Genomic DNA, 72,089 nt, shown 5'->3' on the forward strand with positions numbered 1-72,089 from the left:
GTATGTGTTCACAAATGCTTTACACACTGCCTCTGAGATAAACCTGTCTGCTCGTGCCAAGCTACCAATAGGGTGAGCAGGGGTTATTTTAGGAGTATACCCCCCTTACCCAGACTAGAGGCAAGGGGCCCTATTTGTCACAAGTACCTACCTGGGCCAACTACAGACCCCCAAATCTAACAATAAGAAAGGACATTTTGAGACACACAGCTACGGGGTTTGTTTACTAATTACCTTGTCTCTTACTTATGCCAGAGAAGCCATATGATCCTCAGTTACATCTCTTCCTTCTTAGAATGAGTCAGGAGTCGAAAAAATCATTTGGGGTAAAAAGCGAAAAATCTCCTGCGAGTTAGGGGCTTAGATACTCTTTCACTTTTTTTTTACTTTGTTATTTATTTCCTCAAGAAAGATGTATGTGCCCATTACCCTGCTCAAGGACACTACATAATAATTGAAACAGTGAGATTATTTTTGTCCATTGAAACATCCCAAATAACGAAGATGGTTGAAAATAGTTGAAGAAGATTCATAAATGTGATCAGCATGGATTTGTTTTTTATGGTGATTTGTGTAAATGTGGTTTCTTAGATTCTTCATGGCTTTTTAATGGCTGGCATAAGCGTTTACATAAACAAGGGACAAATTTGTAGGCTTGAGTGACAAAAAATTCCACAGTGCTGCATGGAGGTCCACAAGCAGCAGAGTGAGATAAGTCACGCTGCTGCTTTTTACCACAAGAAGTAAAACAGCGTGAACAGCACCACAAGCAGAGCAAGAGGAGCAGGCTTCTTTCTGCCAATTGAAAACATGTTTAACTTGAGTGGCAGCTTCCTCAATGCAAGTGGCCGGTTTTTCAACGTGAGCAGTAACGATCTGCTGTGACCACCCATGTTGAGGATTCTCGCCAGGAGATAGTCAAGCCTTGGTGAGCCAGGAGAGAGGAAATACTCCACTCCATGCCACTTTGCAGAGTTTTTCGGATCTCCGTGCTCTGTGCAGGGCACAGAGTGGGAAATACTCTGCAAACTCCGGAAGTGCAGCAGAGTTTACTGCCCAGCTAATAAACAGAATTCTTTTCTTCGTGTTGATTCTCTTGCACATGTCTGAACCAAGCAAATTCATAGACAAAGACCAGTGTGTCCCTGTGTTTCAAATTTGGGAATGTGATTTAAGAAACATGTTCCACCCAAATCTTAAATTCTGCATTAAAAAACCTTGCTGAGTGGGCCTTTTCAAGAGTGTTGCAATATGCCCCACACCTACTTAGTTTTAAAACTCTATCTTGAAGGATTATGCCAGTCATGTAGCCAAGAATATATGATAGCTCTCATTAAAGGCAAGAGTATGGATTTTCTTTATTTAATTTATTATGTTCCAAGGGCACCTTAAAATGCATAACAAACAAAAAATGGGACAATGTTTACCTTCAGTTAAGTGTGGGTAGGAACATTCACATTACACATATTTTTTGTGTTGAAAATTTGTATTGAGTTTTATAACATAATACAAGTTAATAATAAGGCATCAATAAGTGGTTAATAAATACAATACTAAAAAAAGATATCAATGGAGGTATAACATTTGCTGTTGAATAAAACAAATAAATATGGAATACATAAATAGGTATATACTAAATGTTTATTTAAATAAATATGTAAAGAAAGGAAATGGTGAGGGATCCTCCATAAATGTGATCAGTGATATCAGTCACAGTGGTCAGAATCGAAAGATGGCATTTCGGCTGGAACCTGAAAGTTGAAAGGTACAAGGTCAGATTGGTAAAGTAGGCAATTGCCCATCCTCACAGTCTAGCAAGCAACGTGGAGGCACCATGAGCTCATAAAATATCTTTTGCCTTGCTTTAAATGTTGGCTTGCAAAGAATTTAAATAACTTTAAGTAAGGTAAAGGGGGAGTTAGCTGGGAAGAGATTATGCCTCTTTAAACACTACAAGAGGTAAGACAGTTCATAAAAATGTGCTTCCATACAATATTGTACTCCAGTAGCGGCCTCATCTCTTCTCCAGTGTCACAACCTCTCCCACGCAGGAGCTACTCCACAGAATTCTACTACTCTTTGAAGTCTCTAAACAGCCAGTAGGAGTTTTGTACTCATTCAGATTATTTATAACAATCTGACTGCGACCTGATAAACACCAGTCTTGGACTCTAGGGGGCAGATAATGTTACTTACCCATCGGGCCCCCCTTGCATCTGAACTAGATTTGCAGAATTATTTTGCTCTTCTGTGGCAATCCCAAATCATCCATATAGGGATGACAGTCAAGCTCTTGGGAGCTCTATTCTCACATGATGCATGTAATTAATTCATATAAACAAAGTCTATCTCTTTTAAAAGGTTTTGCACCCAATCTTAATCAACATAAATGTGTTTCTTATATGATGAGGACTGCTTTGAATGACCCTACCCCAGAAACGCTCCTTCTACAGCACCATTGGGATGTGAGCCTCAGTCTCTCCATGTCGTATGTTGATTTAACTTTTTCCCAAGACTCTTGAAAACCTATGCATTTACTTCTTTTTCTACACACCCAACTGTAATGTAATTTAAAACATTAATCAAATGTCTTCCATCAGAAGTGGTTCTGGAATTCCAAGACTATGAAGGGCCGATTGTATTCTTTAATATCTAGGACAAGAATATTGTGGCACAGTAAAACAGTGGACAAAATATAGAGGGACAAAATATCGAATGGTAAATGCACAGAGAGATGTATACATTTGCCATTATTAACGCCACATAAATGAAGATATATGTGTATGTTTTTTTTGATACACAGATGTGGAATTAGGTACAGAAAATCTATGCAAATACCTTTTGACATTTTGTCTCTCGACTTTTTGTCAATGATATTAGTGCCTCACAATATTCATGTTCAGAGACACATTTGGAAGGCCAAATTATTGAACACAGTGAAAATGATGCAACATAATGTAGTGCATTCTGTGATAATACTATTTTGCTGTTTCATCACATATTAATGCTGTTCTCACAAGACGTTCTGCCTCTCTAGTACCAATATAACACTTGGGTGAAACAATCAGGTGAGTAGTTAACGGTTGCCACCGCGCAGCACCATGTGTTATATTTGATCCTTCTAAACAAGCCAAACATTTATTTGTGGAAAACTGCAAAGTGTGTATCATAGGATGGATTATTTGGCAAGTAAAGCAAACCCATAATTGGATGGGAGAAACCCCTGGATACCCTCATGGGTGACAAGCACTGCTTTACAAATCCACCTTACATTTACATTACATTCCAGAGACCACATTGATTAGTAACGGTTAGTTGTGTGATTCTTTCAATTGGATAGTACTCACACTCTCTCTCACATTGACAGAAAAAAGCATCAAAATCTTACCTCGCCCTCTGTAGATAGTATGAACTCGCACAACCTGAGAGTGCTGTTCATCATTTTGATCATGTTCTCAAGCTGATAGATAGAGAGAATGGAAACAAGAAGGCTATTTAGACTTGTAAAACTGTTGATATATTTCTCTCTAAAATGGCAAAACTGGTTGATCCTAGGTAATACGATAGGATAGTATTTATAAAGCGCACTTATACCAGCTGGTGTCAAGGCGCTAAGTGAACAGGGAGAAGTGACAGCAACAACAACCTGCTAGGAGGCAAATAACCAGGGGCCAGATGTACGACCGGGGCATTTAGCGACTTGCAAATTACGCTCAATTTCGAGTCGCAATTTGCGAGTCGCTAAATGCCATGTACAACAGTGTCATAGACACTGTTTGTGATTCCCAATGGGGTTGCACAATACATGCCTCATCAGTATTCATGAGGCACTCGCAGTTTGCGACCCCAGTAAGAATGGCTGGCCTTCAAAGGTATGGCGACTTGCTCGACTTAGAAGACCTCCATGTCTGGGACTGCTTTTCAATAAAGCAGTTTTTTTTTTAAATCCAGCCCCTTTTCCTTTTCCTTAAAGGAAAACTGGATGTGTTTACAAATTAACGTTTTTGTTTTCCCCTGCATTTGCAAAGTGGAAGGGTCCCCTGGGGACACCTTCTCATTTGAGAGTGCATTATCACCCTCTTGAAGAGGGCGGTAAATTGTGAGTGTTTTGTGACTGCAATTGCAATCGCAAAACATCCTTACATAGGGTAGCAAATCGCAATTAGGAAGGGACACCCTCAGAATGCCCCATCCTAATTGTGAGTTGCAAATCCTATTTATCAAATTGCAAATAAATTGCTACTTGCTAAATAGGGTTTGTACATGGCCCTATTAGATTTTGCATGTGCAAACAGGTCGCTAACCCATTTGTGCATGCAAAAATGGGTCATGCATCTGGTCCCAGGTCTTCAAGAGCTTCCTAAAGACCGGAAGGGAGTCTGCCTTGGATATCAGAAGGGGCAAAGATTTCCAGAGTTTTACGGCTGCCACAGAAACGGAGCGGCCACCCCACTTGCACCTGCGAAATCTGGGAGTGACCAATTTTTTAAGAGAAGATTTTTTTATTCTTTGCTCAAAGCCAATGCCAGCTGTTTCCTTTGTCTAGTTTAGAAGTGAGGCAAAATTTGATCCTAGAGTGAAATGGAATTTTTGAGCCCATAAGTTCTTGCTTGTCCACAAGTAGGATCAACCCAGTGTATTGTTTTCTCATCTCTCACAGAAGAGGTTAGTCTAGTAGTCAAGACAATTGTTTTAATTAATCCCTGTTACCAGCAGGAGATAGATTCCAACTCTATCTGTTTACTCTATGCACTAAAACCGTCTTTGAAATTAAGAAATCAGCTCTAGCTTTCTAAGGGTACCAGTGGCTGAGAGACGGATTGAGTTGCTACACCATTCACTCCTTGCTAGTATCGTAAAGAATTCCTTTGTTTCTGAGAATGGGGTGCATTTTCCACAGGCAGTTATTCCTGTGATATCTTGCAGATTTACTTTGATTTGTGAAGATGGAATGGAAGAAACTGAGTCCGAGAGAGGAGGCACATAAACATGATGTTATGGTATTTTAAAGAAGACTCACATGTTTCTCAGCTGCTAAGGTGGGGATGTTGAAGGCATCTCTGTGTTCCGGTGGTGTTACTTCTTCAAGTAGTTTATATGGATACTGAAAATATAATAAAAAAGATCAGCATTACCAAGACCATTGTCAACAAAGGTGGACTGTTATGAGTTTCCAGAGATGGAAGTCATGAAACGCTGCACACCTCAAACAACTAAAAATGGAGAAAAAAAATTGTACAAGTAACTGCATACTATGCTTGCTTCCTATTTTGGCATTTCACATCCATAGCACCTTGCGTTCATCACCTTTTAAAGTAGAAGATATGTGTGAGTGAAATGTTTCTATTTGTGAGTAATAGATCAAAGATGCAGAAATAGTGAATAATGGTGAGCTGGCAGTGTACAAGTGTACTGCTACTAGAAGTGCTCACTCTGCTCTTTACTCAAGAAATCTTATATGACTCCTAAACAATACATTTTCTACCTTTTTCTACCTTATTGATGAATACCATCCTGGCTCCAAAGGGATCATCTACCATTGACATATCACTCTCCTCAACTACATTGTAAAGAGCATCAGGGAAGAAATTACTGGGGGGCGTGGCCAAGCACCCTAGGATTGTGGCCACATTTTTAACAAACTGGTGTCTGCTCTGAGAATCGTGCTGAATCCGACCCTTAGGCGACCTTTTTTCGGTTGCAAGCACCTGAACAATGGCCCTCATATTCACCCCCTTTGGCCCATCCAGGGAGCCCGGGATGAGAGAGATCATTTTGGTGATCGACAACATGGGTGTGCGTATGGCCTGCCGGTGGCAAACTCCACCTGAAGCTGTGAACCCACAATGGCAAACCCCCCTTTGCATCGATTCCTGGGATGAGCGAGGGAGAGAAGACAGCTGATTAGCCGGGGTGTGGGACAAAGCTGTTTTCACTTCCAAGCGGTAGCTCGTAATAGCGGAACGGGTACCTTAAAGTGGAGGAGATGGGCTGGGCGCTATAAGTAGCCAGGACTGCAACTGCATCCTGGAAGAGCTGACTATGGGGCAACCTTTTCTCTGAGGCAAAAATCCATGAGGCGGCCTCCGCGCTTTTCCCCTTCAGCTTACCCAAGCCGGGGACAAGAGAAACGCATTAGGCAAACAACGCCCTGCCGTGAGACTGGCATGACGCTAACGGACACAACCTGGAGCTGCAATCCCACAGCAGCGACCCACGTTTACCTCAGCATTCACTCTTGGGGCACAGCGAGTCAGAAGAAACAGTCACATGGAGAAGAGAGGTAGGGACCCCCTTTCACCTTTAGGCAGCCACATGGGCTTGTGACAGCCCAGCCAAATTGGCGGACAAGGGTAGATGAGACAGACTGAGCAACATGAGAATCCAGGACTACGATTGCAGCCTGGGTGGGTGGAAACCCGCACATGACGTCTCACCCCAAAGGTAGGAGATGGGCACACAGCTTCCCCCTCAGGAGGTGACCCCCCAGGAGCCCACTACAGCAAACACTGGGCTTGGACGGTCAAACAAGTACAGCAATACTCCACCTCACTGTGGTGTCTCAAGAGGATAGAGGGCGTGGCCCCTGTCCTGGACCAGCGTAGGCAGATGTTCCCTGTATCAGGTGTAGGGGGTGACCCTCCTCTGCCCTTATGGCTGGTGGGCCTCCCAGAGGGCATGTAAAACCAGCACCCAGAGAAATTCCTCATGGAATGCTTCAGACCCTGGATCCTGGATTGTGAGTTTTCCCCCTACTTTGTTCTGGAAAGGGCACACAGGGTGGTTGCCCTAAGGCCTCCGACGGGGGGGACCCACTAGAGCCATTGTCATCAGGGTACTGAACTTTGTGAACTGATAATATATCCTGTGGCAGGTACGCCAACATCTAGACATCCATTATTACACAACTAAAGTGCAGCTCCTTTGTAAATCTTTCTTAGAGATTAAGTAGAAAGTCAGGGCTGTGGACATTCAATATATGCTGATATAACCTGCCAAATTGAAATTAATGTCACAGTGGAGAACCATTTTCTTTGAGAGCCCGGAAGAGGCCTGGGAGTGAGCAGTGGAGAGGAAATAACTGCCCATATAAACAAAGGAGCCAATGACATCTCGGGAGACTGTAGGGGGTCAACCATCCCACCCTAAGAAGAAGTGTAGCAGACTGATAGGAGGGCAACTCTGGTCACAACCAGAGGACAGACGTAGAGCATCCTCCTCAGACAGGAGAATTTTGGTACCCTTCCTTCCTTTCCTCCATGTATAGCTACAAATGTTGTCTCATTCACTTATGGAGAAGAGACACATTGCCTCCAGATAGAGGGGCTTGCTTGGAGCGAAGCTACACAAAACTATGGTGATTACTTTCTGCCGACTTCATCCCTCCCACCCCTTCACACCCCACCGCTGTTACCTGTGCCAGCCGCGCCTGAAGTTGCGTACTATAGGGCTGATTTCGGTTGCAACACTATGCCTCACGCAAGACACATTACACGGCCACGGACCCTAGTCAAACAGGCTCAACGACTCGCCAAGACCTCTGACAACAAAACCATCCACTAAAAGCTGTTGTCTTGCAATGTCAGTGGGTTGCTGGATAAAATAAAATGCACAACAATTCTCAATAGGTCCACAAGCTGACCCTGGTGGTTCTATTGTTGCAAGAGACATATTTGCTTGGGAGTAGGGGTTCCTTTTTGGTACAGCATGGCTTTAACTGCGTATATCATGCAGGGTTTACTAGGTGCTCAACAAGAGTTACCTTTCCCCTGATGGTCACGCATGCTATCTGAGACACCATGGATAGATATGTGGTGGTTACTCAATTCCTGAATGGCATCCTATGGATGGTAGTGTCTGTGTATATTTCACCGAACCTGCAGGCGACCACAATGAAAGATCTGATGACAGTTATCACCACAGTCTCGGAGTGGGACCTTACTGTAGCAGGCCACTTCAATAATGTCATGCACCCACAACTTGATGTGAAAAGAGAGGCTCAACCCTGGTGCCATGGGTGGAGTCCCTGATGCTTTGCAATCAATGGAAAGCAAAGAACTAGTCAGTATGTATTATTTTCACTGCTGGACTCCGATTTCTCAGAAGGGTACCATTGGACCACTGACCGATTTAACTAATTGGGGATGCCTAGGTCTAATACGCACTGAAACCTTCAGGTTGGGTGACTGAAGTATGTTAGATTTTCGGAACACATGAAGGTAAAGATATAACTTTACCTCAGAACAAACTCCACAACAGATGTCTCCCCAATCACATTGTGGGAGGGAAGGAAAGCAGTTCTTCAGGGGAACACAATAGCAGACCCTGCATGGGCAGCAGTGTCCGATTCTCAAAAACAGCGAGAATATGGGAACATTGCTACACAGGCAGACAGGTTTGTCCCATAGACACGGGGCCCGACGGTGAGGTGACACATGATGCTGAGGCAATCGGCAATGACTGCACACATTACTATGAGAAACTTTACCAATCAAACACGTCGGGCACGTGGAGCAACAACACCCCATAGCTGCGGACCTGATCATGCTGCAGGACTTGGATGCACCTCTGTCTAAGGAGGAAATATTTTCAGCCTTGCAGGAGATGCATTCTGAGAAGGTGCCCGGTTCAAGTGCAGAAAAGGTTACACCAACACTACTCTCTCACTTCTTTACAATGGTCGAAGCTGCAGGTACAGCTATGATAATTCCCTATCATATCTAGGGGGCCTCAGTTGTAGTTTTCCCCAAACCATATAGGCCACCTACAGACTGTGCATTTTACAGCCTGATTCCCCTAAGTAATATTTAAACCAAAATATTTGCAAAGGCCGTAGCACCAGGGTACTGAAACAGGTGAGATTCCTAGTGATGCAACTGGACTTAGAGAAGGCCTTCGACTCAATTGAATGACCTTTCCTCCACGCATCATGGAAAAGATTAATTTTGGCCCTAAAGTCCTTCAGTCTGTAAAGATGTTATACACAGTGCCATGTGATAGGGTCAGAGTGAACACCATTTACTCACAACAGTTCCAGCTAGGCAGAGGCCACTGGCAGGGCCACCTGCTGTCTACTCTCCTGTTCGCTCTTGTGATTGAAACACTGGCCAAATAGATCGGGGGATGCGCAGGTTTGGGGCTTGAGGTGGGGTGTAGAATTAGGGTACTGCATCTCTTTGTATGTGGTATGATGTCCTCCTTTATATTCAGCACCTAAACCAACTGATCCTACAGCTGATTTGCATTCTAGAAATCTACAAAGAAGAAACAGGCCTGAGAGTGAACTGGGGGAAATCAGTCATAATCCCTGTGGTGCCATTCCTCCAGAGTTACTTCCAGGTGATCTGGAGCATTTAAATAGTTGGTGTTTGACCTGTCAGCCCGAGGGTGGTGTTCCCCAATCTTTTTGCCTCCACATTTGGCTGAATCTATTGTTGGTCCTAAGACTCTGAGCGCTTTACCACTCTGAATCAGTGCTAAAGAGCATGTGCTTCTTCCTTAAACATGTGTATAATTGGTGTATACTTAATTGACCTGTTTATTTAACTTGTAAGTCCCTTGTAAGGTGGTATATCATATACCCAGGGCCTGTAAATGTAGTGCTACTAGTGGGCTGCAGCTCTGATCGTGCCACCAACAGAAGAAGCCTTTCAAACCTCTCTCAGGCCTGCAACTGCAGTGCCTGTGTTTGCAGTTTAATGCTACTTTGATTTGGCATTTAGAACTACTTACTAAGCCTTAAACTCCCCCTTTATTACTTATAAGTCACCCCTAAGGTAGGCCCTATGTAGCCCTAAGGGCACAGTGTATGCAAGTAAAACGTAGGACATGTACTTTTCTGTTTTGCGTGTCCTGATAGTGACAAACAGCATATTTCACTTTTCACTACAATGAGGCTTTTTTGTGTTTCGTATGTTTGGAATGGTAGTGATAAATCCTACTTACTGGTGAAGTTGAATTTAACATTGCTATTTTAGAAATGCCGCTATGCTTTAAGAAAGTATGCAAAAGAAACAATTGCTGGACAGAATGCTGGACAATGCAAACATTCACCCCCGGTCACAAGGATCTGGGTTTAATCTATCATTCTTTTGCTTACCACACCACCCCAGTTTGGACCCAGCCATATGCAAATCAGTCTTGACCCTGTTCCTTATGGGAGCAGTCCAGCCTGAACTGCCAAGCCAGGTTCAAGACTGATTTGCATGTAGCTGGGTCTGAACTGAAGTGGCGAAGTGAGCTAAAGAATGATGATGCATTCATCCCAATCTGTGACAGGGGGTGAGTGTCTGAAAAGTGTCAGCGCTCCGTACATCATTTCCTTGTGTTTGCTTTGTTCACAATAAGAAAGTAGACATTTATCTGCACATACTGCGTTGTGTGCCTGACAGCCCATCTCCAATAATTGGAGTAAGTGACAGCTACACTTTTTGCATTCCCTCTTGACAGCCACAACCCAGAAAAGATAGGTGTGTCTGAGTAGCCATCAACATGCATTTGTATTCTGATGGCCTTACCTGGGCAGAGTGCAACAGAGGGTCTAACACTTTACTTGAATAGGCAGTGGCCTGTCCCCACACAAAGGACTGATTATCCCCTATAGATAGCCTGGAGGACAGGACTGGGCTGAAAGAGGAAGCTGTGCACTTCAGAGAGCTGCTTTGAATTCACCAACCAGCATCAAAGGCACTTTTGGCTATAAGTCTGGGTCTCTGACCAACACGCCCCACTCAAAATCAGGCACTTCTGGATCTTGAACTGAATCTATGTCAGAAGGACTGCTGTTCTGCTTAAATGACTTATCTTTGGCTTGCAGGCTTGGAAGGCCTGCTTTTCTCTGGTGTTTCTCTGCTGTCTGCTTTTCTCTGACTGCCCTGAAGGAGAGCTGGGCTCTGCCTATCCTCCAAGTGATCTCCAAGGGCTTGTTGGCTGGCCTCCTATTGCATGAGACTGAGGGACATCAAAGTCTCTATCCCTGCTCCAGTACCTGAACTCACTGGAAGTGGCCCAGACACTTGCAGCATGGAATTTGATGAATTGTATGTCTGTGTTTAACAGAACTGGCGCATCAACCAGTTGCAGGAGTAAAATGGGCACAGCGCATCAGAACTAGCGCTTTGCCCTCAGAGATCGATACATTAGACTGCGTATCGCCTCGGCGGCAGCTTGGTAAGATCGATGCATCCCCTCAACTGTGTCGCAGAATCCGATGTGGCACATCACTCAACACATCTACCACCCATTTTCAGAACTGACGTATCGCCTTCACTACGTGGAGCAGATCAACACATCTCACTGTTTGAGACCAGGAAAGGTACTTTTTTCACTTCTTCCTGCCGGGGTTCAGTAGCTGGCCTGCGCTTCCACGCGTTTGGCCTGAACTTTGACCCGATACAGCGCAACCTGAAGTAACCTTTTTAGAGCTGCTTGCTTCTAGGTGCTTTAATGCATTTATTCATTTAAAAATGTTATATATCTCAACTTCTATGCATTGGATTTTTGTCATTTTAGGCTTGTTTTGGTTATAATATAATTGTCTATCATTTTCTAAACCTGTCTAGAGTCTTGTTGTGGTGTATTCATTGTGTTACTGTGCATGTGTGTGTGTTGCACACATACTTTGCACATTGTCTCTGGATACCCCTGAGTGTTCTGTGCCAAGCTGAGCACAGGTTATCTTTTAGTGTGTATCTTGCTTATCCTGACCAGGATTATGGCTTCTGCTTGGACAGGGTGCGTACCTGTGCCAACCAGAAAGCCAATTTCAAACACTGAGGCATGCTCTTATCAAGAGACCCAGAGGAACGCTAGGGCAGGAATATAACCCCTTTGACATGCAAAATTAAGGGACATATGGCAAGATGGAACTCTCTCCCCCTGATCATGATGGGGTCTATAGCCCTCTTCAAAATTGTGGCCTGGTCACAGCTGTTGTATGTTTTGCAACACTACCCCCACAAAATCCCTAGCCTTTTGTTTACAACCCTAGAGGCCAACGTCAATAGCAACAAGTAGCGAGGATCGTTGCTGTGAATCTCCCATAAGAACTGCATAAAATCCCCTTAGGATGGTGGACTAGGGGCAGTAGACATCAGACTGTATTACTTTACTGGGCTGCCCAGCTGGTTGTGGTTATTGATTGGATCTTTGGTGCACGGGGACCCACTACGAGACGCACATGGACTTTACCAGGTAAGCACCAGGGTTTTGGCTGTATGGGGAGTCCCTCCTACCCACTCCCCCGGCCATTCCAGCCATTCCAGCCATTCCAGCCATTCCAGTGATTAGCTGGAAAGAGGCATTGCAATGGATATGAAAGTGGAGGGTGCCCACTAGGAAGAAGCCATTGTGGAAGGGTACAAGGCTATGGAAAACAGTAGGGCTCAAGTACACTGAAATAAGTTGGGGATCTCAAAATTGGGAGACGTCTGGCAGACACACCATATGATGTTCTCTGACCATCTCAAAGCTGAATGCCATTTACACAGAACTTATTCCCGGGTTGGGACAGGTAAGGGGACAAAAATTGATGGTTGGGATCAGTTGTTTTTTGGCTAAACATCACATAGCGGGCCATTGAGGATCCGGGGGGCCCTCCCAATCTCAAAGTGGCTAAGAGGGATGGATTTCTTCTTTTCAGCTGAGGAAGCCGTGAATAGGTCCAGAGGGGGACCACAAAAGTATGATAACATCTGGGGACAGTAAAAAGCACTTCACAAAATACCCAGAGCGGCCCACCCATAGGAAGTTGTTGGGGAAAAGCACACAGTTGACTGGGGCACAGACCCATCTATAGTGCACCGGACTGGTTGCAGTGGACTTGACTGTGGTCTACTTCATGGTATTTTGGAACTAAATGGGATATTAAGAAAGGGGAGAATCAGGTGGATGGCGAAGCAGTGTCACAGTATTGTGATCTTAAAATTGTTGAAAACTAAGTAAAATAATTTTTTTAAAGAAATAAATTACTATCCAGCTACAGGAAATACAACAAGAATTATCTCTTGTGCAATAGCTACTCTCGAATCAGAGTGAAATGCAGCAATGAATCTCCACCAATCTGTTCACATCACAGTCAAAGCTGACCCTGCAGATGTGCCGGCTGAATTTCTTCACAACTTTTGGTATTATTGACCCAAGTCCTACAAACTAGCATGGGATTTTCAGAGGGAAGAAATCCCTCAATATGGTTGGCTGTATGTCTGCCAGGTCAGTAGAGTACATGCCACCACTGTCCTGTCCAAACGGAGTACACTATTTGATGGTCTGGCCCATCCATCAACACTACAATATTTATGAAGTTCAGATTATAGAAATATCTATGCATACATACATGCAATATCAGTGTAGAGTGTTAGGTTACCTAGGAAGAGGTGGGACTGCTGTTGTGACTGATGTATTCTAAGAGAATCAAATTACATGTTTCTAGATTGACAACTATTGGTTAAAGTAGGCACCTCACTTCAGCCTTTGTAGGTGCTGTTGCATTTCTCTAAACTCTTCATCTAGTCTGAGCCTTTCATTGTCTTGCTTTATTAGCCACTGATCATCTACATTATCCCTTTCATAACCCTCAGCCAATGCACAGAGACCTTCACAGTTATTGGATTGCATAATTTAACAAGCATTTGCAATACATTAGGACTCAGATTTTTGATATTTAGAGCAATTGACGTACATGACAATGCCTTTTACCTATATATTTTGGTTTGGAGTGAAGTGGATGTATGTGGTGTAGAGTGGAAATATGTGGGTTGTATTGGACATTGTTAGTTTTGAAATTGTGTTGTGTATTTGTGAAAGGGAATGTTGTGGCATAGTGAATAGATAGGGATGAGAGCTGCACAGAATAGATAGAAAAGAAGATCGAGAGGAATAGGTAGTTTGTGCAGGAAGTGGTGATTGATATTGAGATAGGGTAGCAAAAAGAAGGGGACAGCAGGCCACAGATGCATACAGTGGGACCACATGTGTAAGCAGAAGACACCCAAAGAAGAGGAGGAGAGGATGGGTTTGAGGGATTGAAATTTTGAAAAGGCACGAGAAAGAAACTGTGCTTCAAGACCTGAAGAGAACCATATGAGAGAGGCGGTAAGCGTGTGTGAGGGAGCGAGAGAGAGGGGTGAGAGAGAATACAACTGAGAGAGAGAGAGAGAAAAAGGCATGAGTGGAAGGGGCACCCATGGGGGAGAAGCGGACCAGTGCAGAGCGTGAGGAGGTACAGGAAGGTAGCGTGTGTGAGCAGGCAGTATAGAGAGGAGACAGTGTATGTGAGGGAGGGATGAGAGGGCAGTGGTATTGCAAGATGAGAGCGGGTACTGTGAGTGTGAGGGAGAGATGAGAGGGGCTGTGGGTATGTGGAAGAGAGATGACAGGTTTGGTGGTAGTGCAAGTGTTGGATTGAAATTGTTTGTTGTGGAATTGTGTGGCGTAGTGTGAAGTTGTGTAGTGGAAATATGTGGCATGGTGTGCTGTGGAATTATGCGGATAGAATTTAAGAGTGACAAAGGTTTCAGCAAATTGGAAGCCCATGGGCAGGCTGAAGCCTATGTAGTAGATGCAGTATTTCTTGGTTTGAGACAGCTCATGTGTGCTGTCTAGAGCCAAGACCTAAAAACATGACTTAATCTAACTGTGTAATTTACCATCAGAGAGATACCTGAATAGCGGTGCAAGGCTTTGCCTGTACCAATGCATATATGTTTTCTTCGCATTCTCAGATTGAGGCATAGAGCAAGATAGACTGACCAAGCAGACACTGTGGTTTATGAGTAAGTGGGAGCAGTATGCCTGACAACAAAAATGGCTGCGTGTGTTTTGGCCACGGTATAGGGGTAGTGGACAAATTTGTAGATGCAGACATAAATGTGCAATATGGCATCCTGTCCTTGGGGGTATGCACACAAAGTAGCACACATGTGTACAAATGTAATCCTAGGAAAATCACATGTACATGCAAATATGGTGTAATCCAATATAATAAAAGAAACATATGTAACAGGTTTCTTCAAATTAGATGAGTGTAAAATGACTCCGATGGTTCTCAAAATGTTCATAGTGTAGTACCTTACAATCTGCCACTCTTTTCGATCACATACCAACCTTTCGACCCACAGTTACGTTCTGAGAAAAGTAGGCGTTGTTCCTATTTTATTGAAGAGGTGGCACACGGATTGAGAGGTTGCTTCAGTGCGGCCCACACTGCAGTGAAAGGCCCCTCCTGCAGAGAGCCCAGGTAGGCAGTGGCAAGGGACACATAAGCTTTTGCATTTTCAAATCCACTGGAGTGTGAGAGGGTACCTAGCCCCAGGAGTTAGAAAGAGAGAGCAATAATAAGGGCACGTTATACAAATGAAAAAGCCCAATAGGGACCCATCTCAGCACCTGTTTTTTAGTACTGCTGGTGCACCGTCAAGACCCAGCCCACTTAAAGCCCTGGGACTACGTGATATTTATTTGTGCCTACCCACCGGATGCCAGTGCACCCATTCCCCTGAGCTGCATACTCCTCAGCATACGCTCCCTGCACAGACATGCAGTAGAAATCTGGGACTTACTCAGCGGAACCTAGGCACCGCTACTACACCTACAACCAGCAATGCCAACCAGCCTACCATCACCGCATGGACCCCTGTCACCACAGAAGACACAGCTAAAACCATGAGAAGCATACACTCAGGAGCCCCCACTGACCCCAGCCCGACGTACATCTACCACAGAGCCACCTCCCCTATAGCACCCTCAAAACAGGCATGTTTCCCGGTGATTGGAAACACACTGATGTCAAGATCCTCCTCAAGAAGCCCTCCGCAGAGCTGACAACCTCCAGAACTATAGATCCATCGTTCTCCTCCCCTTTGCAGCCAAAGTCACCGAGAAGATCGTCAACAACCAGCTCACAAACTTATAGAATCCAACTCAATCCTCTACACTTCCCAATTTGTATTACGTAGTAACCTTAGCACTAAGACTGCCCTTATAGCCACCACGGGCAACATCCGCACCCTCCTCGACCAGGGACACATGACTGCCCTCATCCTATTAGATCTATCAGCAGCCTTCGACACCGTCTCCCACTGTGCATTAACCGCCAGTCTCTGCGACGCCGGAATTCAGGGGAATGGATCCGTTCCTTTCTCACCTCTCTCCTCCCCTTCACAGCCAAAGTCAAACAGAAGATCGTCAACAACCAGCTCACGAACTTTATTGAATCCAACTCGATCCTCTACACTTCCTAATCTGTATTCCGTAGCAACCTCCGCATGAGACTACCCAACTAGCCGCCACGGGCGACATCCTCACCCTCCTTGACCAAGGACACATGGCTGCCCTCATCCCACTAGACCTATCTGCAGCCTTCGACACCGTCTCCCACCGTGCACTAACCGCCAGACTCTGCGACGCCGGCATTCAGGGGAATGGATCCATTCCTTTCTCACCGGCCGAACTCAAATAATCAGACTCCCGCCCTTCCTCTCTGAACCAACAGAGATCAGCTGCGGAGTACCCCAAGGATCCTCTATCAGCCCCACGCTCCTCAACATCTGCATGGTCCTTCTTGCCACCATTGTCAGAAAACACAGACTCAGGATAGTATTCCACGCTTCCGACACCCAGCTCATTTTCTCATTCACGAACCAGGTACACGAACTGCAAATCCTATGCCTAACGATAACGCTATCCTCATCAATTGCCCATTACTCTTATGCAATGTAACCCAAACACAAAACCCCTAACACTAGCAGCATTATTTACACCTACATTCCATAAACCTAAACCTAGTTCAATCCTGCAAAGTATCCTTAACCTTAAGAAAATCATTTACCAATACCCTGTATCAAACCCATACTTCATCTCTAGCCATAAAGGTATCCCTAAGACTAACATTAAACAAAAACTGTTCCATAATTGGCACAATATACACAACCTGGAGTCTATCACTGCACCTAACTTTAATGTGTCCCATTACTCCTACTGTAGCTCTTATTCACACACACACACACACTCTCTGGTATTAACACTACAGTCAACACTAAGGGGAGCGCCCTAAGTGTTGACTGTAGTGTTTACACTACAGTCAACACTGAGGTAAGCACAAATTGTACCATGATACAGAGGAGCAAACTTATCTGGGTCATGATGCAGTGTCTGGCCATACCCTTTTCCCTGCCAGACTGTTTTAAATGGCCTCCTCTATAATTTATCACATGTTCCTAATGTTCCTTTTTGTAAATTTTGCATTCCAGCCCATTTATTACACTTCATCGGGCCTGAGCTGGAAAGAACGACTCAAAATGGAGAGTAATGCCCCAGCTGGAGAGTACGGCCCCAGCCGGAGAGTAAGGCCTGGGTGTGTAGAGTTTGGGACAGAGGCGAAGATTCCGGCCCGACTGCAAACGTATAGATACGACTCATAAATGACCTCTTTGAATACCAAAAGTCATAAATAACTTCTGTGAATACCAAAAGTTGTAAAGTTAGACTTTTGTCTCAGATTGCCTTTGCTATTCGGCCCCAGGATGTCCTGAATGTAGCACAACACACCAGGGCCAGTGAAGGTTGCCTCCTGGCTTAAGCCAGTCACTATTTCAACTGGAGTTATGAACAGAGCCCTTCCCCTTTCCTCAATGTAACTGTATTGTGTATCCTGTGGATACAGAGCCCAGCCTTTAGCCAGGCCTGGTGTTTGATCCTGAGTACTCCGCCACCTCGGAGTGCAGGGACCGGTCTTAGACCCTGTCTTGTATTGATTCCTAAATGCGAGTCGCCTTGGAGGGCAGCCTTTCCCTCTGTGCTCTATCACTTCTGAAGTCATGAGTAATGCAAAGGAGGAAGTAAAGGTTGAATGTTCTTGTTGTTTATAGTGAATTTAAGACATTGTTGCATTTGGTATCATAAGCCCATTCAAAATAAATATTTAAATTTCTTTTGTTTTCGGTATTGTAGACCACCTACGCCTTTAGACATATTTTTGCTTTTCTTTCTTGTAAACTGTTATCTAATTGCAAATTACACTTTTATAGATGTAAATCGCCACTGCTGAGGAAAGTTGGAAATATGAGACAAAAAGAGATGCATGGTTCTTACCAGGTCAATAGCAAAAAGATAGCCTTTGTACTCTTCAATCACCCGACGGCTTTCGAATGGATGAGTCTTGGCACATGTTTGAAATCCAATTATTATATCCTGCAAAGAGTGAAAGACAACTCACAGCATTAGGGAAACATTAACCAAACACAGGCATTTTGGAATAGAGATTCCATATTCGAAAGAAATTATAATGATACGGTTCTTGATTGGACCTTCAGTGTTTACAACTGGCAATTACAAATGGTTCTCCACTAGTAAAGCAAATATATTCAGTTTCCAGAAAGCATGATTTAAGGATACCCCCTATACAACTATGCTGGAGTGTCCTTACCATGCTACTGAAGAAACATCTATGGACAATAAGATGAGAGTTCAGTCACTATTTCTGTTCTGTAACTTAGTTCTTTCTGGTTTTCACCTAAAGAAACTGCAAGGACTTTTTAGTACACAAGCATTTGGGAAGAAGGAGTGCACTTTCTTTAGAAGGAATGCTTATCCTCTCTTCCTCAAGGGTACTGTGCAAGGATTATACCAGATTCTGCTCTGTCCTTCATTCTTTGATAAATCGCCCCCCTCTGACAACAGGTAGAAACAGACAGCTCTGTTATCTGTTTGGGCCTTTCTGAAAGCTTCACAAAGCTTTAGATCGTCATCCCATTTATCTGCTACATTGATTAAGCTTGATTTATATAAATAATTCACTTGTGTCCATCAAGACGGATCACCTAAAGAGGCAAAAATAATCCCTGATGAAATGCAGCAGTAGTAACCCGAACAAAGGCGCTACACTTCTAGTTTCAGCTAGCTTAGTCTTCACCCACTCTGCGGAGGGTTTCCACTCTGATATGATTTGGCTATCCATGGGGTAAATATCACACTTTTGGGTGACAGGATGTGCTAAGTGAGGAAGGTGTTTCCTGTTATCATTAATTTACCATCAAGCTCCTTTAATGAAGTTACAATCCAGAACAATATAACCCAGATGCTCTTCAGTCCCGTAAGACTCCATGTGCTTGTTCTGGTCATACAGGGTCAAATTTTACCTAAGGGGAATAGAAATACACTTGATACTTACTGCATGGCGAGGAGTTGTAATAAACTTAGTAGAATTGAACATCTTTCGAAGGTAACGTAAGATCAGCTCAGTATCATCGCATGCAGCGAGGCACTTCCCGAGGCACCGGAAAATAAAACCCTAATATAGGAGTAAATTAAAGACAGTCTGAGTTAAGAATGAAAAGAAACTCCTGCCCACTCTATGAGAGTAATACTTATAGAGGAGTATTCATCTTTGATTCACTCTACACATGTCTTCAACTCACACTATGAAACAACTCTTAATGAGTTGAGCGAAATGTTTGTTATGTTATGTCATGTTATATCTTCTGGACATTGTAGAGATTTGGATATGGCCATGAATATGACTCAAAACAATGAAGAGGGAGGACTGGGAGCCAGTAAAGGTCCAGTACCTATGCTCCGAAACTGCTAATCCAAAAAGCAGTTGAGGTACTGTTCCTTTCAGGAAGCAAAGAAGAAAGAAAGGCTGACAAAGAAGGGAGAATCCCTTTGATTATATCTTGGTGCCATCACACATCCATGAAGATGTACTATATCATCATAGGATGTGCTCCTCATAGGGCTGGTGCTGCAGTGCCCCACGAAGGGTAGCTTTAGCAAAGACCTTTTTAGGTTTGCTATCTGATGACATGTGCCAGTGTGATGGCATTTTGAATGTGTGGGGTGGAGTGAATGGGTATAGTGAAATGAAAGGAGACTAAAACAGTCTAAGAGATACCACGCAGGACTTTAATGTGACAGTTCCCTCTGCAAGATTGAAAAACGTAATTTGGTAGGGGCTACTACAGGGACGTGATGTATCCAAGTAGCCTAAATCTGTAAGTGTGGTCAGGTCAACATGTTTTGCGCATGATGGTCCAAAAAGGATCCAAAGTGCTTCTTCAGAACCTAAATGGGGGGGTAACCCTACCCCACACCTAAGACGTAATATGCAGTGTAGGTATTGCCCTAGAAAACAACTTCTTGTTCAAAATTTTTAAAATTGATCATCCAACCTAGAAACTAAATTAGAAAATAAAGAAGACACACTGTAAACAAATTTGTTTCATGTATGGCAAGTAACTCATGTAGTCCTGTTAAACTTTTCAGAAGGGAGCAATGGTGTATTTTCTGCCTCTCCATGAACAGCAAAGGTCTGAATGATGAAATCCCTTGGTGCAAGGTGTAATTCCCATGTCAGACTCCTGCTAAATCAGATACTCCCTTACAATGGATTTATTGACATGCCGTCATACAGGGGATCTGATCTACCATTTCACCATTGAGACCATGTAACATACCTGCTTTAGAGTCTCATATACCACAAAAAGCAGTGCTTATGATAAGCCTTTTGTGACTTGCCATGGGTATCTTCTTCATTACTACAAATGTTTCTGTGGAAACAATGAGGTGGTACCCTTCATAAGAAAACATTTAACTGTGTTAGTCTACTGTTTTAGACGCCGTTTTACTAATATAATTGATGACTTTGGGCCAGCCCACATTTAACCGCACCACAGACTCCAGGATGGCCACCACTGAAGGATGATACTTCTGTTACACCAGCACATGAGGGTCTCACTCCTATGACTTCTAGCACACCCCTACTCTTCTCTCTTATCCTCATTAGCCATTTGCCCAACAGTGCTCTCCAAGCATGCAAATCCATTGGCAGTAGACCAGTTAGCCGCCCTTGTTACTTATTAAATGTGACCGCCCATATTTACAACATGAACATAGACGCCAATATGCCTAGAATAATCCATGAGGGATGGCAAGCACTTATGTGCACCTGACTTGCTTCCCGTCACTATATATGCGTGAGCACTTAGGTGCCCCATACATTTCTCTTACCATCACCTTCCATTAAGAAAACCTTCAACTGTCTTAGTTTACTGCTTAGATGCCACCTTTCAAAAACCATGGTTGACTTTGGGTCGGCCAGCATTTCAGCACTACACACTCTGAGATGGCCGCCAATGAGGGATGATACCTCTGTTACACCAGCACGTGAGGGGCTTGCTCCTACTGGCTCAAGGTTACCCCTCCTCTCCTCATTGGCCATTTGGTCATCACTTCTTCCCGCAAATGCACACACCACACCTGTAAAAATCACTCCAATTACCTGCACCTTAAAGCAGAGGAGAATAGACTCTTGTGCTTTTGAACTATGGGGCATAATACATTGTATCAAAGTGTAAGACCCTGCACTCACACCTGAAGACAACCAATCACTCATGAAGCGATGTGTAACACCACCAGAGATTGGTTTTATGTTGTCTGTTCCACGTATGTCCACTTGCTTTATCTGTTATATTGTAAGTACAAGTGTGTTTTTCACATTTTTCACATTGTGGTGACTGATCAGCACCAATATTAGCATGAACATTTGTACCTTTGGAGACAATGTGATACAGTGAGCTGGAAAAGCGATTCCAGTGAATCATTGGACCATATATACAAAACATTTGCTTACTGTGTGTTTTTTTTTATATTCTCATTTATTTTCTAGATTGGATGATCAATTTTTAACTTGTTGAACCGGGTATTTTCTTTTGAGGGAATACCTATACTGGATGTCACGCCTTAGGTGTGGGAAAGGGTTATCCACCCGTTTTTTAGGTACTGAAGAAGCATTGTGGATCCTTTTTAGGCCATTGGGCGTGAAACATAGCGACCTGCCCACACTTTAGGCTACTTGGGTACATCACCCTACTAAATTATGTTTTTTAATCCTTGCAAGGGACCCATCACATTAAGGTCCAGTTTGGTATCTCTTAGATAGTTTTAGTCTCCCTTCCCTTCACTTTAGACTTTCACTCCACCCCCACATTCAAAATGCCCTCACACAGACACTTTTCATCAGACAGCAAAAATAAAAAGATCCCCGCTAAAGCGACTCTTTGTGGGGCCCATAGAGCATTACAGTGATGGCCTTACAAGGAGCACGCCCACTATGAAGCATGACATCCTCATTGATGTGTGAGGGCACCAAGAAATAATCCTTAGGGTTCCCCCTTCTTGTCTGCCTTTCTTTCATCCTTGCTTTTCAATAGGAACAATAGCTCCACTGATTTTTGCATGAATATGACCTTACATCCACTGAATGGGGAGTGGCTCTAATGAATAATACCTATTGGCTAAAGACGATCCATTAGGGCAAGGAGTATAGCCCTGGTATGTGGTGTCTCCTAACGAGCCAGGTGGAGAGGAATTACCTCATGGTGTTTATCTCCATCTGACTCTAAGAAGGTTGGCTTTTCCAGGGAGTTGGAGAACCATACCTGATTTTCCCGACTGACTAATTCCAGTGCTGTGCACCCATAGTATACAAGTGTAGTTTACCAATCACAGTGCGATTGGAATACAAAGTTATATCCTTCTCTGACTTTGTATTAAACTGCCTTTCCAAATGACCCTTGAGAGCACTAACCTCCTCATTCTCATGATGGGCAAAACTGTCAATTTGTGCGGTGAGTTCTTCCATAAAAAAGGCATGCCATTTTCTGTATGGTGCTTGCTTCAGGATAGTCCCCAGGAACTAAAAAGAAAACAGTGAGAGACTTTAATGCAGTAATATAAACATTAATGCAGTATCCACAGCTGATGTTTGCAGTGACTTTGAGAAGATATGGGAAAACAAACTTCAGCTGACAACAACCTCAGTAATGATGAAATAATGTGTGGACAGAAGAACCAGAGAACACATAGAGCAGCACGTAAATAGTGTGGTGTGAAATCAGTGGTCAGAAGAAATAGGATGCCTTTACAGTGGCAGTGATTTACACAGAAACATACGCACCAAAAGCATGCTGCCTGCAAATTATTGTGAAAAGAGTTACAGTGCAGCCATCCAGACAGAAAACACATGGGGATTTTGCAGCTATATCATATACTTAGGAGCAGAATGCAAGCCTCTAGGGGCTGATTTACAAGCCCCTTGAGCCACTTTTAACATGGGAAAAGTGGGAAAAGTGACGAAAAAGGGGCGGACAGGGTTGTAAATCTGCTCCATATACCCTTAGATCACCAGAGTTAGGGCTGAATGAAAATGTAGTGTTAATAAGGGTGAAGACTGAACACAAGGAAAAGAAAATTACCTCACAGGAGCACAATAAAAGCAAAGTGAAGTGTGATGACCTGGCAAAGAATACACTGTTACAAAGGAACCAAGTAGGAGTGCGATAACCAAGGATTGAATAGAGACAGTTATAACCTGACCATTCCAAGGTTAAACTAGAACAGTGACAGATTAACAATTCAGATGAATATGGGGAGCACTGATCACATGCCAAACTGATTGCAGAATATAAAAATTCTGATTATGTGAAAAGCAGTTGGCAGACCCGGAAGAGTGATATTGTGACAATCCAGGGAAAGAAGAATGTTGTGCTAGTGTGACTATCCTGGGGACAAAAAGAGTCAGAGGACCTGATTTCCAACACGGGGCTACATTTCTAACCCTGTGTAAAAACAGTCAGATTGATTTAATGCAATAATCACTGCAGTGCCTGTAATTTATGTAGGTAAAACATGGAGATAAAATCTTATACATGCAGGACTATCTGCAGTAAGCACGTAATTCCAAGGTTCTGAATGTGAATATGGCCAATGAGGTTTTAAATGGTTCTGGTAAATATTGCATTCTAGGAAAAAGTTGTGTACCGAGATTGGCTTCTCCCTCACCGTGCCCATTCACAATCCAGAGAAACAATAGGCATATGGTGAACATATTGCAACCACATAGCAGAACAGCACTATGATGGGGTGAATTTAATATCTGCATTAATTCACTCTAAATGAGTGAATATGAAAGACAATGCGTTAAGAGCCATGTGTGACATTCATTAGCAATTAATCCTTACTGAAACAAGCGCGCATTTCCACTGTTCCAAGTCAAAGTTTCTTTCAGTTGCAGCTGAAATAGCAGTTGGGAAAAAAGAAAATATGTAAGTAAAAGTGAACAGCAGGCAACATTTCAAATGCCATGGGCTTAAATACCAAGCACTAGCAGAAGTAGAGTCACACAATTCAAAGTGTGCAAAATCTGGCTGTTGGCTCAGCCTGTCCTGGGATTTGAATTCAATGTCATCAGTTGTTCATGTGCCCTTGATGTCACTCTTACATCCTTATATCTGGTTGTAATTTTAGGTTTATATATTTTTGTTTCCTTTCTTATATAACCGAAAGGCTGCCACATCACTTGTTTGCAGAAGATCTATTTTTACAGAGCTTTAGCCTGAAAGCATTTGGCTGTCAGATGCAGCCTTGATCACATAGGGGATGGTCGTCGTGGTTCAGAGATAAAAAGTGCATACCTGCTCTAAAATTACATACATATAGAAAAATACTCCTTTATTATAACCAAGACCAAAATGATTATAACACTTCATAGTTCGACCTCCTCATCTGTTGACCTATTGTTTCATATCATTCACATTCTCTTCTGCCCTCCACAGCATTCATCATGGGCCAAATCAGCCTTAAGCTAACTTCACTGTAAGTGATGGCATTCTGCTTTTTCAATCAATCAATCAATACACTTGTAGAGCGCACTACTCACCCGTGAGGGTCACAAGGAGCACATCCACAAAGTATTTTTCTTTAGTTCCAGGGACTACTAAAGGAATGTGGGCTTTTTGAGTACCTAGCATCTCCTCCCACAGTAAAGGCTTACAAAAACTGTGAAAAAAAACAAGCGTGGACAAAGCCTAAAAACTAGCAGCCAACACCAGGCTTAATAGCTTTGTCAATGCTTGTTTGAAATACCATTAATGCTTGTTTAAATTGGGTGCTCAATGGCTTGTGCTTTGGGAACTCACCTTCCAAATATGTTATCAATGGGGGGATCTTCATTCTGATGAGCCTCGCTAAAAACGGGTAGTTTGCAGGAATCAGGCGTTCGAGAAGAGCCAAGACAGCGGTTCCCTTTTCGACATCCCAGCGAGGATGTGAAGAAATGACCTGAAAACCCACAACAAAGAATTCAGCAAGAGAATACTCACTGGTCTTTAAAGCATCTGGAAATGCTACCTTGTTTTCTATACAGTACTTAATACCTCATTTTGGCTGTTTCTGTGTGATATAAATAGCATGTCTTACTGATAACCAATTGACTAGAAATAAAACCATCAAGTTCAAAAGGATAAAAGCCGAGTTGAATGCAAGCTCTCCATGGGCAGGTTGCATAGAAATGCCAGCAAAGAACTTGAGGAGAGGGATCTGTTGGAATATGGTGGGGGTGGATACTCACAAGCAATCTTATGAAGAGGCTGTGTATTGGAATTCCTTTAGCTGTTTAGATACAAAAGAAAGAAGACATGTCATACTCAGTCCATAAAATACTGAGCAACACTTGCCAAAGGAAGACATGTGGCTGACAAACACACTTAAGACACTCAGTAGTATCTGCAAAGAAGAGGATGGAGTGATGGGTGGTAGTTCAATAAGGCACTAGAGGTCATGAGGATGCTTTAATGTCCCTGCAGATACTGACAAAGACAACCCCACCACAAAGGATGCTGCTAGTGGTATACAGTACCTCAATGGTCTGTGCTACAATGCTCCACCTCCCTACCCCAACAATTGCTGTCAAGGAATGACAGCCGCAGAAGATGCTACCTAAGCTGTCATGCAATGGTCCTGCTTCAGCTGTCATTGAGTGACAGAAGACTACAGTGGGATAAGAGAGGATGCAACAGGAGCCGTGGACACGCCCTACATATTGAATGGACCATGCTAAAGAGGAGTCATTCTGCGACAGCGGATATCCCAACAGAAAGAGGACACCAAAACATGTTCTTGCATAACCATTTTCTAATAATGTTAACCACCTGGGGAGCAGGCTATAATGAATACATAATTACCTGTTCTGTTCTGCTTAGGACCCTTTACATGAGTGACAAAGAAATAGACTATGATACCATCTGCCCAGGTTACTTGTACTTTATCAACATATTCATTGGAAAGTTGAGTGGGGACTGCTAATTGGAGCTCTGGAAATGTAGTTTTCAATTACAGGTTCTCACCACATGATGCTAATCTACTTCTTGACCTTGGAGTCAGTCCAAATAATTATTTTCACTTACCCTCATTGAGTAGGCCTCCTTGTCTATCAGGTCCATATGTCAAGTGAGAGCCAATAACTAGCAATTTAGTCTGGATCTGAAGTCCAAAATAATGAACCAGAAACATTGAAGAGACAAATATCATAACCAAAAGTAACTCCATAGAGAAATAAAATACATCCATTTTGCGGCTGACTAAAGTAAAAGCGTATAAATAGGTACCATACCCAGAAAGGTCTGATCACCATACCAGAGATAGGTAACTCCATGGAGAGCAAGAATACTCCAAGGTTTGAAGAGGACCATTAGAGGCCTGAGAAGTCTCACAGAGTGTGGAAACCTGAGACAGTCAGCACATTGCATTTAAGTGGCGTGAGGGTAATAACCAGATGAAGAGCTGAAACCAACAGAAAGTAACTTTATGGCTGACAAACTACAATAAGTATATAGAGAACAAGGCGGCGGACCCTCCCATATCACCGGGCACATTATCTTTAAGCGACCAGGGGAGGCATCTATGCTAGTCACAGATAGAAGTACAAAAGGGGGTGGTAATGGACGGAGCATCTGAACCAATCAAACACTCACACCCAGTCAAAAGATCTGGGTTTAATCCATCACCGTTCTTTAGCCCACTCTGCCACCCCAGTTCAGACATGGCTATATGCAAATCAGTCTGACCCTGTGCCTCATGGGAACAGTCCAGTCCAAACTGCCAAGCCATGCCTTCCCTGGACCGGAAACAAGCTTCCGAGGACCGTTTTCTGGCATTCCAGCCGTCTTCAGCCCGGCTTGCTTGAATCCAGTGGCAAAGTGAGCAAGGGACTCATGTCTGAGCATACCCTGCCACACTTATGGCGGCCAAAAGCAGTACAAAAGGGGGTGGTAATGGACGGAGCATCTAAACCAATCAAACACTCACACCCAGTCAAAAGATCTGGGTTTAATCCATCACCATTCTTTAGCCCACTCTGCCCCCCCCCAGTTCAGACATGGCTATATGCTAATTAGTCTGACCCTGTGCCTCATGGGAACAGTCCAGCCCAAACTGCCAAGCCATGCCTTCCCACGCCCGGAAACAAGCTTCCGAGGACCGGTTTCTGGCATTCCAGCCGTCTTCAGCCCGGCTTGATTGAATCCAGTGGCAAAGTGAGCAAGGGACTCACGTCTGAGCATACCCTGCCACACTTTTGGCCGCCACAGGACACCTTACACTTTGTCTTCTTATGTAAATATTTTCCCCACCCCAGGAGATTGATTCTTAGGCTCCTTTTAAAAGCCATGAAATTTAGACAAGCCTGGGTTGTAGTAATGCATTTGCAGCTTTTGCCTAACAACCATACCCTTTTTGTTGCCACAAATTTCCTGAGGGATTCTTTTAGATCAAGAAGCTCAAGATGCGACTGACGTCAGCTTGGACCATGCAAATTTGCACAGTATCTCTTTTAATGTAATGAAGTTCTTCTTATAGTTATATTTTATATTTTTTTGAATCTTTTATGGATGTGACTACTTCCGAATGAAGATTTATTATTATATAGAAAGCAGCAACATCAACACAGATACATATATCACTAAAGTGAGAGCAAACACTGTTATTGAAAGAATGACACCCACATACTATAGTAAATTAACCAAACTCCTGAGCTAATGGACTGGTTCTTCACCTCATGCCAGATCATTACTAAATATGAGGGAATCTGGGGAGAGGAGGAGGAAGCATTAACCACCTTCAATGGTAGATCCCACGGCATCAATGAGTAGGATGTTTAAGACTCACCACATTCCTTAAAGTTGATGCTTGCTTTCTTATCTACAACAAGTACCATCTGGCACAGTGCTGGCACAGATGAAGTATAGCCCTCTTCCAGCATGTAGAGCAAAATCTCTTTCCAAAAGTCCTGCAAGAAAGAGTGGTGAACGTGTTATTTGTATCATTAGCATTTAATAAGGCTTTATTCCCACAGATAAACAATCATGGCTGGTGGGAGGGTTTTTGGCATTTTATTTAGTTCATAGGGCATTTTGCAAGCTCCCATATCCAAGAGATGGGGCTATATTTGATTCATCCCCTTGCTGATATAATTCCTCGCTGATGGGGTCCAAGGCAGATGCCTAGTATTACACTGATGTAGCACTAACCGTGTTTAATGCTACAATCTGGGATTCTGCATCCAATCAAAATGAACCCATTATGTGCAGAGAATGTGTGAAACATGTTACTTTCCAAAAACCCTACAAGTGAGCTGAAGTTTGCAAATTAGCTCATTATCTGTTGGAATCTTCATAGAATCATCTTTAGGAATGTGCCAGAATACGAAAAGCAATGGCTGGGAATGAACAACCATGTTGATATGAAATATTGGTGCCTGATGTATCATGGGACAGGTAGCAAATAGGAGATGCAAATTGAGAAGCAAAGTTATGCAATATAACCGATGTACCATTAAGTCTCATTTCAGTCTATTTAGAAGAAGCTGCAAACCCTTCTGCCTCATTCTAATGAATGAGGTAGGATTCAATTGGTGCTCTTGTACAAATGCTCCAAACCCTGGGAAGTTCTGCATGGGACAGCAGACCTCCATTCCTCCATCAGAGGACACAACTTTTACATCGTATCTCGAACCACTGTGTGCATTAACAATGTGATCCAACTCACTAATGCATCTTTACAATGTATTCCTTTACCACACAGGTAGTTGCGATGCCTCGCCTAAAGGAAAGCGTTGTTGGACTAATTTTGGACTTTAAGGCCAACACTTTCCCTACTGTTGCACATAATGGAGTTGGAATAGTACATTTTACTATTCCAAAGTCCAGCGCTTTCCCTAAGGCAATTCATTGTAACGACTTCTCTGGTAAAGGAATGCGTTTCAAACATGCAATCGTGGTTCAGAACACGTTGTTAAGGCAGGTGTGATAAATTCCTGCATGGTTCCAACATACAACCCTGCAGCAGAGGGAGCTTTACAAAAATGTGCTTGTATGTGAGCCGGAGGATAATGAAGATCACCCGGGAATTTAGGAGTCTTTGGACATTCTGCAAGTTATATTTTCTATACACCTAGTTAAATAACCCACCTTGTTTCACATCCCCCTTGCTTACCTCATCAGTATTTCTATGGTGTAATGCAATTGTATTGAGGAGCTGAGAGATTTGGATGAGGATGGTCTCTTCCTCAACATCAGATTCATCATCCAGGTGACTAGCGATCTGTGGAAATGTGGAAAAGAAAGCAAAGTAAAATACGATGTATTTGCACATAATTTTAATTGTATTTTCTCTCCTTATGGAGGGACAAGAGATTTGAGAGTTAAAACATCACAACTTTCTAATCAAAGTTGTCAAGCACAAAGAGAACCTCTTGACAAATCCAAATGTGAAAGCAAAACTACTAGCCTCAAACATGTAAATAGAAATGTACAAATGCGATTATGCTCTCATGCTCCGCTCTGTTGAGTTTAAAAGTACCCAGCCATTAGGCGTGGGAGGGTATAGCATTCATATACTGTCAAAATACCGGTGGACTCACTTATAATATATAAGGTTCTGATACATGGGACACTACCCCTGAGAAATTGCGCCTCTGGCACCACACAGTAGTATCTCGTGCTCACCACACAGATTTGCCCTTCCCCTATGACTTGATGAGGAAGTATGTGATACCTTATGGGACTTAATACACTCAATAAAGACTAAAGAATACCAGGAACCACGTTTATGGTAGGCAGTTTTGATATAAAATACTGATTTGAAGTATGTTCATGCTACTTTGCACTGGATTTGGTGGTTTGCCATGTTAGGCATTTAAACTGTAAAGTGGGGTATGCAACAGAAAATAACCCACTAGATAATGCACTGTCAGTGAAAAGCCCAGCTTATCAGTGCAGTAGCTGAATGCCCATGTGCCTTCCCCAATCACCCCAGAAATAGCCCAGTTAGCCTTGGTAAAGTCTAAGGGGCAGTTGGATCTCATAGGCTGGATTGTGTGGTTGGCCTCTGTACTGCCTGTGAGCACTGCTGTTGAGCCAGTCCCATTCCCAAAGTGTCTGAGCATTTTATTTCTTTGCGCTTAAGCCAGTCAACATGTGCATCAGGTTAACTAAGATGGGATCTAGGTGTACAAGCATCATTCTTACAGTGCGATGCAACACAAGGACAGGCATCTGAATTGTCCCCAGCATCAGACCTTGTTAGAATAAAATTGTTTTTGCTGTTTTGATTATGCACTTATTCATGTAAAAATTTGCATTTGCGGCACCATTTTATCTTTGGCCACCATTTTGAATCATGACCAAAACTGACCCTTGCCTTTCCAAAAAATGGCTTTTCATAGGTTTTGTTTTTTTAAGGTTGGGCCTTGCTTAACTGTCAGTCAACATGAGCTTTATTCGACAGATGTCACAAAAGCAATTCACATAAAAACGATTTTTCAAGTTATAAAAAAAATACAATAAATTGAAAATTTCAATAAAAAGAGATAATCAAACACATTAAAAGAGCATATACTATATGTTGATAGACAAAATTAATGCTACTAATTGATAGATAGTTTAAAAAAGTGTCCAAGCATTAAAATATAGCATATTATTATTATTATCGGTAGGAGACTTCATTTACAGAGGTACAAAAGGAGCCTAGATCTAATTGTCCACATCCATCTCAAAAACGTTTCCACTGATACTGCGCACTGGACTGATGGATCAGAACACAATATTCTCATTGCTACACTTAACAAGTGAGTACCCATGTTCCTACAAATGGGTGTCAGCCAGGCTTTGCGGGGAGCAGTGTACGCCGGACAGACAAACAGCACATGCGCGTATGATTCTTCAGTGTCAGTGCAGTTTAGACATTTGTCATCGGCCGCAGTGGACCATGCAGCTGTAAAGGACTTCAAAGGTAAGCAGCCTGCTCTAAACTGAAAACACAGTTTGCGATCTAGCGGCTTAGTACTAATTACGTCACAGTAAAACATGGATTTGGTTTAATTTGTTAGAACTTCCCTGTTAGAGAGGTGGCATCGCTCATTCTATTTGCTTCTTGCACCATCGGTTCCCAGTACTTTTGCTTAATTAAATGTTTTGGTGGGAACCCAGTAGCACTAGGATCATCCCACAGTGATGGCATACCCATGCTAATTAGTAATGATCTGATGTTGCATAGCCAGCCAATCTTGTGGAAGTGATCTGCCTCCATTATATCTTTAAGACCGTCTGCAAAGATGGCCAATTCTGGGGTACGCCAGATTCTATGCCAGAAGAGAATAGGGCACAGCCTTGCAAGGTCTACTATGGCTTTTCTGCCTAAATCATAGGGGTACTTTGATGTAGGCTTGTTATCCCACTCAGGAACTTATTCTCGGAGAAAGCTAGAGGATGCATTTTCTCTAAGCCCCATAATATAGATGTGCAGTGCCGGGGTAAAGGGGCTTAGTCAGTGATGTCTTATGTTCCTTTTTTTCATGGCTCCGGCCAACTGCATGTGCTTTAAGGCCATGGTGTCAATATGCGGCCTCCAGCTAAGTCGTTTATGCAGGGTGATGCCTAGATAAGTAATGCATTAACCTGATCCACGGATTGCCCATCCATTACGCCCCATTAAATGACCTATGTGGTTTAAAGGTCATGAACTTTTATTTGAACTATTGACTGTTAGGCCAGGCAATAAGCAAAATTCTTCAAAATGCAACAGCGAATGCTGTAGCCCACTCAGTGTTTTAGACAGTATAAGCATATCGTCCGCAAACATTATTATGGGACTTTTTGTGCCTGCTAAAACTGGAGCATCTGTGGAAAAGGAAGCTAAAAAGCTAATAATACCATTAATAAGGAGTGAGAATAACGTAGGTGCTAAAACGCAACCCTGACGTACTCCCATCATTACCGGGAACTGGTCAGTCTTGTTTCCTGGCGCCCCCCAACAAATGTGGTCATAGTTGTATTCTTGGAGGCGCACAAATAGGAAAAGTAGGTCGGGGGCAAGCCGAGTTCCTGCAGTACCCTCCACAGTTTGGGCCGTGATATCAAGTCAAAAGCAGACTTAAGATCAACAAAGGCTGCATAAAGGCTTCCTTTTCCAAGTGTTACTGTCCACCGATAAATTTTAATTAATCGGAATACTTTATAAATAGTGCTCATATTAGCCCAGAAGAGGACTCAAAATGTCATTATCATCAATACAGGTTTTAATTTTTGCCAAGATAAGTTGAGCTACGACTTTCTGGATTGAGTTTAACAGGCTTATTTGCCTGTAGTTCCCGGGTAAGGATGTATCTCCTTTTTTTATAAATCGGGATGATTTCCGCCCCTCTCCAGGTATCCGGGATCAGAGCTCCATGAGCAATTGCATTTGCTAAAAACATTATGTTTTAATTCCATTGTCTTTATCCTGGAGAAAAATATCTGCGGGGACCTTGACTATGCCTGGCGCTCTCCCAATGGTAACAGTGCTCAGCGCCATTGTCACATCAGCTAAGTTGAAGACAGTATCCGATGATTTAAAATAAACCCAAGAAGGGTCATAATCAATTTTATTATTAGATGCATATTGATCTGAAAAAACTTAACCTACAGAGCAGGCTCCACATGATTTTGCAGTGATTACATGTGCTTCCTGCACCCCATTTTATCAGGCTCCAAAAGTGGTGCATGTTCCTCTCCTTACAAGCTTCAATAAGGTCCCGCCATCTTTCACAGTGATCAAAAAGGACATGGTACGTTTGCTGTTCTGGAGGGATTGGGGAGAGCATAAGCAACTGTGGCCTACTCTCACAGGGACACTGACAAAGCCAAGTGTCCTGCAGCCTTCAGGCACCATGCCACCTCCCATTGCCCATGCTTTCACACCATCACCTGCAGCCCCACAAACACTGGTGAAGGGCACTGATCCAAAACTCATTCCTGTCCCCTAGTCAGATGACAGGTGTTTCTACAGCGACTAGAGATATGATCAAAGTGTAAGCGTCCATAGGACTTGAGAAGGTCCAAAAAAAGAGAAGAGGCAGAAGACGTGCCCAATACAAAATCACTCATTGGATCTGTGGAGGAAGAGGAGGGCAAATAATTAGAATGAGAATAACTAAAGGATATTATTGGACCCTTTTCTGATGTGCGTTGTTCACAACATTGAACAATTTTTCACACCACAAGAGCTTGATGAAAGCCATCAAAGGATCAGAAGGGCCACAGTCCTACTCAAACCAGTGGCAATGACTCTTATTTGGGGACACTGACTGCACTTGTGTTTGACATCAAAACTCGGACCCCACAATAGTAAGGGTACACTGTGTTAATCGTTTCGCAATAATTGAAAAACCATGGATAGGGTATACTTTGGCTGTCTTAGTTTTAAACCTATAATAACTGATAAACCCTCACCAGTTTAAACTTATAAACACTGAAAAAACACCTGCGTACTACTAATTAAATGCTACTCAAAGAAAGGAAAAGGAGAGTGAAAGAGTCATTTTTTCCTGAGGGGGCCTATACAATATAACTTTGTTATATAAGGTGGCAGCAAGAAAGACTGGGCTAACATTATTCTGCTTGAGTTTTGCTGTTGAGGGATGTCACTGAAATAATGTTTTTTCTTCCTTTTGCTTTTTGAAGTTTTGTGGTCTTTGGTCTAAAGATGCAGAGTTTAGAAGCATGTTTTAGGTCGTGTTTAATAATTTGATAAACTGTAGAGAATCAGGAAATATCAAAATCATATTTGATATTTTGGCTGTGTTTGATTCTGTAACTGATAGGTAAAATGGCTGGTTTCATACAAATCTGTCCCAAAATGTGCCATCACATTTATCCACAGAGAATGGGTAAAAGCCCTTGATAGATCAGCCCCAAGTTTCTAGTGAGTCAGTATTGATAGTAGGTGAATTGACAACACCACAGGCTTTAAACATTCAATGCAATGTATAATGACAAGTATATGTGAAAAAAGTGCTATCGCCAAGCATCTGGGATAGTGGTGAAAACATGACAGGATGAAACATGGATCGCAGTGTCACTCGGTATGCCGCTGCAAAATGTTTCTTTCTAAATTCAACACAGATTGGAGTGATTTTGATTGTACTTGCAGTGATTCAGCTACATATACAAAAAAGCTGTGTAATGACCTTTCAAAATTGATACCTGTAAGAGATCCTTTCCACTTGTTAGATGGTATGCTAAAAGCATCTTTACAATCTTCAGAGTTAATGAAGAATGCTATTGACTTTTTAGTCCATCCTAGTGCACTGTTTTGTTGTGCAAGGGACTAAAACACAAATATTTCTCATTTTGTGCTTTGTGTGGCATCAAAGAAAAAGTCATCCCACTGTGAACTGTGTCACTTAGCTGATGGTTCTTGGGCCAAGGGGCTGTGAAATGCTATAGTACCCATGTGGAAACCGTTTACAACATGTTTGCTGAATGATGATGCCAAAGGCAAGAAATGTGAGGATATTTGTTCGCAAATTACTAGTGATGTGAAAAGAAGTACACTCTACTAAAGTCTTAGATGTTTACAGGAAAACATAACTGCTGTAGTGGACATAAAAAAAACTAGAGGCGGAAAACACCCTGGTCTGCCAAGTGTTCTGCATACTTGGTGTAAATGTGAAACATCGTCTTGAGAGTTGTCTGGGTGACACCTTAAATTGACTTTGGCACTGCAACATGTTCCATGTTAGAGTGCTTGCCATATGGTAAACAAATCAGTGTTGAAGAGCAATTCAGGAACTTTTATTTTACAATGTACGAGAAACGGCTTGACATAGAAATGTCCCTTCATCAACCATGGCATTTGAAGTCAATGAATCCTCACTGTGGTACACTGTGCAAGTTCTAGTTCCCTTCAGTAAAGGGGAATTTTCTCAGTAGTTTCAAAAGTGCTGCTTTATTTTTGACCACTTCAATAACTCGGAGGGCAGAATCGCCCAGTTCAAAGCAAATGCTGCAGAACCTGTCCAGAGAATTGCAATCTTCAAGGGCACAGTGTAGGTATAGAAAGCTATGTCAGTGGCCAGCGTTAGCAAATAGTGTACTGGCTGTCTTGTCATTGCCCATTTCAAGTGCTAATGTTGAGAGGGCCTTTTCACAGAAAAAAGGGACATGGGAAGGAAAAAGCGAGCGCACATGACCAAAGACTCATTGAAGTCTCTGGTCTATGGTGTACTACAATACGTTTGATTTGCAAAAATGTATTTGGACCTCATATACACTGTACATACACTGTCTATATACCATGCATTATCAGTGTAGAAAGCAAGCAATAATAAAAGCAAAATGTTCCATACACACCAGAAAAACACTGATTCTGTTGCTTTTCATGGCGCGAAAAAGTTGTAACCCCTGACACCACTGATTAGGTCTCGATGAGTCAGCGCGCATGCGCTGTCCATATAGTAGCGATTTACAAAAGGGGGTGGTGATGAACAGAGTGTCTGAATTGAGCAGACCACTCTTACCCAGTCCAAAGATCAGGGCTTGATCCATCACCGTTATTTATCTCACTGCCCCATCCCAGCTCAGAACCTGGCTATATGCAAATCAGTCTGTCCCTGGCCCAGTGCATCATGGGAACAGGGCAGACTAAACTACCAAGCCAATTCTTTACCAGAAAGGAGACAAGCTACCGGGGACCGGTTTCTGGCATTTCAGCCTCTTCGGCCCGGCTTGCTTGAATCCTGATGGAGCAGTGAGAAAGGGACTCATGTCTGAGTATACCCTGCCACACCTATAGTGGCCAAAATCGATTTACAAAAGGGGGTGGTGATGAACAGAGTGTCTGAATTGAGCAGACCACTCTTACCCAGTCCAAAGATCAGGGCTTGATCCATCACCGTTATTTATCTCACTGCCCCATCCCAGCTCAGAACCTGGCTATATGCAAATCAGTCTGTCCCTGGCCCAGTGCATCATGGGAACAGGGCAGACTAAACTACCAAGCCAATTCTTTACCAGAAAGGAGACAAGCTACCGGGGACCGGTTTCTGGCATTTCAGCCTCTTCGGCCCGGCTTGCTTGAATCCTGATGGAGCAGTGAGAAAGGGACTCATGTCTGAGTATACCCTGCCACACCTATAGTGGCCAAAATCGATTTACAAAAGGGGGTGGTGATGAACAGAGTGTCTGAATTGAGCAGACCACTCTTACCCAGTCCAAAGATCAGGGCTTGATCCATCACCGTTATTTATCTCACTGCCCCATCCCAGCTCAGAACCTGGCTATATGCAAATCAGTCTGTCCCTGGCCCAGTGCATCATGGGAACAGGGCAGACTAAACTACCAAGCCAATTCTTTACCAGAAAGGAGACAAGCTACCGGGGACCGGTTTCTGGCATTTCAGCCTCTTCGGCCCGGCTTGCTTGAATCCTGATGGAGCAGTGAGAAAGGGACTCATGTCTGAGTATACCCTGCCACACCTATAGTGGCCAAAATCGATTTACAAAAGGGGGTGGTGATGAACAGAGTGTCTGAATTGAGCAGACCACTCTTACCCAGTCCAAAGATCAGGGCTTGATCCATCACCGTTATTTATCTCACTGCCCCATCCCAGCTCAGAACCTGGCTATATGCAAATCAGTCTGTCCCTGGCCCAGTGCATCATGGGAACAGGGCAGACTAAACTACCAAGCCAATTCTTTACCAGAAAGGAGACAAGCTACCGGGGACCGGTTTCTGGCATTTCAGCCTCTTCGGCCCGGCTTGCTTGAATCCTGATGGAGCAGTGAGAAAGGGACTCATGTCTGAGTATACCCTGCCACACCTATAGTGGCCAAAATCGATTTACAAAAGGGGGTGGTGATGAACAGAGTGTCTGAATTGAGCAGACCACTCTTACCCAGTCCAAAGATCAGGGCTTGATCCATCACCGTTATTTATCTCACTGCCCCATCCCAGCTCAGAACCTGGCTATATGCAAATCAGTCTGTCCCTGGCCCAGTGCATCATGGGAACAGGGCAGACTAAACTACCAAGCCAATTCTTTACCAGAAAGGAGACAAGCTACCGGGGACCGGTTTCTGGCATTTCAGCCTCTTCGGCCCGGCTTGCTTGAATCCTGATGGAGCAGTGAGAAAGGGACTCATGTCTGAGTATACCCTGCCACACCTATAGTGGCCAAAATCGATTTACAAAAGGGGGTGGTGATGAACAGAGTGTCTGAATTGAGCAGACCACTCTTACCCAGTCCAAAGATCAGGGCTTGATCCATCACCGTTATTTATCTCACTGCCCCATCCCAGCTCAGAACCTGGCTATATGCAAATCAGTCTGTCCCTGGCCCAGTGCATCATGGGAACAGGGCAGACTAAACTACCAAGCCAATTCTTTACCAGAAAGGAGACAAGCTACCGGGGACCGGTTTCTGGCATTTCAGCCTCTTCGGCCCGGCTTGCTTGAATCCTGATGGAGCAGTGAGAAAGGGACTCATGTCTGAGTATACCCTGCCACACCTATAGTGGCCAAAATCGATTTACAAAAGGGGGTGGTGATGAACAGAGTGTCTGAATTGAGCAGACCACTCTTACCCAGTCCAAAGATCAGGGCTTGATCCATCACCGTTATTTATCTCACTGCCCCATCCCAGCTCAGAACCTGGCTATATGCAAATCAGTCTGTCCCTGGCCCAGTGCATCATGGGAACAGGGCAGACTAAACTACCAAGCCAATTCTTTACCAGAAAGGAGACAAGCTACCGGGGACCGGTTTCTGGCATTTCAGCCTCTTCGGCCCGGCTTGCTTGAATCCTGATGGAGCAGTGAGAAAGGGACTCATGTCTGAGTATACCCTGCCACACCTATAGTGGCCAAAATCGATTTACAAAAGGGGGTGGTGATGAACAGAGTGTCTGAATTGAGCAGACCACTCTTACCCAGTCCAAAGATCAGGGCTTGATCCATCACCGTTATTTATCTCACTGCCCCATCCCAGCTCAGAACCTGGCTATATGCAAATCAGTCTGTCCCTGGCCCAGTGCATCATGGGAACAGGGCAGACTAAACTACCAAGCCAATTCTTTACCAGAAAGGAGACAAGCTACCGGGGACCGGTTTCTGGCATTTCAGCCTCTTCGGCCCGGCTTGCTTGAATCCTGATGGAGCAGTGAGAAAGGGACTCATGTCTGAGTATACCCTGCCACACCTATAGTGGCCAAAATCGATTTACAAAAGGGGGTGGTGATGAACAGAGTGTCTGAATTGAGCAGACCACTCTTACCCAGTCCAAAGATCAGGGCTTGATCCATCACCGTTATTTATCTCACTGCCCCATCCCAGCTCAGAACCTGGCTATATGCAAATCAGTCTGTCCCTGGCCCAGTGCATCATGGGAACAGGGCAGACTAAACTACCAAGCCAATTCTTTACCAGAAAGGAGACAAGCTACCGGGGACCGGTTTCTGGCATTTCAGCCTCTTCGGCCCGGCTTGCTTGAATCCTGATGGAGCAGTGAGAAAGGGACTCATGTCTGAGTATACCCTGCCACACCTATAGTGGCCAAAATCGATTTACAAAAGGGGGTGGTGATGAACAGAGTGTCTGAATTGAGCAGACCACTCTTACCCAGTCCAAAGATCAGGGCTTGATCCATCACCGTTATTTATCTCACTGCCCCATCCCAGCTCAGAACCTGGCTATATGCAAATCAGTCTGTCCCTGGCCCAGTGCATCATGGGAACAGGGCAGACTAAACTACCAAGCCAATTCTTTACCAGAAAGGAGACAAGCTACCGGGGACCGGTTTCTGGCATTTCAGCCTCTTCGGCCCGGCTTGCTTGAATCCTGATGGAGCAGTGAGAAAGGGACTCATGTCTGAGTATACCCTGCCACACCTATAGTGGCCAAAATCGATTTACAAAAGGGGGTGGTGATGAACAGAGTGTCTGAATTGAGCAGACCACTCTTACCCAGTCCAAAGATCAGGGCTTGATCCATCACCGTTATTTATCTCACTGCCCCATCCCAGCTCAGAACCTGGCTATATGCAAATCAGTCTGTCCCTGGCCCAGTGCATCATGGGAACAGGGCAGACTAAACTACCAAGCCAATTCTTTACCAGAAAGGAGACAAGCTACCGGGGACCGGTTTCTGGCATTTCAGCCTCTTCGGCCCGGCTTGCTTGAATCCTGATGGAGCAGTGAGAAAGGGACTCATGTCTGAGTATACCCTGCCACACCTATAGTGGCCAAAATCGATTTACAAAAGGGGGTGGTGATGAACAGAGTGTCTGAATTGAGCAGACCACTCTTACCCAGTCCAAAGATCAGGGCTTGATCCATCACCGTTATTTATCTCACTGCCCCATCCCAGCTCAGAACCTGGCTATATGCAAATCAGTCTGTCCCTGGCCCAGTGCATCATGGGAACAGGGCAGACTAAACTACCAAGCCAATTCTTTACCAGAAAGGAGACAAGCTACCGGGGACCGGTTTCTGGCATTTCAGCCTCTTCGGCCCGGCTTGCTTGAATCCTGATGGAGCAGTGAGAAAGGGACTCATGTCTGAGTATACCCTGCCACACCTATAGTGGCCAAAATCGATTTACAAAAGGGGGTGGTGATGAACAGAGTGTCTGAATTGAGCAGACCACTCTTACCCAGTCCAAAGATCAGGGCTTGATCCATCACCGTTATTTATCTCACTGCCCCATCCCAGCTCAGAACCTGGCTATATGCAAATCAGTCTGTCCCTGGCCCAGTGCATCATGGGAACAGGGCAGACTAAACTACCAAGCCAATTCTTTACCAGAAAGGAGACAAGCTACCGGGGACCGGTTTCTGGCATTTCAGCCTCTTCGGCCCGGCTTGCTTGAATCCTGATGGAGCAGTGAGAAAGGGACTCATGTCTGAGTATACCCTGCCACACCTATAGTGGCCAAAATCGATTTACAAAAGGGGGTGGTGATGAACAGAGTGTCTGAATTGAGCAGACCACTCTTACCCAGTCCAAAGATCAGGGCTTGATCCATCACCGTTATTTATCTCACTGCCCCATCCCAGCTCAGAACCTGGCTATATGCAAATCAGTCTGTCCCTGGCCCAGTGCATCATGGGAACAGGGCAGACTAAACTACCAAGCCAATTCTTTACCAGAAAGGAGACAAGCTACCGGGGACCGGTTTCTGGCATTTCAGCCTCTTCGGCCCGGCTTGCTTGAATCCTGATGGAGCAGTGAGAAAGGGACTCATGTCTGAGTATACCCTGCCACACCTATAGTGGCCAAAATCGATTTACAAAAGGGGGTGGTGATGAACAGAGTGTCTGAATTGAGCAGACCACTCTTACCCAGTCCAAAGATCAGGGCTTGATCCATCACCGTTATTTATCTCACTGCCCCATCCCAGCTCAGAACCTGGCTATATGCAAATCAGTCTGTCCCTGGCCCAGTGCATCATGGGAACAGGGCAGACTAAACTACCAAGCCAATTCTTTACCAGAAAGGAGACAAGCTACCGGGGACCGGTTTCTGGCATTTCAGCCTCTTCGGCCCGGCTTGCTTGAATCCTGATGGAGCAGTGAGAAAGGGACTCATGTCTGAGTATACCCTGCCACACCTATAGTGGCCAAAATCGATTTACAAAAGGGGGTGGTGATGAACAGAGTGTCTGAATTGAGCAGACCACTCTTACCCAGTCCAAAGATCAGGGCTTGATCCATCACCGTTATTTATCTCACTGCCCCATCCCAGCTCAGAACCTGGCTATATGCAAATCAGTCTGTCCCTGGCCCAGTGCATCATGGGAACAGGGCAGACTAAACTACCAAGCCAATTCTTTACCAGAAAGGAGACAAGCTACCGGGGACCGGTTTCTGGCATTTCAGCCTCTTCGGCCCGGCTTGCTTGAATCCTGATGGAGCAGTGAGAAAGGGACTCATGTCTGAGTATACCCTGCCACACCTATAGTGGCCAAAATCGATTTACAAAAGGGGGTGGTGATGAACAGAGTGTCTGAATTGAGCAGACCACTCTTACCCAGTCCAAAGATCAGGGCTTGATCCATCACCGTTATTTATCTCACTGCCCCATCCCAGCTCAGAACCTGGCTATATGCAAATCAGTCTGTCCCTGGCCCAGTGCATCATGGGAACAGGGCAGACTAAACTACCAAGCCAATTCTTTACCAGAAAGGAGACAAGCTACCGGGGACCGGTTTCTGGCATTTCAGCCTCTTCGGCCCGGCTTGCTTGAATCCTGATGGAGCAGTGAGAAAGGGACTCATGTCTGAGTATACCCTGCCACACCTATAGTGGCCAAAATCGATTTACAAAAGGGGGTGGTGATGAACAGAGTGTCTGAATTGAGCAGACCACTCTTACCCAGTCCAAAGATCAGGGCTTGATCCATCACCGTTATTTATCTCACTGCCCCATCCCAGCTCAGAACCTGGCTATATGCAAATCAGTCTGTCCCTGGCCCAGTGCATCATGGGAACAGGGCAGACTAAACTACCAAGCCAATTCTTTACCAGAAAGGAGACAAGCTACCGGGGACCGGTTTCTGGCATTTCAGCCTCTTCGGCCCGGCTTGCTTGAATCCTGATGGAGCAGTGAGAAAGGGACTCATGTCTGAGTATACCCTGCCACACCTATAGTGGCCAAAATCGATTTACAAAAGGGGGTGGTGATGAACAGAGTGTCCCTCTGTCCCTCACCACCCCTTGTTGTAAATATTTTTGTCCACCCTAAGCGTGGAAGGGTATGCTCAGATGTGAGTCCCTTGCTCATTGCACCATCAGGATTCAAGCAAGCCGGGCCGAAGAGGCTGAAATGCCAGAAACCGGTCCCCGGTAGCTTGTTTCCTTCCCAGTGTAAGAATTGGCTTTTGTAGTTTGGTTTGCCCTGTTCCCATCATGCACTGGGACAGGAACAGACTAATTTGCATACAGCCAGGTTCTGAAACTGGGATGGTGCAGTGAGCTAAAAAACGGTGTTGGATCTAGCCCTGATCTCTTGACTGGGTGAGAGTATTCTGTTTAATTCAGAGACTCTGTCCCTCACCACCCCTTGTTGTAAATATGTCCATATAGTAGCGGCTTTGGGAAGTGCTCCCAAAGCAGCCACCAGCTTGCTAGAATGCGCACAAGCATGCGGCCTGCTGCGCGCGCATCCCTTACGTGTTTTGGCACGTCATCGCAATCACTTTCGTTTTCACAACGATCGCGATGACCCACTTTAGGTTGCTGTGCTTCATGTTTAAACATCATTTGCACCTACAATGCTTTTTCGGCCACCACCTACGTGCTTTTTTCAAAATGTCCTTTAGATGTTTAGCATGCGCGCGGGCACTCTCCCACCCCTCCCTCTCGTTTACTTCTTGCCTCGTGCGCGCACCACTCGTGTGCTGCTGAAGCTTGTATTTTTTTCTGTTTCTTTCACTATTATACTTTCAATGTTCATCTATAATGAAACCAAGTGAGATACATGTGGCGTCTCTGTTTCTTCCAGCATGCAGCTGTATGCTCTCTGTTATGTGCCGGGCAGATTCTAAAGCAAATGGTAGAATACAAATGCATGGTTTTGTTTAGTTCCGGTTGTTTCTAGTTTTCTTACATTCTTTGGCGAGAAGGCCCTGTGGGAGTCCATGCTCAGTCTGCACCACAAGGAAGCTGTGATGGAGGTTAGGCTCCACCTAGTGGAGGTAGCGAGCAGAGAGAACCTGCCTATCAATTCGAGCATTGGTATGTTTGGATTATTCAGTGCTGCATTTGACTGGGTAAACGTGGTCGCTCGTCGCTTAATGTATGTCTTGTAAAAGACTGGCAATAGATATTTACTCTAGCTGTGCAGGATGTGTGACTGTAGATTTGTAATGTGTTTGCTAGGCTGGTAAGCCCTGGAAGTAATTAAATATTGGATCCCACAGAGCTTCCAAACAAGCCCAAGCAAATGAGTACTGGGGTACCAGTCTGTCAAATCGCGTCTTTGCACCTTTCTAGGATTTTGAAGTGCTTTATAGGTGCAACGCCAACTTCTGATCTACAAAAGTTTAACAGATAAACCATATTGTTTTCCGTATCCCCATAGTCTCTATTTTTCCCGTTATTGTTAAAAGTAAACAAAAGCATTGTTAAAGCAGTGCAGCTCACAAGCCACTGTTGTTCCTCACTAGTAGTCCATTTTGTTTAGCATTCTCAGTGCTCCAGGCAAAGAAGGAAAGCCGTCTATTTTAATGGCCTTTCCTTGATTTATTGCGCCACCTAGTCCTAATACCCTAACATTGCTGCCTCATTTCGCCTTATGCGAGTCATGGTCCTGCTGCATGGAACTTTATGTAATATTAAAACCGCACTATCTGCCCATTTATCATGAACAACTGATGAAAAGTGTGGGCACACATCTTCTTTTACATGGAAGTGCGAGATAGTTGTTTCGGAGCTGGGCCGGTGCTGCTACCCTGCTGCAGGACTCCATAAATCATAATAATTCCGACACATTTGCCCAGTCCTATCTCGTCCCTTACCAGTCCTGGTGTAGCCACAGATGGCTTTAAGCTGCTAGCGTTCTGTGAGGAACTCTGCAGCCCACCTCTGCCAATTCTTTCCACCATTATGCTCCATTATGCTCAATAAATTAACACATTTACTCCCTTTGGAAACCCTTTTATCAGTAGTTCTTAAACATCCTAATCGGAAAGGATGGTTTAGGAGCTCATTACGAGTGGCCTGCTGGGGATGTGATATTTATGGCATTCTTTTACATCTAACACCACGGGGATCGGAAATTAAAAGGTGCCATCATTTTTGCCTGTTACAAGTGGTGCCCTTTAAAAGAGGGCATAACAGGGATATTGGTGATTTGCACAGCAGAATTTACATTTACTCCTACTTACCGGGTGTTTTGCTTGGGAAATTGTGGAGATATGAGATTTTCTAGGAAAGCTGTAATTTTGATCATTGTATAAACCATTGAGAAGGGATTTTAAAACAAGCATTGGCATAGCCAATAGGTATTTCCTCTGGGACCTTATAAGTGTTTAGCCATGCAACACTTGCTGTTGCACCAGGATATTGTGCTGGATAACTAAACACTTATAAGGTCCCAAAGGTCCCAAAGGCGAGCTCTATTGACTATGCCAATGCTTGTTTTTAAAGGTATTGAAATAACTTGAAAACATTGAAAAAAAACACGAGAATGGACCACAAATAGAAACTGAAAACAGGAAAGCCTAGGTATACTGAAAGGATGACTGTCCAAGTGAAGCTACAAGTAAATATACTGGAAAGCACTTGAGTGGCTTGGTTCACGTCATGGGCACCCTGAAAGAACAAGACATAAAGAAATGGCATATACAGTGTTGACACTGGTAGTCAGCAGCTGAATTTCAGGTTCAAATGTAATCAGCCTGATGGAGCAAGGGAGACCCATACGGTTGAGGGAGGGTGAAAGACGCACTGGAATGCAAGTGGGGAACATCAGGCTCAAATGGAGAACATGGAATGTTAAGTGGGCCTATGTGAACTAAATAGAGGTACATAGGTCTATATTCCACCACCAGGGGCAAATATGGAACACTGCAGATCTGTATTACGTGGCAAACAAGCTACATTGGGGCACAAAGTGGCTAAAAGGTCCACTTATTTCTTTTGGGCTGACTACGGTTGCTGTTCCCCTAGCACATTCACCCACCCAAATATGTACATCTGCCACTTACCTGTTCTTCAATGATGAGACTGTTTTTCCTAAGCACATATTCCATCAAAGCTCTTCCATTCATATCATAATATCCTTTGGTTGTTAAATTGGATATTAAACTTAAAGTGGCAAGAATAACCTGTGATGAAGCAAAAAATGGTTAGTGAGAAACCCTTTTGATGTATAAATAAAACCAAATCCCACATTCTGGTGAGGGAGCAGCACGGGAGTGTGAGAAAACCATACAATCTCTCCTTCCTTTTTGTTCATAGAGGAAATAGAAATACACTTGTATGTGTGGAAAGCTAGTACCTGGATATAGCCTTTGAAAAAATATTGGAAAATGGTTATTAAGACACTCTGAGAATAAAACTTGAATCAATTTAATTAAACTGTTTTTACAGAATGTCTGACCAAAGCGTGATTGAGGGAATATTCAAACATTCCAGGTGGTGTACGCCTTCTATAGGTGTTTGGAACTTGGTAAAAGATTGAAAGATACATTGCAAAAGATGTCTAGGTAGGTTACAACTAGCAAAGAAGCTCTCAGGACCTTGTATTGATTACAAAAATGCAAATGAGAAATCAGTAGGCTGTAGATTCCAATTATGTGGAAATGAAAAAAAACTAGAGTAGTCTGTGGGAAGAATGATGGCCACTGTCTAACTCAACCTGCAGGATTTAGCAGACCTACACTATACTATATATTGGGTCTGAAAATGAGTTGACACAGAGAAGGACAGGAAAACTTGGATATGTCCACTTGAACAGGGAAACAGTAGACACAAGACACTGAGGAGACACACATGGATGGAGGTTGCATGACCCAACACCTGCACGAAAGACCAGCCTTAGAAAAATACAACAGACTGTGGTATACGCACCACTGCAATGAGTCCACGTAAGTAGAGAATACTGCACTATTCAAAAAGTGCATAACTTAAATTAGATTGCGTTGCTAATTATGAAACTGCTTGACCACAGAATGCTGCACACATAATAACTTGATGGTACCTTGTGATTGTCATCCTCAAGCACGTGACGGACAGCATCCAGATAAGAGGCACCTTCTGAATCTATGAAATGAAGCCATACATCAAATGTTCATAACACATAGATATTGTCTTTGTCTAGTACGATCAGGAATAATAGATAAGTAGATGAAGCTTCCACTATTACATGTGCCTACCTACCTGAGGGTCCTGTCAAGTCTTGGTGTGTGTGTCTGTGACTGTGAGCCTCATGGGCCTATCAATGTCTTCCTGTTCTACTGTGCATGTCTGTGCCATCATGTACCACTGAGTGTGTCTGTGTCTTCCTGCCCCATATTTTATGTCCCTTTTTGTTCCTCACCGAAGTCTATGTCAGGATCTCTTTCCACAGTGTCCCTGTCCCATTATTGGCTCACAGTGGGAGCAATTTATCAAAAAGACAGATGTGGAAATGTTTGACCACTACTTTATTTCTTCACCACGACTCATGTTAACGATGGGAGGATTTATTCTTAAATTACAGTGCTCTACCAGGAACTGTTGGCAGTCAGTGTAGCTGAGGAATATGAAATTGAGGTGATTTGCTCATAGCTGCACCATGTTGGTTAAGTAAGAGGGTAAGTTGGAATTATAACTTAGGGCTCCACATTCCATGAAAGCATTCAGTCCTTTAACTATCTTCCATGTCTTTCGAAATCACATGCTGCCACCCACCCACTGAGAGGCTTACCAGTTTCAGCAAGAAGCTTGCAGAGCAGCTTTATTGTTGTGGCACGGGACTCTGCACCCATATGGATCAAGCTACTTCCAAAATATTTAAGGACCTCACTAGAGCTAGAATGGGCTGCAAGAGTAAAGTGAAGAGAAAAATAGACATACATGAAAAATGACATACAATAAAATCATGCACGGAGGAACTAAACGCAGGGGAGCAGTTCATCAAGGCCAAATGTAAGGAAATTTTCAACGCATATCCAGGAGGTACAATATCAATAGTTTACAACATTTAATGATGATCGGTGGAGCACATGGTACTCATGTGACTACTATAGCTGTATATAGTAAATTGGACAACGTGTTCTAATAGAAAGCTAACAAATGCACTGGGAAGGGAGGTAATTACTGAAGCAACAATAGCTTTTAAGAAGATCAAGTGATGTGCAGAGCAGTGGACAGAAATTAATGTTTCGGAGGACCCGATCACTGGTAAAGACCGTCATATACTTGCAGTATCACAAATATATACATATATACATTTATGACCAACTCACCCAGTGACAGGATAATGGCCGTGGACACCTTGACTGACTCTTCCCTTTCATCTGAACCTCCACGGTAGGGTGCGCAGATCTGTCAATAACAAAGCCATATTAAACAATAATGGAAGCTAGGCTATTTGAAAGCCAACCCTATACATCTGGAAAGCAAATTCCAATCAGTGGGGAAATGACGGCATAAGAGTTTGTCAGGATTTGTGGGGCCATGATGGTGGAATTGCAAATTCTCAGTTGCCATTCTAAGATTAACGCCTTAGTTTCCTATGGTTTCTGCATGGTTTGGAGACTGAAGTCTCACAACATTGCAGCAGGCAGTCGTACTGAATGCTATTTAACACAGTTGGCACTAGTGACAGCGTCTGCTGTTCAAGGAAATCAAGACAGAGGCTGTTGTTGCACTTCAACTTAGTTTATCTCCAGGGACTGTAAGTGCATCCCCCTTTGCATCTCACAGTGTCTGGCTAGCAAGGTGGGTTGCATGCTTTTCAGAGCGGGCCTCTTTTGTGCACTTTTCCTCCCTTTTGTGTCCCCAGTTTCTGGTTGGCAGAGTAGTGAGCGAGTGTTTCTGTTGGTGCCTGCATTAGGGTCTTTTTCAGGTCTCACCGCCACTCGCTGCTTCTGCCGTACCGCTAGCAATAATTTCTTTTTTTTGTTCTTTGCTTGCATTCAGTTCTCGCAGATTGGTCCCCATCAGAGCTGCATGTCTTTTTGGTTCCTGTTCATTGCAAATTCCGCACACCAGCATTGCTATTTAGAATTTCATGCCATGGTCGTCAAGTTGTGTACTTCCTTTTTTAGGTCTTGTGACATAGGCAGTGCATGTGCTGCTCTCGTCTTACGAATCTTCTTGGAATTGATACAATTCCAAAAGCCTCGTCTTAGCTCCACCTTCAGCTTTGATTCGTGCGCGGCGTTTGGCATCACAAATTATGCCGATAGCAGTGCAATGATTGCATGCAAGGCATGTAAATCGCTGCTTGTTGCCATCCTGTCTCCTTTTAGCCATGCCTAGCGGGATTGGATCTCTTACCCGTGGCGTGACACAGTAGGTATATTATCAGCTTGCCACACTTTTTTTGTAAGCTTCTTTATTCTCTGCCGCCATGACGGTAAGCGTATGCTTCTCATAATTATTTATTTTGTTCATTGCAGCACTTTTTTTTGTAAGCTTGTTTTATGTAGTAGCTATTAAGTGACACATACTTTTGTAGAAGGGAATACTGAATATTACTTTAAGGGTGATTTGTCATCAATTATTCTGGCTGAACGTGCCACACCTGAACCAGTCATTTAAGGAGTTGTGACACTGGTCTTCGACTCCAGCCATTCTGATGACCGGTTGGTGCCATAATTGCGGGTGAGCAGCCGCACGGAAGATGACTATGTAGGTCTGTTAGTAGGGAAGAGCATGATAATGGGAGACAACAGTTACAACGCGGTCTTTACACCGCGATATGTTTACAACGCGGTCATTACAACGCAAGTCGTTACAACGACTTGCACTGGATGGCGCTATATAGTAAGGAATAGTATGATTTACTATTCCAATACCTTCCCTACTGTTACGTAGCTGGAGTTGGAATAGTAAATCATACTATTCCTAAGTCCCTCGCCTCTAGCGCAAGTCGTTCTAACAACTTGCATTGTAATGACCGCGTTGTGAACGTATCGCAGTGTAAAGACCGCGTTGTAAGGTCATACATTCCATGATAACAGCAGGTATGTTTTGACATGAGCACGACATCTTTGTAAGTCATCTTTGAACACGTGTGAAACCTAAAGCAGCATCTTATAGGTGATTGGATGAAACCGAAACAGTAATGGATAGAGCGACTCCACTGAACAGTGGCATTTCCTTCTAGAGACAATTGGTAAAACCCTATGATACTCGTGGTTCGAGGTTCATTGCAGGGAACTTGATTCTAGGAGTTTGACATCATGGGATTTTGACAACTTGGCTTGTAGGTATGCTGCTTGCAGGTTAAAGTCCGAGACGGGGACAAGGATTGTGACACAATAGGAGATATAGAGAATGACAAGACAGGTACATGCATTGAAAGTTGGTATGTCTGGGACGCATGAAGATGCTCTTTAAGCCTGAAGGATATTTCACAATAGCCTTGGCTATTCGTCTGAAAAGGCGAGACCTGTGACTTCAGATGTTAGAAGCAAAACCCAGCTCAGATGCGTTCTACCCCGATTGAAGCCTGACACCATCCGGGTATGGTGTGCGACAAGGTGGGTTATGAAGAATGACAGGCAGTGTATGAGGGTTATATGTATTGTTATGGGTGGAGGAAGAGAGACTAGGGCATGAGGACTTTGACATGGCGTAAGGGAGACGGCTTGATGCATGATGACAACTGCTAGTAGCGGAACACCTGCACATTGAGGCTTGCTACCGGGAAGACACAGCGTGACACATGAAAATACTGAACAACTTTAAGTGGGTGATAAGCATGACACTAGTAGGAAGGGGTTAGGAACATTGCATATGTTGAAGTGAGGCGGAATTGCCACTACAATTAAGTGGTGTTTAAACTTTTGACATCTGTAAACAGACACCGACTGAATCACTACTAGAAGCTGGACCCTGCCTGAGCACAATTGCTTCGATTCAAACATCTAAACAATACAGGAAAATAAAGAAACAAGTGTACATCAAAAAAAATACACAACATATGCAATTATTTCACTCACAAATAAAAAACTATGAAAAAGTTGACATTTTAATTGGAAGGTTGGAACTTTTCAAAATGTGTTTTTATTTCTCAGATTCAAAACAATATGCTAGACTGTTGCAAATCACTTTCTTTTTTGTTCCTACTGCTGGCGTTTTTCGTGTCTAGCAGTGCTCCAGTTGAGGCCACCATTTGTCCAACTGGATTCTAGTTGCTGTTCTTGTGCTGCTCCCACGAATCGTGCTAACAGTACCAACTTAATTTTTAGACTCCCAGTTGCAAATTCCTACTAATTTATAGAACATTAATACATATTCGATGTTTAGCTAGGTTTGCTTAATTAATTTGCTATTTGATTTGATTTTCTATTGTGGGCAGCCTGAGTAGGTGTTGCAGAATCCAGGTTAAGAACCACTGCACTAGATGGTAGAATCTATATTACCAGGCTGGAGGCATGGCTTTGAAGAGCAATTTTCATGTAACATGAGCCAGGTTGCCACCACGTCGATAGTTACTCCGGAGACCGAGAGCATATAATTAATTAATAGATGTGAAGACCTAGAAAATAGGTCCAGACAGGCAATCTAAGAGGCTGTAATATGGAAAAGGAAAGGGAGAAGAAGGAGAATATGTGGTGGAGTGCTTGAACAGCTCTTTAGACTTCCCTATAGGGATTGAAAGAGACCACAAAGGGGGAGAAAGAGCTATATGACAAAGCTAGACCTCAGGACATTGTGGCAAAGATCTCCTTGTGTTTGCCAAGATACCACATACCATCTGAATATATTAATTCTTGCAGAGAGGAGCAAACAGAAGACCATTCAAAGAGGAACCTGTAAAGGGATGGTTTTCCAAGACTTGATACACGACTCTCGGAACAAGGAGACTGTTTATGGGATAGCATGGTTTTGTCTAAATATAAATAAATCTGAAACACTTGCACTGATGCCTGCACAAACAGAAGTGAAGGGATTTAAAAAATAACTTCTATTACACTAAATATTAAAGACTTTGCATCACTCCATCACTGCCAAAGATGGTCCCTGATAAATGGTTAGCATTAGTAAAAGATATTAAGCAGGATCTGAGTAAATGTAGTATGCTCCCAGTCTCTTGGAAAGTACTCATAGCAGCAATAAAAAAAAACAAGCATTGAAAATGCATAGGTCTTGCTTTTGATTAAGTTAAAGGCATTAGCTTTGCTAATGCTATTGTATAGCAAAGCGAATGGCTTTAACTTGATTTTGAATTATGCATTTGGATTGTTTGAACTTATTTGTAGGGTAGTTTCTGTACATATTGACTTTAGGAACCCCAGCTGGATAAATAATGAATTTACTTTGATCGATGACATTAATCAGATGTATATGATATATACTATTTATCATTATTTATATAAGTATATGTTATATAGTAAAGTCTAGTTGGACAATTGACCCTCAGAGATAATCATTGTTAGTGATTATATATTTGTTTGTAAACCATTGTTATTGGGCAAATCTTTTCTTTTTCATGTCTCCATCCTTGGTGTACCTCCCTGTGTCCCTTCCCTTGTCAGGCCACTCTGTTGCTACCTATTATCAGAGCCAGAGTTGCTGAGAGGTAGACTTATGGGTGGTTCCTGCTGATGACCTCTCAACGCTGAAAGATCTGACAGAGGTATTTGCATTGTATTCTTTCTTTGCATCCTTGAAGCAAATTGGTTCATGTAGGCTCTTTATGGGTGATCATTTAATATTTTATACAAGCGAGTTCCCAAATGTTCCCCTCTAAAAATACTCTTACTATAAATTGGATTAATGCAGGACCCTCTTTGTTAGGAAATGTCAGTTGTCTCCTGCTGAAATACTTTGCATGTCCTCATGTATATACTTACCAGGTGATGCAGAGCCGTAAGCACGGTTGGCACAGTTTCCTTCAGTGCTCTGCAACTCTTGGTAACAGCTGCCTTCATGCATAACTCAAGGGTCTGCAAGGAGATAAGTCAATTGAGATGAGGCCAAAGGGCAAAATTGAGGACATGGTGAGGGTCAATGGTAAATGACAAACATCAAATTATACATTCTGTATGAATGCTAGAGTGAGTTTGTGTGTGAACAAGCTCTCTTATGTACTAATTCTAAATACACATGACCACAAGTATTTTTTTAAAGGTGACCATTAATATGTCTAATTGTTTCTTCATTGATGGCTCTGTTTTTTTGACTCACAGTGCCTCACACAGGAGTACCCTTTTATAATTAATGCCTGTCAGCAATCAAGATCTCTAATGTCCAAAGGGATTTCTGTAGAGGTTACCTAATGGAGTCAGATTTTGGATTATAGACCTTCAAGGAACCACAAGAGGACACATGCAGCATTTAACTGGTGTAACTGTAATAAATGATGGATGGAATGCTGAATAATTCAAACATTCTCCCCCAGTCAAGAGATATGGTTTAAATCCATCATTCTTTTGCCCACTATGCCACCAGAGTTTGGACGCAGCCTTATGCAAATCAGTCTTGACACTGTGTCTCATGGGAACAGTCCAGAGAAAATCGCCAAACCAGGTCCTCCCTGGACCAGAAACAAGCATCCTGGGACCGGTTTCAGGTTATGTCACCCTTTATCAGCCAGGCTAGCTTCAATACAGTGGCACAGTGAGCAAGGGACCCATGTCTGTGAATGTCCTTCCCACTTAGGGTGAAAAGTGTAACTGCAACAAATGATGGACGGAATGCTGAATGATTCAAACATACTCCCCAAGTCAAGAGATCTGGGTTAAATCCATTGTTCTTTTGCCCACTGCTGCACCCCAGTTTGGACCCACCCATATGCAATCAGCCTTGACCTTGTGCCTCATGGGAACAGTCCAGAACGAACTGCCAAGCCAGGTCTCCCTGGACAGGAAACAAGCATCCTGGGACCGGTTTTATTTCACCCTTCATCAGCCAGGCTAGCTTGAATCCAGTGGCACACTGAGCAAGGGGCCCACGTCTGGCGCATACTCATCCCACTTAGGGCGATAAGTGTAACTGCAACAAATGATGGACGGAATGCTGAATGATTCAAACATTCTCCCCCAGTCAAGAGATCTGGGTTTCCTTTGCGTATGTCACCCCAAGTTGGAAGGGTATGCCCAGACGTTGGTCCCTAACTCACTACACCACTGGATTCAAGCTAGCTTGGCTGATGAAGGGTGATGCCCTGAAACCGGTCCCAGGATGCTTGTTTCCGGTCCACGGAGGACCTGGCTTGGCAGTTTGAGCTGGATGGTTCTCACAAGGAACAGGGTCAAGACTGATTTGCATATGGCTGTGTCGCAACTGGGGTGGTGCGGTGAGCAAAAGAATGATAGATTTAACCCAAATCCTTGTGACAGGGGGTGAATGTTTGCATTGTCCAGCATTTCGTCCATCAATTGTTCCTTTACATATGTTGCCCTAAGTGGGTGGGTCCCATGCTCACTACACCACTGGATTCAAGCTAGCCTGGCTGATGCAGGGTGATGCTCTGAAGCCAGTCCCAGGATGATTGTTTCCAGTCCATGGAGGACCTGGCATGGCAGTTTGGTCTGGAAGTTCCCACAAGGAACTGGGTCAAGACTGATTTGCATATGGATGGGTCCAAACTGGGGTAGTTTGTTAGCAAAAGAATGATGGATTTGACACAGATTGTTGTGACTTGGGGTGAATGTTTGCATTGTCCACCATTCTATCCATCAATTGTTCCTTTTGCATATGTCATCCTGAGTAGTACGGGTATGCCCAGATGTGGGTCCGGTGTGCACTACACCACTGGATTCAAGCTAGCCTGGAGGATGAAGGGAGATGCCCTGAAACCGGTCCCAGGATGCTTGTTTCTGGTCCAGGGAAGACCTGGCTTGGCAGTTCGTGTTGGACTGTTCCCTCAAGGAACTTGGTCAAGACTGATTTGCATATGGCTGGGTCCAAATTGAGGTGGTGTGGTGAGCAAAGGAATGATGGATTTTACCCAGATCTTTGTGACTTGGGGTTACTGTTTGCATTGTCCAGCATTCCGTCCATCAATTGCTCCTTTGCATATGTCACCCCAAGTGGGAAGGGTATGCCCAGACGTGGGTCTCGTGCTCATTACACCACTGGATTCAAGCTAGCCTGGCTGATGAAGGGTGATGTCCTGAAACGGGTCCCAGGATGCTTGTTTCTAGTCCATGGGAAGAAAGGCTTTGCAGTTCAGGCTGGATGGTTCCTATAAGGAACAGGGTGAAGACTGATTTGCTTAAGGCTGGGTCCACACTGGGGTGGTGTGGTGAGCAATAGAATGATGGATTTAACCCAGATCCCTGTAACTGGGCTTGAAGGTTTCCATTGCCCAGCAGCCCGCTCATCAATTGTTCCTTTGCAAATGTCGCCCTAAGTGGGAAGGGTATGCCCAGACGTGGGCGCCGTGCTCAATTCACCACTGGATTCAAGCTAGCCTGGCTGATGAAGGGTGATGCCCTGAAACTGGTCCTAGGATGCTTGCTTCCAGTCCAGGGAGGACCTGGCTTGGTAGCTCAGGCTGGACTGTTCCCTCAAGGAACAGGTCTAAGACTGAATTGCATATGGCTGGGTCCAAACTGTGGTGGTGTGGTGAACAAAAGAATGATGGATTTAACCCAGGTCTTTGTGACTGTGGGTGAATGTTTGGATTGTCCAGAATTCTGTCCATCAATTGTTTCTTTTGCATTTAACTGGGGCATGCCCTAACGCATGTAGCCTAGAATCACTTCTTGTCATTGTGGGCCCTGTATTCCTAACCACAGTTGCTGAAGGCCCTCGTTTTGGTTGTCCTAGTTCTCTTGGTGATTCTAGTTCTCTGGGTTGTCTGCTATGCCTGCTTCTTATGGCACTCTTGTCTAGATCCTCTTGGCCATTTTAGTCCCTCCCCCCAGTCATGGTCTTCTTGTTCCTCATCCTCCTGCTGGTCTTGATGGTACTAACTAGTTTTGTTTCTCTCCCTTTCCTTTTTCAAATCCTTATTCTGCATTTGCTACACCCATCCCTAGTCCTCCTAATGCTTGTTCTCACGATTCTCTTGTTGCTTGTATCCTGGTCCTCCAGGTCATGGTCCACTGATTCTCTTGGTGGACCTGGTAATCCTAGTGCTCCTAGTCTTCTCGGCTGCCCTGGTCCCTCTGCTCCTCCTGGTCATTCTCCTCATCCTGGTCTTCCACCAGCAGGTTTTCCTCTTCATGCTCCTGGTTTACCAGCTCTTCCTTTTCCTAGTTCTCCTAATTTCATGTTGGTTTTCAAGCTATCCTTTTTTCTAGATCTCTTCCTCCTGATTATCTTCTTAATCTTCGTTACCCTGTCCCACCTCGTAGTTTTCCTCAAACTCATACTTCTGGTCTTCATCCACATATTCTTGGTCCTGATCTTCTGGGTATTGATAATTGGTCATAAGTGGCCCTCATCCTCCTGAGACCCTTGTCCTGTTGGTAAATATTATCTTTACCATGGTGCTTCTTGCTGTGTCCCTCCTTGTTGTTCTTCTGGCGATCTTGCCCTGGTGTTCTTGGAACTTTTCATCCTTCTGTTCCCAGTCCTGCTGGTCCTCATGATCTTGCTTGTCCTTGTGTTTATGGTCCAACTAGTCTTGGTCATCCTCTTCCTAGTCCTCTGGATCCTCTAGTGCCATTCCTCCTAGCGGTCCTGATGTTGACCCTCATGGTGATCATGGCGGTGACTGCTGTTCTGTTCCTCCTGGCCTCCTCTTTCTCCTTCTCTTTTTAATTCTCCTCCTTTTTCTGTTCCTGCTCCTCCTGGGTTTCCTCCTTATTCTCCTAGTCCTCTTGGAAGTCCTTTTCCCAGTCCTCCTGGTCTTGATCCTCTTGGTTTCCCTAGTACTTGGACAAGGTATTGGCCCCCTGTTGGTCAAGTGACCCAAATCCTTCTGGTGGTCCTGGAGTTCATAAACTTCTTAGTGGTCCTGGACCCCCTTCAACTCCTCTAGTCATCCTCATGGCCATCTTCCTTCTCCTCATCCTGTGTGTGGTCTTTGTAGTGGTCTAAGTCCTCCTTGTGGATCTGGCCGTCTTCTTCCTTCTTGTTCTTGTGTCCTAGTCCTCCTGATGCCCCTCGTTTTCCACTTGCCAGTCATTCTCCTCCTCTTTGGCCTCCTGGTTCTGGTATTCCTCATTCTAATTCTCCTCCTGGTTTTACTGATCCTTCCCTTTGTCTTGGGCATGCTGGTCCTCATGTCCTTGTGGCCTCAGTCATTCTAGCAGACTTGGTCTTTGGTGCCTGATCCTCCAGGTCTTTTTCATGGCCCTACTGATATTGCTTTCTCTTCCTTCTTTTGGACATCCAGTTCCTAACCCTACTGGTGGACCTGGTCATTCGCCTCCTCCTTCATTCAGTTGTACTGGCCCTTTTTCTGGTCCTTTGTGAGATTCTTGTACCCTTGTCCTCCTCGTCTGTGTAACCTCTTCACCCCTTAGTTCTCCCTCTTCATCCCACAGGTCCTCTGGGTATCTGCCTGATTCTGCAAGTGCTTCACCAATATATCCTCATCCAAAGTCAACCAGATACAGCCTCCAGTCAGAGGACACACTGAGATTGAGAATGTTTAGATGGACACCATTGAAAGGAAATTAGCCCCTTGTTTACATTTAGACAGTAAAATACAGTCATAATTTGGATGTTCCCCTAAACCCTGGACCTAGGTGCCACTACACCTGTTTCAGTATTAGCATTAGTGGATAAGGTATTTTTCAATGTCCCTCTTGCAGCCCTGCACATTGTGAACCAAGGGAGTGCAGATGTGCCTAATAGGGGGAGGGGTTGCTTAGAAGAGACACAGAGGTGACTTAGAGGCAGTAGCTGCAGCACATAAGATGGGTGACTGAAAGTAGATTTAGGAACACATTTAGGTTCACAGATGTTAATGAGGAGAATGATCACCTGCAGTGAAGGCTCAGAAGACTCATCAGGGGAACAGCCTCAAATGTGCATGGCCAGTAGGGTTTACACCAAAATGTTGTCATTTGTTTTTGGTTTGTAGCTGGCTTTCAAATTTTTATTCTAAGTGGAGGCTTTCAAAAGAAGGCCCATAAGGGAATCGTAACACCCTGTCCTTTGAACTGTAAGAGCTCAGACCAGGCAGAAACTGAATCACTTTGGACCTCAACATTAATCTTCTAGTCTCAAGGCTCATAAAAGTATATTTCTGTGCAAATGAAAATTGGCAGATTCAAGAAGTAATGATTCCAATAGCGAGTCCACCAAGGTCTGTCTCTCTTGTTTTTCCAGCAAATATAATTCACACCCCAGTAACTGTAGACTATTTAATTTGCAAAAATATTTTTTAAGTTCACATCGCAACCACAAATAGTATTCAATAATGCAAACACATTATTGATTTCCAACATGGTACATTTCAAGGGCTCCTCTTAAGACTGCTTTGTTTTACCTGTTTGGTCACCAGGAGTGTAATGCAAAGTCATTGTGATCTTTAGTGAAGGTCATTTATACATTTACTTGGACTGTCTAACTTTTATTTCAAAGGGTGTATGCAGCCCCTCAGACTAGAGAAGATACAATGGCACACAGTTTGTTCTAAGAGGTCTTCTTCTTCAACCAACTTTATTTCGTTTCAAGAAACCATAAAAGTGCACAGGACAAAAGCAATATAAATACATAAAAGCACAATAGATACGAATTACAGGTCATAGCAGTGTAATATATAAAACAATTACATTAATAATACATTGATTGTGAAAATGCTAAAACAATACTAAGACGAAAGCCGAAGGGACAAAAACCTCAGAAAAAAGTTCTAGGAAGTGGCCTCATTAGGGGTCGCCTATGTTACCTGTGTTATCTATATTATTGTCTAGTATGGGGAGGTCAAAAATATTCACTAAAATAGGTGGGGTACTAATGAGCCCTGCAATGATTGAAATAATATAATTTTCAAGCAATAAAACATAAATGGATGTCATTATACTGATACATTTCACCTAGCTGCTCGTCCTAATATAATGATAGGAGACTTATATTCGATTTTGCGATACAATCATACAAGTACATAAGAGAATCCATCACAGTAAAAAAAAGTATATGAATAGATTCATATGCCATACAATACAAGTGGTATTGTCCCCTATCGTACCACTTTATGAACCCCTCATATGAAACATTGATACTTTATAATATATTAATTGCGAATTTAGAAGTTGTAAAACAAAAAAGTTGCCCTGTCCCAATCAAAGGAACCAATTAAAAGAAGTGGATTTGAAAATTTGTGATGGAGATGTTCAAACATAGGACATATCAACACGATGTGCAAAATATCACTTTTAAAAGACAAATTACAGGAACAAAATGGAGAATCGGTATACTTAAACCATTTTTCCTCTGGATTTAACAACTGATGAAACAGACCCAGCCTAAAAAAGTTAAAAGACAGTACTGGTGAACAGGCATCCCATAGAGTAAGTATGACTGGAACTGTCTTAAACATGATCATTTTTTTAAATAATGGTTTGGCCAGTGATAGAGCTTCTCTCTCAGCAGCCTGGAACTAACTGTCTGTTGGACTCCTCCCTGCGGTCATGTGCATTCTTGTCAGCAAGCGAGTGAGGCTGCGGTGTTGGAGAGTGGAACGGCCGTTTGGAAGTGACATTGCTGGATTTGCCTCATTGTAGCCGTAGCCGTAACCGTAACTCCTCTGCCACTCCTCTGAGGGCTGTATTGGGCGCTCCCACTGCTGGTGCTGCTCCTTCAAGAACCAGGCGGTGTGTGCCACGGTTGCTCACGGCCTTTTGCAGCCTCTTGCGGCAGCAATTGCAGTTGCAGCTGAAGTGATATGAGCCAAGAGCCCTTGTGCCGGCAAAGAACACGGAGCATCAATGTCATCTGGAGGTGAGGAGAAGAGAGAGGGGAGAGCTAAGCTGAGGGGAGAGCCGTGGTCAAGTACTTACTTTCGCTTAGTTGCGGCCCCCTCTTGAATCCCACTTGACCCTCTTGGCTCTGCCCAGCCCCTCTTCAAACCCTGATGGCCATAAGGCCCTATTGCTCTTTCTCGTCCTGCTGCCTCAACTCTTAACGAATTCCTGCCTGGGGACCCGTGCAGAGGAGTAAACGGTAGTCAGGAGGACTAAGCCCCCTGAAATCCAGAGATGCAGCATCAGCCACAGTAGAGCAGCCGTCAGGCTAATTAGACGGGTCGCGGGACCAGCAGGTTGGGAAGCCAAGCACAAGCGCAGCCACCATTAGTAGGTGGCTGCTAAGTGAGAGACCCGGTAGCCAGCAGAAGCGGCCAGAACAGGACCGGGTGCAGCTTGCAAGCGAACTGCATTGTCCCCACTTGTTGGCCCCGATTGCCTCCCACTTCTCCTCTTGCATTCAGGAGCAGCATCGCAGAAACAGAAAGGAGAGCAGATTAGCAGCAGAGAATAAAACAAGGGCAAAGCGGTGTACAAAGACAACCAGAGATGGTAGCAGCCCTGTGGGGTTAAGAGTTCTTTCTTGTCCTGTCGCTGGGGGTTGAGAGACTCGGGCCCCCGGCTTCTTACTGCACCTAGTCCAAGAGGGGTTCCAGTAGGTGTTTCTCAGTGCACTTAGTGGTGGCTGACCAGCTGTCCTCTGCTCTCAGCGTCTATTCCTCCTTGCTGGTGAAACTGTCTAGTACACTAAGATGCAACTAGAGCCAACAAGCAGATCCACTGGAAGTGAAACTGTGAGAAGTTGGCCTGGCATATGCTGTCCACTATTCTAGTGGGCACCTTGCACCAGTCCAAACGACCCTTATTGATGGTAGGTTTAAAGATAATCTATATAGAAAGCTATCCTAGTGGTAGCTGTGGAGAGCAACCTTCAGGCTAAGTCTTGAAGGTATGTAAAGCAGCTTGTTTTGCCAGTCTATAATCTCATGAATGACCAATTGAAAGGAGAACCACGCTAGGTATATATATAACATATATGTATTTATTCTAAACACATCCCTCTAGTCTCTTTATGAGGCTAGAGGCGAAAGTACATTTGGTAAACATATTTAGCACACAGTAAATTAGCACAATATATGATTAGCCCTAGGGGCGTAATAAACCATATACTAAGAAAGTAGTATAAGAACTACAATAGACATAGAGACAAGGCCTAGGGCCTGTAAAACCGCTGGGGCAACCAGGAACCACCCAAGGAAGTGACAGAGATGACCCACGGGGCACACGTGCAGTGTCTAAACACAGCCGAGAATCACCATTGACTTCTATGGAGATAGTTGAGGTTAGAATTTTAAAGATTAGGGACACTTAGAAGTGGACTTGGAGCAAACCCATTTAGAACTAGGCAGCTCTAGAGTCAATACCCACGGGAGCACCGGAGTACTCGAGTTACATCACCCGTGGAAGCCGGGTGCATAGGTGTCTTTTTGTGTCAGGTTTCGTCGTCGTTTTCTATGGTGAGCTGCGGAAAAGAGCTGCAGCGACCAAGTAGAAAGTGTCCGGATGGATCCAAGGGTGGATCAGAGAGATGAAGAACCTGAAAGCAGAGAGGACAGAGTCTGGGTTACTAGCCAGTGACCAGGAAGGCGATGAGCAGACGCCCACCGATGTCCGGTGATTACAGGTACAGAAGGTGAAGCTTGACTCTTCAGCAATGAGGACCAGGATGCCTCAACAACAATAAGGAGCTGGATTTGAGCAGTGCCATGAGGGATGTCGAGTGCTGTGGTGTCGGTATCTGGATTGGACCCAACAAGCATTGGCAACAGCAACCCATGTAGAAAGCAAATAAATTGGCGTTGGTGCAGACCAGAAAGGTCTGAGGGACTCACATTTTGGAGGGGAGTCAGGGCACATCTGGAGCAATCAGGGAAGCCCAAGAAACAAAAGAGTTACCTTCATGGGGACCCACCAGTCAACGGCCCAGGGACTATAATTAGCCCAATGCACAACTTCGGGAAAGCTTGGTAAGTTGATGCACTAGCAAATGTGCATAGTGTCCAGGAGTTCCGATTTCAAGTCACTTGTGAGGGCTGCGGGTCTCAGCTTTGCTGGGATCTCATGTCGGCCTCGGGGAAGTCTGGAAGTCTGTGTCCTGTGTTGCAAATCTGTCGGGATCCGGCGGGAGCCTTGGAAGATGCTTCTTTGGTGCCGGTTTGAACAGGGAAGTCACTCCTTGACCACAAGGGAGATCCTTCTGTCTTCTAGTCGAAATAGAATGTCAAAGTTCCAGGATATATGTTGTAGAGTTTCGTCCAGGTATAATCCAAAGTATTAAGGACTGGGTTCCTATACTTATTCTAAGTTTAGTGGTTGGACTTACTCTAGGGTCCCAACTACTGGAGGACCCAGGGAGGGGGTGGTTACACCCCTTTCCCCTTGTCCAGTTTCGCGCCAGAGCAGGGGCTGAGTGCCCCTGCAACCGGTTTGAACTTGGCTATGCACAGGGACACCAAGTGTGTCCGCAGCACTGTCTGAAAAGCATTCTATAAATGCACCCACCCAGCCCCAATACACTAAAGCCTACCTGGGAGGTGGTTACACCTCCCTGTGACAGGAAACCTATTGCCCAGTCCTTCCCTGCTGGAGTTTGGTCCAGCAGCAGGAGGTCAGGCCCGTGTCTGTGGCTGCAGCATCCATTTTGTGATGCTGGGGTTCTTTTAAACTATTACCGGTTAGGTAAGTGTGTACATGTCTTCTCCCTCTAGAAGGGTGGAATTCTACCCCCGCCGCCAGGACTGGTGGGGTGTAGGATTCCAAAGTGTTTGACACCAAACACATGTTTCCATACAGCCATTCCAAAGTTAGCATTTACCGCGAGGTTATAATGCACTTAAGAGTATATGGTCTGGCTGCATCACAGAACAGCATCAGAGAATAGATTCCGAAAGCTGCAGAGTGGCTCAGCTCATACTTGGGCACCCTCTCACACAAAACCAAGCACTCTGCCTTCAGTATTGATAAGGCCTGCCAAGGAGTGACTTATAGGTTTATAGGTGGCAGTGTAGTAGTAGTAGTAGAAAAGCTTTATTCGATTTCACAAAATATAAAATCATAAAAGCGACAATTCATTTGTTAAGTCAAACATTCCAATGAATTACAGATGAGAACAGTAAATAGGTTCATAAAAGTTTTAAGAGCTAATTAAACTTTTCCTTTTCCTCAAGATACTTTTTTAAAAACCTGTCATTATTCCAACACAGTATGTATCATTTAAGGATTGTAGAAACAATAGAGCCGGGCGACATTGATGCCATGAACCTTGTTTTTTTTTTAAATGGTTTGATCCATCTTGTCCTTTCTGTTGAATAAAATTTACCAAAACATATTACATGCAGAGTAGATTGGTCTGATATATTATCGCACGGGCATTTGCAGAGCATTCTGGACCAATCGTTTACTTTAGAAAATGTAGTTAAGCGAAAAACCAAGTGGGAGCACATTTATGCCCGCCGTCCGCCTTCTATTATCCCCGTCCCGATCCAAGATTTCTTTGACTAAGGGTGGGGAGGCAAATGATAAAACTAAGCAATCCCCAACAAAGGACTTATTATTTGGGGCAAGCCACCTTACTCGCTTTGCCATTTTAAATGAATGTAACATATCTCGTGTTAATCCCGTTTTCTGACCCAGGAAATGAATAGCTTTGTTTCTCAGTGTTTCCCAGTTTTCCCTCACCCCGTCCTCCACTATGGGAACGTTGGCCAAAACCAACGTATAGGGAGCTGCCGCGGGTGGGAGGTTCAGATTTGGCAAAAAATAGCCGTCATCTTGGTAAGGAAGTGTACTACTCCCTGTTTTTCCAGGTCCATCTACCGTGGGCATGGAAGAACGATGCCCACTATTATTTTGACTGGCAGAAGTGGGGGGCCTAACTTTGTGCGGACTGCAAGGCCGGCTAGGCTGAGTGTTGCTAGTACTACTAGGAGCAACCTGTTTACTGTGTACCTCTTTCCCTTGCACTGTGAGTATTGTCAAACACGAATATGGTGAGATCAACTATTGACTTCATGATGTCTCCATAATCAGTGTAGTTTTGGCCCTTGCTTAAGCGTTCATCGTTAGTGGATTTTGGACACATTTTTCTTTTGTTCCTTTCTGCTTTTTCTTACCTCTTTCCCTATATGTGATTTACTTTTACTCTTTAGGACATTTGGGGTTGCTGGAAATTCATGGATCTGAGGTACTAAAATAGTGTGGGGAGGATTCTTGGACATGCATACTCTTTTTTGGCAGGGGAGATCAGAGCCCTCTAGGTCAATTACAGAAATCTCGTCGCTACCCTGCTGTAAACACACATTGTGGTGATCCAGGGGAGATACATTTGCTATAAAAATTGCAGGTACATCACTCAACTCGTTTCTAACAGGTTCAATGATGCTTGTTGCGGACAGCCCTATATTGAGTTTTTCCTCTACGTTAGAAATTCGCTTCTCTATGGCTCCTACTGCACCCGTCAAATATTTCATTAGGGTCGTACTCGACTCTTTAACAATAGACGTTTTCTTGCCCGGTGGGCTAGTGTGTAGCTTTCTTTTCCCCATTTAACAAAAGGCCAGTTAGTAACTGCTATACCCTGATCGGTTGATGGAACTATACCCTTGCTGTTGTTTCACAAAGTTGGTACGTACTTATGAGTAAACAGCCCTGCACGCCCTCGCCACTTACATGTACAAACTAGACACAATAGACAGAGTGCAAAAGTAAATATCCGGGTATTTAACTTACAGTGCGGTTGATAATTATCACCAGCTTTCTTTCCTGGTCCCCCTGTTGGCCCTCTAGGTTGATTAGCAGACCCAATAAGAATATGGGGTTGCAGACCCCGAGTCGATTATGGGTTATTGCAGACAGCAAGGATTACACACAATAAAGTCTATAGTGTCATTTACCCGTGGTTCAGTATTTCAATCTGCTCCAAAGCTAGTGATGAAACCAAAAGACCTGGTCCAGCCCAGCCCAGCCTCCACCGGCCTTTGACGGGCGCGGACGGGCCCGCCCTTGGCCCGGGCTTTGCCCGGGCACGCCCGTGCACGTCCCGCACCGCGGGAGGCGCCCTGATCTTTTAAGCGCCTCCGGGTGCTTAGAGGTGATGTCAATCAGGTGCGCGGCCCCCAAAGCACCCTGGGAGGTGTAGTCTGCTGGTTCCGGTGCTGCGTGGGCGGCAGTTCACTCCGGCAGGCGAGCCGGACCAGCAGCGATACTGCTGATGTCCCCAAACAAGTAGGTTTATCCAGAGAATGCAAGTAAAAGTGTCCCGCGTCGCAGGAGGCGCCCTGATCTATTAAACGCCTCCGGGCGCTTAGAGGTGGTGTCAATCAGGTGCGCGGCCCCCAAAGCACCCTGGGAGGTGTAGTCTGCGGGTCCCGGTGGTGCGTGGGCTGCAGTTCACTTCAGCAGGCGAGCCGGACCAGCGGCGATACTGCTGATGTCCCCAAACAGGTAGGATTATCCAGAGAATGCAAGTAAAAGTTTCCCACACCACGGGAGGCGCCCTGATCTTTTAAGCGCCTCCGGGCGCTTAGAGGTGATGTCAATCAGTTGCGCGGCCCCCAAAGCACCCTGGGAGGTGTAGTCTGTGAGTCACGGTGCTGCGTGGGCGGCGGTTCACTCCGGCAGGTGAGCCGGACCAGCGGCGATACTGCTGATGTACCCAAAAAGGCAGGATTATCCAGAGAATGCCAGTAAAAGTTTCTCGCGCTGCGGGAGGCGCCCTGATCTTTTAAGTGCCTCCGGGTCAGGATCGGACGTGGAGGGAGGCCCTCGCCTGTTCAGCTCTGACGATGAGGGCAGTGACGCACCTGCGTCTTGAGAAGGCTCAATGACGCCTCCAATAGTGACTCCTCAAACAGCTAACACATTGATATAACAGTCTAGTGGGCGCCCAGGACACACAGTGAGAGTTGCATGACCCGGAACTGAACCGCGTGCATGCACAATGGCATCCAGTCACCGGGATGTAGAGCGGCGACCGTTAGGACTTATTATGATGAATATAAGACAAAGTCACTCTAATCCAGTGAAAACAATCAACACTCACTGTGATGCAAGGGGGCACATTCCCGCAGTCTTTTATGAATGTGCAGCCGCACCGGCAGAAGTCAGGGAGAGGAACCGCCACTACCCCACAACAATGAACTAAAGTCTACCTATGATGACCAGTTTGAATGTATTGCCTCCATCAGTAGGTCCCCCAAGTTGGGACTGTTCCCCAGAGTTGCAGTTTGTCCCCCTTTCTTTCCTAAATTTCCCAGATATCCTTAAGCGGGTGAGATGTGAAGAGACTGGACAATACAGAGTTCTCAGAGACGGTGAGCGGTGGGGGGCGGGTGGGGTGGGTAGGGGGAAGGGGACAATACAGCTAGAGAAGAACGCAGATTGTTCATGTGACACGACACATAAAACACCAAACACAGACATAAAATTTGTCACACTGAACCTCAGGGGTATGCATACAGCTACGAAACGTTACTCTGTCTACGCCTATGTTAAGAGGCAACAGACCCAAGTGGCCCTCCTACAGGAGACACATCTGCCAGAACAGGAAGTAGGCCGCCTGCACAAAAAATGGCGGGCATACTCTTGTGCCACTGTGTACTCCACCTTCACCAGAGGTACACTTATATGGATAAGACCAGGGGTGCCCTTTAAGGAACAAACTCGACACATAGATAGGGAAGGGCGATATGTAATCATGACAGGGCTATTAGAGGGTCAACCTATACTCATATGATGTATATACGCCCCCAATGTGGAACAAGACCAGTATTGGGAAAAACTTACAAACGTGCTAGCTCACTACACAGCCATCCCATGGCTCCTAGGGGGAGACTACAACTGCGTACTAGATTTACACCTAGATAGATCACATTCCCCACCACTATACTCGCCTGCGCATAAACAAACTGACCGCTTCCGTAGATGGGTAGAGCACTGGGCACTAGTGGATGCCTGGAGGGCGCGGAACCCAGACTCCAGGATGTACTCCTTTCACTCCATCCCTCACAACTTGCGAGTTAGACATAATAGGTTCCTGTGCTCCACAGACCTCTTACCCAAGATGCAATACGCTTACTATATGGGAAGGATAGTGTCGGACCATGATGCACACATAGGGACCCTTAGATGGAGACCGCCCCAACCCCCAGTCCCAACATGGAAACTGCCCCAAGACTGTCTCACTGATCAGGCCTTTCGCCACATCCATGGGGAATATATCCAGGAACATTTTCTACGGAACGCTGGCTCGGCCTCCTCCAGGGCAATAGAGTGGGATGCATATAAGGTCAGCGCCAGAGGACAATGTATCCAACAGGTGGTGGGGGTACGGAGAACACTAAAACAGACACTAAACGGAGCAGAGAAAAGATTGGCAGACATGTCCCGAGACACGGACCAGGGGATGGCCACACTAGCGCAGCTCTCAGTGGCAAAACTCTTACACGCAGAGGCGCCACGAGACCTACGCAAATACAACTTCGGCGCATATGCAACCAGGGCACACAGGGAGGGCAATAGAACGGGAGCGTTACTGGCATGGGTAGTCAAACAGGAAACGGCGTCACATCCCATCACAGAGCTCACAGTCAGGAATGGGCACCTAAAACACTCCCAAATCGACATCTTGCACATATTTCAGGACTATTATACAGAAGTATACCGTGCCCCGACACCGGAGACACCAAGTGAGCTGGCACAATTTATGGACCCATCGCCTATGCCCACAATCTCCCTGGCAGATAGGAATGATTTAGACAGCAAAATTACACCCTCCGACATAAAGCATGCAATCGGGCCGTTAGCAAAGAAAAAAGCGCCGGGTATGGACGGATTCCCACTAGAGTACTACAGCACGTTCGCTGCCCAGATAGTGCCCCACCTAGCATCCACATATGACGACACCCTAACCAGAGGCATTTTACCGGAGTCGTTCTGCGAATCGGTGTTGGTGACATTTCCGAAACCCCATAGAGACCCAACACTCCCGGCCTCTTACAGGCCGATAACACTTCTGAACGCAGACTGCAAGATCCTGGGAAATCTATTGGCCAATCGCTACAGTCAAATTCTCCCAGCCTTGGTACATCCTGACCAATGCGGCTTCGTGCCACGATTTAATACTTCGCATAATTTACGTAGACTGTTTCATATACAGGACAGGGTAAAAGACAGATTCCCACTTGCGGCGTGCCTGATCCTTGATTTAGAAAAGGCATTTAACACACTGACATGGCCCCCTCTGTTTGAAGTCCCTTGGAAAATAAATATTGGCCCAACACTGATGGCATACACAAAGCTCCTATACAGAGGCGTCACCTCTAGGGTGAGAGTCAGCAAACTTATCTCAGCCCCATTCCCGGTGGAGAGGGGGACTAGACAGGGGTGCCCCCTCTCCCCCCTCCTTTTTGCACTGGCAGTGGAACCCCTGGCCATACGATTACGACGAGAGGGGGAAGCATGGGGTATCCCGATAGCGGAAACACTACACTGCGTATCGCTATATGCAGATGGTCTGCTGATATACGTTCGGGACGTAACAGGCAGCTTCACCTCAATATGGGCAGCTTTACAGGAATTTGGAGAGACCTCCGGTCTCAAAGTCAACTGGGGAAAATCAACAGTTTACCCACTCGGTCCCCAATTGGCGCCACAGAACATAGAGATAGGCACACAGACATTGAAGTGGAGCGAAGCGACCCCAGATATCTGGGAGTACGCCTATATCACGCCCCGGAGGACCTCTACGAAGGTAACCATTGCAAAGTGTTAGCAGGCCTACGATCAGCGGTGGGCTTCTGGAAGACACTACCCCTGACACCTATTGGGTGGGTAGCTATAGCTAAAATGATTATGGTTCCCAGAATGCTATATTACTTCACAAATCTTCCAGTGATCCCACCTCGTTCCTCCCATGATGCGAGTGCACAGAATGTTGAAAGGGCGGCTGCTATACTCCCCACTGCTTCCCTTGGTGGGCCTCCCCCGAAAGGAAGACTACTACACCGCGAGAGCCCTGCAGGTATGGACCGATCACAACGTGACGGAAGCAGAAGCTCTGTTCCACGAAGGGCAACTAAAAACATATGAGGACATGGTTGAATGGTACGACCTCCCGCAGGGGCAATTCTTAACAGATAGGCAACTCTTGGATAGCGGTCGCCAATGCTGGGACCTACGAGATGGGGAACCCCCAATACACCCGGTACTGCACACGATATTACGAATGGGGGCAGGCAGACACCTGGTAACATGGCACTACAAAGCGATCGGGGAATTGACCAATGTCTCCCTGGACGGATTGAGACATTCGTGGGAGGACGAAGTGGGTCGAGCCCTCCATGACAAAGAATGGTCCCTGGCCTCAGAATACCCTAAAAAGGTTTACAGGAATGGACGTTTCAAAAACATACAGTTTAATATCCTGACACTAGAGGCGAACTTCAGACACATGTTCTGGGACTGCTCATCCATACAAGGCTATTGGGACAAAATACATCGTACACTACAAACAATAGTCAACCTGCCACACATTACCACATAGGAGGAGTGTGCCTTTGGAATTTACCGAAAAAAGTCTGATAAGCTGCAGTGGCGATTCACATCCCTAGCTATCCTCCTAGCAAAAAGAAACATAGCCATGCACTGGAGAGCCCCTACAGGACCCCCAAAAGCAGCTTGGGTGGGAGCGGTGAGCAAATGGGGGGCAGCGGAGGAAGAGACCCTGAGAGAGGAAGAGGTGAAAGGCACACTTAAACACCCAATCTCTATGGAGTGGGCGCAACTATTAATACAATTTAAACACGGACCGCGGTAGGCGCCCTGATCTTTTAAGCGCCTCCGGGTGCTTAGAGGTGATGTCAATCAGGTGCGCGGCCCCCAAAGCACCCTGGGAGGTTTAGTCTGCTGGTTCCGGTGCTGCGTGGGCGGCAGTTCACTCCGGCAGGCGAGCCGGACCAGCAGCGATACTGCTGATGTCCCCAAACAAGTAGGATTATCCAGAGAATGCAAGTAAAAGTGTCCCGCGTCGCAGGAGGCGCCCTGATCTTTTAAACGCCTCCGGGCGCTTAGAGGTGATGTCAATCAGGTGCGCGGCCCCCAAAGCACCCTGGGAGGTGTAGTCTGCGGGTCCCGGTGGTGAGTGGGCGGCAGTTCACTCTAGCAGGCGAGCCGGACCAGCGGCGATACTGCTGATGTCCCCAAACAGGTAGGGTTATCCAGAGAATGCAAGTAAAAGTTTCCCGCACCACGGGAGGCGCCCTGATCTTTTAAGCGCCTCCGGGCGCTTAGAGGTGATGTCAATCAGGTGCGCAGCCCCCAAAGCACCCTGGGAGGTGTAGTCTGTGAGTCACGGTGCTGCGTGGGCGGCGGTTCACTCCGGCAGGTGAGCCGGACCAGCGGCGATACTGCTGATGTACCCCAAAAGGTAGGATTTTCCAGAGAATGCAAGTAAAAGTTTCTCGCGCTGCGGGAGGCGCCCTGATCTTTTAAGTGCCTCCGGGTCAGGGTCGGACGTGGAGGAAGGCCCTCGCCTGTTCAGCTCTGACGATGAGGGCAGTGACGCACCTGCGTCTTGAGAAGGCTCAAGGACGCCTCCAATAGTGACTCCTCAAACAGCTGACACATTGATATTACAGTCTAGTGGGCGCCCAGGACACACAGTGAGAGTTGCATGACCCGGAACTGAACCGCGTGCATGCGCAATGGCATCCAGTCACCGGGATGTAGAGCGGCGACCGTCAGGACTTATTATGATGATTATAACACAAAGTCACTCTAATCCAGTGAAAACAATCAACACTCACTGTGATGCAAGGGGGCACATTCCCGCAGTCTTTTATGAATGTGCGGCCGCACCGGCAGAAGTCAGGGAGAGGAACCGCCACTACCCCACAACAATGAACTAAAGTCTACCTATGATGACCAGTTTGAACGTATTGCCTCCAGCAGTAGGTCCCCCAAGTTGGGACTGTTCCCCAGAGTTGCAGTTTGTCCCCCTTTCTTTCCTAAATTTTCCAGATATCCTTAAGCGGGTGAGATGTGAAGAGACTGGACAATACAGAGTTCTCAGAGACGGTGAGCGGTGGGGGGCGGGTGGGGTGGGTTAGGGGGAAGGGGACAATACAGCTAGAGAAGAACGCGGATTGTTCGTAAGACACGACACATAAAACACCAACCACAAACATAAAATTCGTCACACTGAACGTCAGGGGTATGCATACAGCTATGAAACATTACTCAGTCTACGCCTATGTTAAGAGGCAACAGACCCAAGTGGCCCTCCTACAGGAGACACATCTGACAGAACAGGTAGTAGGCCGCCTGCACAAAAAATGGCGGGCATACTCTTGTGCCACTGTGTACTCCGCCTTCATCAGAGGTACACTTATATGGATAAGACCAGGGGTGCCCTTTAAGGAACAAACTCGACACATAGATAGGGAAGGGCGATATGTAAGCATGACAGGGCTATTAGAGGGTCAACCTATACTCATAGGATGTATATACGCCTCCAATGTGGAACAAGACCAGTATTGGGAAAAACTTACAAACGTGCTAGCTCACCACACAGCCATCCCATGGCTCCTAGGGGGAGACTACAACTGCGTACTAGATTTACACCTAGATAGATCACATTCCCCACCACTATACTCGCCTGCGCATAAACAAACTGACCGCTTCCGTAGATGGGTAGAGCACTGGGCACTAGTGGATGCCTGGAGGCGCGGAACCCAGACGCCAGGATGTACTCCTTTCACTCCATCCCTCACAACTTGCGAGTTATACATAATAGGTTCCTGTGCTCCACAGACCTCTTACCCAAGATGCAATACGCTTACTCTATGGGAAGGATAGTGTCGGACCATGATGCACACATAGGGACCCTTAGATGGAGACCGCCCCAACCCCCAGTCCCAACATGGAAACTGCCCCAAGACTGTCTCACTGATCAGGCCTTTCGCCACATCCATGGGGAATATATCCAGGAACATTTTCTACGGAACACTGGCTCGGCCTCCTCCAGGGCAATAGAGTGGGATACATATAAGGTCAGCGCCAGAGGACAATGTATCCAACAGGTGGTGGGGGTACGGAGAACACTATAACAGACACTAAACGGAGCAGAGAAAAGATTGGCAGACATGTCCTGAGACACGGACCAGGGGATGGCCACACTAGCGCAGCTCTCAGTGGCAAAACTCTTACACGCAGAGGCGCTACGAGACCTACGCAAATACAACTTCGGCGCATATGCAACCAGGGCACACAGGGAGGGCAATAGAACGGGAGCGTTACTGGCATGGGTAGTCAAACAGAAAACAGCGTCACATCCCATCACAGAGCTCACAGCCAGGAATGGGCACCTAAAACACTCCCAAATCGACATCTTGCACATATTTCAGGACTATTACACAGAAGTATACCGTGCCCCAACACCGGAGACACCAAGTGAGCTGGTACAATTTATGGACCCATCGCCTATGCCCACAATCTCCCTGGCAGATAGGAATGATTTAGACAGCAAAATTACACCCTCCGACATAAAGCATGCAATCGGGCCGTTAGCAAAGAAAAAAGCGCTGGGTATGGACGGATTCACACTAGAGTACTACAGCACGTTCGCTGCCCAGATAGTGCCCCACCTAGCATCCACATATGACGACACCCTAACCAGAGGCATTTTACCGGAGTCGTTCTGCGAATCGGTGTTGGTGACATTTCCGAAACCCCATAGAGACCCAACACTCCCGGCCTCTTACAGGCCGATAACACTTCTGAACGCAGACTGCAAGATCCTGGGAAATCTATTGGCCAATCGCTACAGTCAAATTCTCCCAGCCTTGGTACATCCTGACCAATGCGGCTTCGTGCCACGATTTAATACTTCGCATAATTTACGTAGACTGTTTCATATACAGGACAGGGTAAAAGACAGATTCCCACTTGCGGCGTGCCTGATCCTTGATTTAGAAAAGGCATTTAACACACTGACATGGGCCCCTCTGTTTGAAGTCCCTTGGAAAATAAATATTGGCCCAACACTGATGGCATACACAAAGCTCCTATACAGAGGCGTCACCTCTAGGGTGAGAGTCAGCAAACTTATCTCAGCCCCATTCCCGGTGGAGAGGGGGACTAGACAGGGGTGCCCCCTCTCCCCCCTCCTTTTTGCACTGGCAGTGGAACCCCTGGCCATACGATTACGACGAGAGGGGGAAGCATGGGGTATCCCGATAGCGGAAACACTACACTGCGTATCGCTATATGCAGATGGTCTGCTGATATACGTTCGGGACGTAACAGGCAGCTTCACCTCAATATGGGCAGCTTTACAGGAATTTGGAGAGACCTCCGGTCTC

At 45.0% G+C, this 72,089-nt stretch overlaps 1 protein-coding gene across 1 annotated transcript; it reads right to left on the reverse strand.

The window, feature by feature from the left end:
• Window positions 1-1,706: 1,706 nt before the first annotated feature.
• On the reverse strand, window positions 1,707-46,611 carry LOC147749177 (maestro heat-like repeat-containing protein family member 1). Its single transcript, XM_086936540.1, has 14 exons — window positions 46,551-46,611; window positions 45,843-45,904; window positions 44,848-44,967; window positions 29,323-29,430; window positions 27,997-28,117; window positions 25,403-25,443; window positions 24,972-25,113; window positions 24,015-24,067; window positions 22,583-22,690; window positions 19,166-19,285; window positions 18,088-18,186; window positions 5,021-5,104; window positions 3,389-3,460; window positions 1,707-1,751 (listed from the first exon to the last, which is right to left on the reverse strand). The coding sequence occupies exons 1-14, from the start codon at window positions 46,609-46,611 to the stop codon at window positions 1,707-1,709; spliced, it is 1,236 nt and encodes a 411-aa protein (XP_086792666.1).
• Between the last annotated feature and the right edge of the window lie 25,478 nt (window positions 46,612-72,089).

This window comes from Lissotriton vulgaris, chromosome 1_1 (genome assembly GCF_964263255.1).
Source record: "Lissotriton vulgaris chromosome 1_1, aLisVul1.2, whole genome shotgun sequence".
In the NCBI taxonomy this organism is placed as follows: Eukaryota; Metazoa; Chordata; class Amphibia; order Caudata; family Salamandridae; genus Lissotriton; species Lissotriton vulgaris.

Excerpts from the sequence above, each read along its gene's own strand:
- LOC147749177 (XM_086936540.1), bottom strand. The coding sequence starts at position 46,611 with ATGGGTGCAGAGTCCCGTGCCACAACAATAAAGCTGCTCTGCAAGCTT. Across the intron at positions 18,187-19,165 it reads TTACAACTCCTCGCCATGCA|GATATAATAATTGGATTTCA; the intron begins GTAAGTATCAAG and ends CACTCTTTGCAG. Across the intron at positions 1,752-3,388 it reads TACTATCTACAGAGGGCGAG|GTTCCAGCCGAAATGCCATC; the intron begins GTAAGATTTTGA and ends TTCAACTTTCAG.